The 60,948-nt window shown below is 42.4% G+C and overlaps 4 protein-coding genes across 6 annotated transcripts in view; 1 reads left to right on the forward strand and 3 right to left on the reverse strand.

Moving 5' to 3' along the window:
• The window catches only part of pstpip1b (proline-serine-threonine phosphatase interacting protein 1b), a 12,513-nt gene extending 1,438 nt beyond the window's left edge, over nucleotides 1-11,075 (forward strand). Inside the window, exons 3-14 of one of the 3 annotated variants that reach the window (XM_061668006.1) lie at nucleotides 1,081-1,155; nucleotides 1,268-1,302; nucleotides 1,710-1,816; nucleotides 1,899-1,961; nucleotides 4,231-4,323; nucleotides 4,969-5,014; nucleotides 5,848-5,927; nucleotides 6,090-6,188; nucleotides 7,208-7,304; nucleotides 7,892-8,068; nucleotides 8,171-8,256; nucleotides 9,350-11,075. In XM_061668006.1, the coding sequence (XP_061523990.1) occupies nucleotides 1,081-1,155; nucleotides 1,268-1,302; nucleotides 1,710-1,816; nucleotides 1,899-1,961; nucleotides 4,231-4,323; nucleotides 4,969-5,014; nucleotides 5,848-5,927; nucleotides 6,090-6,188; nucleotides 7,208-7,304; nucleotides 7,892-8,068; nucleotides 8,171-8,256; nucleotides 9,350-9,481 (1,090 nt within the window). In that variant the 3' untranslated portion in view covers nucleotides 9,482-11,075. Of the gene's footprint in view, nucleotides 1-1,080; nucleotides 1,156-1,267; nucleotides 1,303-1,709; nucleotides 1,817-1,898; nucleotides 1,962-4,230; nucleotides 4,324-4,968; nucleotides 5,015-5,847; nucleotides 5,928-6,089; nucleotides 6,189-7,207; nucleotides 7,305-7,891; nucleotides 8,069-8,170; nucleotides 8,257-9,262 lie in introns of all 3 variants that reach the window. The other 2 variants (XM_061668016.1, XM_061668024.1) reach the window with 2 other exon arrangements.
• Nucleotides 11,076-20,239: 9,164 nt separating this feature from the next.
• LOC133397305 (tetraspanin-3-like) lies at nucleotides 20,240-32,728 on the reverse strand. Its single transcript, XM_061668033.1, has 7 exons — nucleotides 32,578-32,728; nucleotides 29,986-30,177; nucleotides 29,831-29,905; nucleotides 29,577-29,678; nucleotides 24,938-25,090; nucleotides 24,731-24,814; nucleotides 20,240-23,820 (listed from the first exon to the last, which is right to left on the reverse strand). Exons 1-7 carry the CDS (start codon nucleotides 32,638-32,640, stop codon nucleotides 23,728-23,730), a joined length of 762 nt encoding a protein of 253 aa, XP_061524017.1. The 5' UTR covers nucleotides 32,641-32,728; the 3' UTR covers nucleotides 20,240-23,727.
• Nucleotides 32,729-37,264: 4,536 nt separating this feature from the next.
• Nucleotides 37,265-45,000, reverse strand: nmbb (neuromedin Bb). The gene is made up of 3 exons (XM_061668059.1): nucleotides 42,281-45,000; nucleotides 40,758-40,945; nucleotides 37,265-39,261 (listed from the first exon to the last, which is right to left on the reverse strand). Exons 1-3 carry the CDS (start codon nucleotides 42,444-42,446, stop codon nucleotides 39,211-39,213), a joined length of 405 nt encoding a protein of 134 aa, XP_061524043.1. The 5' UTR covers nucleotides 42,447-45,000; the 3' UTR covers nucleotides 37,265-39,210.
• Nucleotides 45,001-45,091: 91 nt separating this feature from the next.
• On the reverse strand, nucleotides 45,092-59,619 carry sec11a (SEC11 homolog A, signal peptidase complex subunit). Its single transcript, XM_061668044.1, has 6 exons — nucleotides 59,429-59,619; nucleotides 53,814-53,923; nucleotides 51,158-51,307; nucleotides 50,963-51,082; nucleotides 47,493-47,550; nucleotides 45,092-47,420 (listed from the first exon to the last, which is right to left on the reverse strand). The coding sequence occupies exons 1-6, from the start codon at nucleotides 59,477-59,479 to the stop codon at nucleotides 47,370-47,372; spliced, it is 540 nt and encodes a 179-aa protein (XP_061524028.1). The 5' UTR covers nucleotides 59,480-59,619; the 3' UTR covers nucleotides 45,092-47,369.
• Between the last annotated feature and the right edge of the window lie 1,329 nt (nucleotides 59,620-60,948).

The following is a 60,948-nucleotide window of genomic DNA, read 5'->3' on the forward strand; positions in this document are numbered from 1 at the left end:
GGCCCCCATACAGCGCCTTCAAAACTGGACCCCATCAAAAATATTTTGTGAATTGGTGTTGGGGAGGTGTAGGTGGGTGCAGACAGAGTTTCCCTTCCAGCAATGATTTGTCAACTACAGGGTGGGAGGGAATAATAAATAAGTCAATAAAGTAAATACAACCACATTAACCAATTTCATCAATTAAATTAATGCAATAAATATTACAAGACTCTTGACAGTAAACGCTGTGTGGGTCAGAGTGCAAATGGGGCAAGCCATATGTGGCCCGTGGGTCATAGTTTGCCTACCACTGTTCTAAAGGATCAGCAATAAAAACATAAAAACACAGTCACTGAGCAATAAGAGGTTACCAGTAATGCGGAAATGCCAATTTTCTTTTTCTTTTTTTGACAATTGTGCAAATGATGAAGAGTCCTCTAGCAATTTAGAGCAGTTTTGAAATGACTAATAGAACAATAGTCTGGTGCAGTGACCATTGCACAAATGGCGCAGAGGCTTCAAAAATTATCCAGTTTCAAGTGACTAGTAGTGTAATAATCTGGAACAATGTCAATTGTGCAAATGGTGCAGATATTTCTCAAGCACACGAGTGTCCAGTTTTGGTCAACAACAGATAAGCAAGTAGTGCAGTGTGGCGAGACTACTACAGTGAGTGCACGAGTAATGTATAAGTGGCCCGACAGAGACGTGACTACAATCTCAAGACAAAAATTGGCAGCATGTTACAATGGAATTGTCAGTTAACTCTTTAAGCAGTTAATGGCAAGAGGGAAGAAGAACGTGTTGGAACGTCTGCTAGTTGTAGTTTGCAAAAACAAACTGGTGATGACAACCTGGACAGACATCTGCACGGACAGGTAAAAGGATCTTTTCACGAATGTATGAGAGTTAAAAAATTTTAAAAATGATGATAAAAGACTCCTGTAATTCCCAGAACAGACCTAATCATCTTTATAATAGCTTCACTTTTGGTACAGCTCTTGTCTTGGATCTCATGTTGTGATTGTACAAAATGTGAATGTACCAAAATGATGTGAAGTGTCACAAGCGTTTACTTTTGTAGCGTTTCATGCACAGGGCGGCAGCAGAGGAAAAGTACGGGAGGGAACTGGTGACCATAGCCCACAAAGCTGGAGGACACGCTGAGATCAGGTGGACATCTAGTTGACTCATTAATCATCTACCTGGAGTTCACTCATTATGGAACACAATGCCAGACCAGGATAATAATGAAATAATCTCTTATTATAATACTCCCATACAGCACTCTGAAAAACTCCTTCGAGCAGCTAAAAACACGTAAGTACATCCAGTGTAGGAATACTGTATATCCACTGCTCTCTAAAAAAGTGCATACCTTAAGTATACTACCTTCGACAATGAGCCACATGCTGCTTTACCAAGCCTAAAGATATTCATAGCTGTGCAGTGAGTGCAAATTTGAACGTAATCTTGAGGAACAATTAGTTGTACCTCTAACTGCACTCCACTGTTAACAGGAACCGAGTACAGTACAAAAGGACACAAACAGAAACCATCTCATGGGAGTCATTTACACATTTAAGACCTAAATCCCTGTCGACCAATAGACAGACAGCATATTTAGCTCCGCCATAGGACAATAAAGTTTGAAGAAATCGTCTCATGTAAAGAACCACAGTGCTTGACTGCATATGCTGTACTGTTTGTGGTATTTGTGGCTCCAGAGATGGAGAACATGGGAAACTTTCACATCCAACTGTCAGAAGCATTGAAAGAGGAGGTGAAAAAGGTGGAGGTGTTCAGGGAACGGCAGAAAGAGCAGAGGAAGAAGGTACTTGGCCAATTGCTATGAAGGATTTGTAATATCATCACATGCAAGGTCGGAGCTGTCCTCACAGTGTTTTCCCTCACAGTTTGAAAGCATCATGGAGAAAGTGCAGAAGAGAAAGGTGTCTTTGTTCAGGAAAACCACGGAGGTAATGACACGATGGATGGAAGAGTTATTTATTTATTAATTATTTACATGGTGTCATATTTAAGAGCGTAAACTTGAAATATTGAGAATAAAGTTTTGACACTTGCTAGAATAAATGTTCTCATATCATGACATATATCATATATATTTATTTTTGTACATTATTTTATTTAAATAGTATCCTAATATCTAAACTGATATTTTTATATACTTAAGAATATAATACATAGAATATTAATATTAAAATAATTTATTTTGTGTTTGTGTATATATATACACACACACACACTCACACAGTGGGTACGGAAAGTATTCAGACCCCCATTTAAGTTCATTTTTTTCCCACATTAATGTACACACAGCACTCCATATTGACAGAAAAAAAACAGAATTACTAAATACTGAGCAAAGGGTCTGAATACTTTTTGGGAACGATGCAGTTTTTCACACCAGGATTTGGGGATCGTCTGCGATTCCTCCTTGCAGATCCTCTCCAGTTCTGTCAGGTTGGATGGGGAACATTGGTAGGAAGCCATTCTCAGGTCTTTCCAGAGATGCTCAATTGGGTTTAAGTCAGGGCTCGGGCCGGGCCATTCAAGAACAGTCACGGAGTTGTTCTAAAGGCACTCCTTCAGTATTTTAGCTGTGTGCTTAGGGTCATTGTTTTGTTTGAAGGTGAACCTTCGGCCCAATCTGAGGCTCCGAGTACCCTGGAGAAGGTTTTTGTCCAGGATATCCCTGTACTTGGCCGCATTCATCTTTCCTTTGATTGCAACCAGTCGTCCTGTCCCTGCAGCTGAAAAACACCCCCACAGCCTGATGCTGCCTCCACCATGCTTCACTGTTGGGACAGTATTGGACAGGTGATGAGCAGTGGCAGGTTTTCTCCACACAATTTCTATCTTGGTCTCATCAGACCAGAGAATCTTATTTCTCACCATCTTGGAGTCCTTCAGGTGTTTATTTTTTATTTTTTTTAGCAAACTCCATGCGGGCTTTCATGAATCTTGCACTGAGGAGAGGTTTCCGTCGGGCCATTCTGCCACTGGTGGAGAGCTGCAGTGATGGTTGACTTTCTCGAACCTTCTCCCATCTCCCGACTGCATCTCTGGATCTCAGCCACAGTGATCTTTGGGTTCTTCTTTACCTCTCTCACCAAGGCTCTTCTCTCCCAATTTACTCAGTTTAGCCGGACGGAAAACTAGGAAGGGTTCTGGTCGTCCCAAACGTCTTCCATTTCAGATTTATGGAGGCTACTGTGCTCTTAGAAACCTTAAGTGCAGCAGAATTTTTTTGTAACCTTGGCCAGATCTGTGCCTTGCCACAATTCTGTTTCTGAGCTCTTCAGGCAGTTCCTTTGACCTCATGATTTTCTTATTTGCTCTGACACGCACTGTGAGCTCTAAGGTCTTATGTAGACAGGTGTGTGGCTTTTCTAATCAAGTCCAATCAGTATAATCAATCACAGGTGGAGAACCATCAGAAGGATGATCAGAAGAAATGGACAGCACCCGAGTTAAATATATGAGTGTCACAGCAAAGGGTCTGCATACTTATGGCTGTGTGATATTTAAGTTTTTCTTTTTTAATAAATCAGCATAAATTTCAACAATTCCGTTTTTTTCCTGTCAATATGGGGTGCTGTGTGTACATTAATGAGGGGTAAAATGAACTTTCATTATTTTAACAAATGGCTGCAATATAACAAAGAGTGAAAAATTTTAGGGGGTCTGAAAACTTTCCATACCAACTGTATATATAAAATGTGATGTTGGTCTTGTTTGCGTTTTTTAAGAATTTTAATTTTCAAAATATTGGCCATTTGTTGCAAGGCGAAATCATTAATATTATCATTAATAAATATAATAATACATGTACTTTAAATATATTTTGTATATTATGATCATGCATTATATTTGTATCATATAAAACAAAGAAAATGTCATGGCATCCCCAAAGTAAAATGTCACTTACTAATGCTGTAGCAAACTCGGAAATTTACGACCTTAAGTTATAACGACACATTTACTACTGAAATATTCCCGAATTCCCAGCAGTCTTGAATGAAGCATGAGTCCAAATTGATTGTTTTCATGTCATCACTCCAATATGCTTGGCCACAAAGCATTTCATTGGCCCGCCATGCAATTCTAACTAAGAAATAAAACCTCAGAGAAACGCCAAATCATTTCAGCCTCAAATGCTCATAAAATAGGATAGATAACATAAATAGCTGCCCAATTCTTCTCATCCCCCTCTCCGACCCACAGTCAAAGAAAAACTATGAGGTGAGATGCAAGGAGGCGGACGAGGCCGAACAAACGTCAGAGAAGACCGTCGTTGCAGTCAAAAACGGGGAAAAGGTACAAAGCGTCTGTGTACTAATGTGCTGTTATTTGAAGGATTCAAAGAAGACGTAAGTGATAAAATGACACTGCTTGCCTTCATGACCTTGCGTAATTCTTAAACCGAATGGGCCGGCACGAAACATACCAGCAAAACGTGCGAGTAAAATGAATACTGTACATTGTAAAACATATTTGTTATAAGACCATTGAAGCAACATTAAGTAATAAATCCACCTCAAAATTCTTCGATTCGATTCTGGAGCGCTACTTGCAGCAGCTTTTGCTGTTGCCACGGCAACCTCACATCAGCTGTTTTAGTGGTCTATGACGTAGCTGAACCAGCCAGGATGCTTGTCATGTTGTGTTAGCAATCGGGATGGCTGTTTGATTACATTTCCCTGACTGACTATAGGGAGAAATAAAACAATTGGTTTAAAAAAAAAATACATTGAAATATTGAAAGAATATGTCTTAATGTTCTGAACTCCTTTTTCCATTCTATTGTAGCTGTATACATTCCTCTTGGTCTATTTTTTGAATGTCACAAAAACTATTGAAATAAATGTTTGTTGGTTTTTTTTTTAACAATATTTAAATTTCTTGAGATGCACCTGTATATTCACAATGAAACGTGTTCTCTTTTTGTTGAATATACGACAGGCACGCCACAGGGCCAAGCAATGCAGACAGGCAGCGTGTGAAGCAGGTATGATACCGGGTCGCCTGCCCTTTCTTTTATTTTCACTGCCTGTGTGTTGCTGTTTTGTATGACCTGCAAAGTCCACCCAGCAGGTGTCCACCTGCTGAGGTAGTATCAGAGCCATAACAGAGGTGATAGCTGTGCCTCTGCGTAATGACACTCACCCGTTGTGTTGAAAGCAATCGTTGCTCTGCAACAATGACCTAAAGGGGTGGTTTGCAAGTTCAAAAACAAAACACTTTTTGTCATCTTTCTTAAGAGTTATTATTATTTGACAGTAGTGGATGGCACCCTCGCAGTCTCACGCTGACCTTTTACATTGTTACCCCAGAAAAATGCCTTATTTGTAATGGCGCGTTACTATAACACTAAATGTTATCAGTTTGAAGTTTTATTTATTGCAAGGCTGCGGGGATGAGATGATTGTGCCCACGAGTGCGTGACAAATGATTGACACAAATCACACATGGCACACATCAAAAGGTTACGATAATGCTCAAATTTTGAAAGATAGCACATCATTTTTTCTATTAAAAATGGAACTATAAATCCAACATTTGAAATATTTTTTTAAATTAAAAAAAAAACAAAAACTGTAATGTAAATTGTCACACATTTTTCACCTAAATTTGTTCATACATTTATACATTTAAATGTGATATTTATTCATTAAATATAAAACAACCAATGAAAAATGTTCACCCATTTATTTAAAATTGTAAATAAATGTGAAGGTAACAAGATTTTACAGTTTTTTAATTTTTACATATTTAACAGTCAATGTTACAAGATATGCCATTGCACCTGCTAAGATAAAAGAATTCCTGACCTTTTGACAGAGAAGTCGTACTTGACCAACATTGATCAGCTGGAAAGTGTTCGCCAGGATTGGGAGGAAACGCACAGAAGCACGTGTGAGGTAACTTGACCGGTTTGACACACAGCCACAAGGAGGAAGTTCAAACAACTTCCTGATTATCGACACCACTCTGCCTCATGTTGGGAAACGCGGGTCACGTGCAGTGAATCAGCTAAACGTGGAACACATCCTGATGCTAAAAATGTGGACGTGATCTCATAGGTGTTTCAGCAAATGGAGACCGATCGCATCGGCGTGCTCAGGTGCACCTTGTGGGACCATTGCAATCACATCTCCATGCAGTGCGTCAAAGACGACGAGGCAAGTGCACACTATTTGGTGACTTTTGTGTGCAAGGCCTGTGTTCAGAGCTGGCCCAAGCCTCCGTGGGGCCCCTAAGCAAAATGTAATTTTGGGTTCAGCCTTTTCTACCAATAATACTGCTTATTGATCATTCTTACAGCAGTTACACTGTTGCAACTTTGCAGCTCTGGCAGTCTTGTTCACATGATCCCATTTTCAGCCAGACATGTCTTTACCATGTACTGCATGTATTTTAGTGCATATCATTCAGGTCAAATCAAACTAAGAAAAACAACCAGTATTAGGTGGTGCCTTGACTTACGAGTTTACATTGTTCCGTGGCGACACTCGTACCGCAAAGCACTTGCATCTCTAATCATCTTTCCCCAATGAAATGAATGGAAATGCCATTAATCTGTTCCAGCCACCCCAGAAAATACTAGGAAATATTTTTAACAAGCTTTTAATTCAAACAAAATTTTTTTGAAAGTAAATTTCAATTGGGAGAGACAATAAACAGAACTTGTCTTTTAATTATATTGTATTCATATTATATATATTTTGCCAAACTGCTGCTTGTTGTGAAACTAGCTGCCATTATTTGGCGCTCATAACTAAAATTTTACTCGCAACCCAAGAAAAAAAAAAGAAAAACAGTCAAGCGACGGCTCGGATCTCCAAAAACTCTTAGGTCAGGTTACAAGTAAGTCGGGGTACCACTGCATGATGCATTTCTTGTAAAAGTTTGTTTTTTTTCGTTCAAAAAAATGCAACAGCAATGTTCAAAAACAGTTTGTAGTGCAAGAAAAAGTGCAACAACATAAAATCTTAACCTTAAAATTTTGAAATAACTTCAAATGTAAACTAAAAATGTTAAATACAGTAAAACAAACCAAGCAAATACTGTAAATTATGTAACCGAATAGTTACTTGTGACCTTTTTTTAAAGTAAAAAAATAAATAAAATCAAGTTAATAATTAGGTCTTAAAACTACGTAAAAATGAGAGTTTTTAGTTCAAAGTCTCTCTCATTTCAGTTCTTCGAGGAGGTAAGGAAGCACCTGGAGCACTGCGACATCAACACAGACAACAACTGTTTCATTGAGATGAAAACGACAGGGTGGCACCCACCAGGTGATTCCTCACATTTTTCCATCCATATACAGACAAACCACCATTGACACTCACATTAACACCTATGGAAAATTCAAAGTTTTCAATAAACCTAGCATGGATGTTTTGGGAATGTGGGAAGAAGCCAAGTACCCGGAGAGCATGCAAACGCCATCAAGATTCAAACCCTGAACCTCAGAACTGTGAGGCAGACGGGTTAACCACATGGTCCACTCACAGTTACATTTTATTCAATTGTTTTGGATGTACGAATGACAACCATTAAGAACTGCCTGACACAGCATGTTGGTTTTTTTTCTACCTTAGTTCTCTCTACTGGATTTGGTGCGTCATTGCCTCACCAAATGCTGGTGGATTGTTAGACAAAAGTAGTGCTCAGCCTCCATCTTGTGGACTCTATAGGCGATTGTAAACCTTTTTAGGAGGACCGTCAATTACTCACAGAGTTTTCCTATTTGTGGCATGGCTCCGTCCACACTGCACTCTATCTCCCATTCATGCCATATAAACAGTAAACAACAAATTCTTGCAACACACAACGTTATCCTTATCCGCACCAAAGCCAACTTCTTGTTTTGTTGTCACAGAGCCCATCGTATTTGAAAGCTATTACGAGAGGGACACCACGTCCGGGGACAGAAATGGCGTCGCCCGCTTCACCGGGGGCAGGGAAGACATCATGAGGAGGACCTCGGATCCTCTACTGGGAGCTTCTGTGGAGATTGCAGTCGGTCACCCCTCAATAGTGTCCTCTAGTGGGGAAGGTAATTCTTGTGCCATTTATATTTACAGAGTTGATGCACTGAAAGGACAATTGATCAGCATCTTCGCTACCTTCTTCTCTGTGCTTGATGTGATACCTTCAGATGGGTCATATGCATCTTTGCTGGGCCTCCAGCAGCCAGCAGTGGACGAGGATGCCTACGTCGCGCTTTACAACTACACTGCACAGGTCTATGGAAAACCATTAGAGCATATACTGTATTTCATATCCTTCGTTCCATAAGGTCCATGGTACTAGTATGATTTTTGTCTTTATTAGTAAGACAATTATGCGCTCAAGTAGAACGACTGTCTTACTAGTGATGTTTTTTCCACCATTGGTGCCTACGACTAGGTCTTTCTCAACGTTTGGTTCCACTACTAGTGCCAATTTTGGCCTACTAGTACACAATTAAACCTTACGAATAATCTACTGCCCTGCACTAGTAATACTAATAGGCCCGGCTAGTAGGCATAAGTCAGGCATTAGTAGTCTACTGGACCCTACTAGTAGCACCAAAATGCCTTATAGTAGTTTTGCCTCACGAGCAGCAACATTTCGTCGTCCTACTAGTATGCCAAAGTGCAGAAATGTCATACAGCGGTGGAAGGCAGTAGTGGGGAAAAAAACATGGCTAGTATGAACACTATTTTACTAGTGCGCTTACTAGTGAGGACACAGAGTGTACTAATACATGGACCTTAAGCTAAACTTTATGGAAAGATGCCTGAGCATTTATTCCATAGCCTTGATAACCAGCTTGATGTTCTTGTATTAGTACACTATTTGTCCTCACTAGAAGGACCACTTCAGCATACTAGCAGGACAACAACATCTTACTAGTGAGGGAAAACTGTCTGCTAGTTGACAACTGTGTGGTACTAGCACTACTAGTGGCATAAAAGTGTACTAGTTAACATCTAGCTCTTCGCTGGTAGTACTAGTAATGGGAAGATGTCAACTAGTGTGCAGTTTTGCCTCCTTAGTAACATGTACTTGTTCTAATAGTTTTCCAAAGTTGTCCAACTCGTGCAGAAATGTCATGCAGTAGTAACAAAAATGTTTATCATTAAGACCGTTGTTGTACAAGTTAGCGGAATTGTCTTACTAGTGAAGACAAAGTGCGTACTCGTATATGGACCCTAAGGTGGGTATCAAGCATATTGTATAACCGCTCAAATGGCTTTCCATACAGGTCCTCACCCAAAGACACGGTTTTGTAAGTGAGTATTCGTTCCGATTAAAACTTGTTGGGTTGGTCCTTCTTGTTTGATCTAATCAGGTGGAAGACGAGCTGACGGTCAAAAGAGGTGACGTGGTTCAGGTCCTGGAGCGCAGCGAGGACGGCTGGTGGACCGTGGCGAGAAACGGGCAGGAGGGACTCGTGCCTGGGAACTATTTGGGCAAACTCTGAATAGATTCACTGTAGGAAAATGGTCAGATGAAACTAAAACATAAGTGAGTTACTGTCCGAAACGGGCAAGTCAACATACAGTATAAGGGCTCTATTTTCATGGACTGCGCAAGTCTGTGCGGCCTTTTCGATTGTCGTGCAAGACTCGCTGCTCGAGTTCGCCAGTTTGGCAGGCCGGTATGTGCCAGGCTGAGCGAAGGGCTGCCCTAGGACATGCGCCTGGCGGAGTGACAATTTGGTGTCAGAAAGTCCTTTTCATACCACGTCTAAATTTTGACGCACCTAGTAAAACGCAATTTTGGTGATTTGGATTGGGGCACAAGGAGAAAGATTCTGAGGTTCGCGGACATGTATGGTGGAAGCCAAATGTATTGCATACAGAAATATGTGAAGCGACCAGCAAACCCTATGAATTATTATTTTTATTCTTTAAATCCTCCCACTGGCCAAGGAGGGGCACATGAAGGATTCTGCATGGAGTGGAGAGAGATGGTGTGGAAAAGTCTTTGCATCCTTCCTGATTTCTTTTGGGGGTTTTTTTTGCATGTATTTTTTCTCCCTTAATGATAAAAACCTTCATTGAAAAACTTCATTGTGTGTTTACTTGTCTTCGACTAATATTTAAATTTGTTTGAAAATGGGAAACATTAGCGTGACGAAGATGCAACAAAATAAAAAATCAGGAAGGGGGCAAACACTTTTTTCACACCGCTGTATTTAAGTCGCCTGCGGTTATCACCAGCTCATACTGGATTTAATCATGGTGTCTTTTGCCACACCGGCCAGGAGCCGTGATAATGTTCCAGTCATGCATGGATCGCTCTTAGGCACATCGACATCTCCATACGAGACCGCCATTACGCCGCATTTAAAGAGAATGAGAGGAGCCGCCTTTGATTGGCAAGGGCTTTTTAGATATGCCGGCTGTGAACGTCGGAGAAATAACAAAACCCAGTCTAACCCGCCTCAGCACAGACTTACGCCGCCAGTCGTTTTGGATTTACGCTGGTCATGAAGACAGAGCACTTACTGCTAATTACCATATTGAACCTTTTTATTAACTTTGTATTCACCTGTTTAAATCCTTGCTAAATGACGTTAAAGCACAAATCTAAAATAATTGTATCTTGAACTAAAACAATTTTGATGCAACACTGGTTTATAAAGGGTCAGAGATCGCCTTTGTGACAGCATCCCCTACTTTGGTGGTCAGTGTTGCTAGTCACCTTGAAAAAGTAATTTAGTCTCTTTACTGATTACTTGATTTTAAAAGCAACTAAGTGAGATTACAAGTTACTTCATTCGTTACATTCAGCAGATGCCAACAAAACCACCTCAACTTAAAAATGACAACAGGCTTTGCGAGTACTTTATTGGAAGTGCATTTTTAACTGGTTAAGAATGAAGCTTTCATTAAAAATAAAGACAGCCTTTTTTTTGACTTAAAGACTTTTTTTTTTTTTTTTTTTTATAAATGTCAGACTTTCTGGATTTCACTCAACATAAAGGCATTTTTTTGTGTTGTGTGTATTGACCTCCCTCATGGTTATGAACGTCTGCAAATGCCTTATCTGTAGTAAAGCCCTTTAGCAAAGCTAACATGCCTCCTTCTCATCCTTTTAACTCACTATCGGCACAATGCGGTAACGCAGGTGACGTTGATGACTAACATTAATCTGATTAGTAATACATTAAATTAATCGTTACCCCCCCCCCCCCCAAAAAACATACGTTGTCGCATTAGAGTAACATGTTACTAGCATCACATTTCGTGGTCTATAACAGTGGTCCCCAGTCGGCAGACCGGTACCTTTCTCCCATCTCCCGAGTGCATCTCTGGAGCTCAGCCACAGTGATCTTTGGGTTCTTCTTAACCTCTCTCACCGAGGCTCTTCTCCCCCAATTGTTCAGTTTGGCTGGACGGCCAGCTCTAGGAAGGGTTCTGATCGTCCCAAACGTCTTCCATTTAAGATTCATGGAGGCCACTGTGCTCTTAGGAACCTTAAGTGCAGCAGAATGTTTTTTGTAACCTTGGCCAGATCTGCGGCGACTGGCGACTGGTTAGAGACTGGTTCAATCCCGGCCCCGTCTGTGTGGAGTTTGCATGTTCTCCCTGTGCCTGTCCGGGCACTCCGGTTTCCTCCCACATCCCTAAAACATGCATGGTAGGTTAATTGACAACTCTAAATTGCCCGCAGGTGTGAATGTGAGAGTGAATGGTTGTTTGTTTGTATGTGCCCTGTGATTGGCTGGCAACCAGTTCAGGGTGTACCCCGCCTCCTGCCCGACGACAGCTGGGATAGGCTCCAGCACGCCCGCGACCCTAGTGACGAGAAGCGGCTCAGAAAATGGATGGATGGATGGATGGCCAGATCTGTGTCATCCCACAAAACTGTCTCCAAGTTCTTCAGGCAGTTCCTTTGACCTCATGATTGTCATTTGCTCTGCCATGCATTGGGAGCTGTAAGGTCTTTTACAGTGTGTGGCTTTCCTAACCCTCACATTGCATTGGAATTAGTAGCCAAATGAAGTATTTGTTACAAAAAAGACACAAGCTCTTAGAAGTGTCATACGTATATGAATATTTTTACTTCCGACCTCTCAAAATGTTCAGCAGCTTCTGACCTATCAATACATAGGTATGTATATTTATTTTTTTGTTTTGGTATGCCCTCTATGGGAAATAAAATGCGTATTTTGTTATGATCATAACTCTAGAGATGCCATTATTGTTTTGGAAAAATTGCTTTTTTTAAAAAAAAAAAAGAAAAAATCATTAGGACGCATTTGTGGCAAACAACACGCAGGCACTTAAGTGTCATAACTAAGTCATATATTAAATTTTTTTTTTTACTTTAACCTCTCAAAATGTTCAGCAGCTTTAGACCTATTCATAAATATAGTTTTTTGTTTGTTTGTTTGTTTGTTTGTATGCCCTCTTTGGACAATAAAAGCAGTGTTGTGTTATGACCATAACTCTAAATATGCCATATTTTCAAAAAATAAATTTCAAAGTGGAGTATTTGATATGAGGTAATTAGAGCCTTGAATGAGTCAGTAAGTCATAACATATTTTTGTTACACATTATCATTTTGGAGCAATGGCTGTTTTTCCCCAAAAACTCCTTAGGACGCATTTGTGGAATTTATGAAATTATTATTTTTTTTACTTTCAACCTCTCAAAATATTCAGCAGCTTCTGACCTATCCATAAATATAGTTTTTTTTTTTTTTTTTTGTATGCCCTCTATGGACAATAAAAGCTGTATTGTGTTATGACCATAACTCTAAATATGCCTATTGAAAAAAAACACCCGGACTCACCCGTCATTATTCTCGGGGACTTTAACAAAGCTAAACTCAACCACGAACTCCCTAAATACAAGCAGCACATCGACTGTCCTACCAGGGAAAATAATACTTTAGACCACTGCTACACTACGGTAAAAAACGCATACCGTGCTATACCTCGTGCAGCCCTGGGCTCGTCTGATGACTGGCAAGAACATAAATGTGCGAAGCCTACAGTGAAAACAGTCAAAAAGTGGACCAATGAAGCCAAGATGGAACTTCAAAGCCGTTTAGACTGCACGGACTGGAGTGTTTTTGAAAATTCAGCTGGCAGCCTGGATGAATATACGGACACTGTCACATCCTATATCAGTTTCTGTGAAAAGGTTTGTGTACCAACAAAATCATTTCGGACATTCAACAATGTTGAATGTCACTGCTAAACTTTAGCCTCACTGCTTTAGCAACTTAAGCAGCTTCGCCAAGCTAAGGAAGATGCATATCAGAGCGGGGACAGGGTCCTGTATAATCGAGCTAGAAACCAGCTTACTAAAGAAATTAACATTGCAAAGAGGATCTATGCAGAAAAGTTGGAAAAACAGTTTAGCGCGAACGACTCAAAATCAGTCTGGCATGCATTCCAATCGCTGACTAATTAGAAGCGACGATCCCCCCAAGCTGAGAACAATAGCACACTAGCCAACGACTTGAATACCTTCTATTGCAGATTTGAAAAGGACAGTTTCACTCCACACACCCACCCGGCCGCACCCGCGACCACAACCACCTCTGACTTCTGCGTTAACCATCTATGAACAGGATGTGAGACGCATCTTCAAACAACAGAAGATCAACAAAGCGGCAGGACCGGACCATGAGTCCCCATCCTGCCTCAAAGTCTGCACGGACCAGTTCGCTCCAGTCTTCACTCAGATCTTCAACAGATCTTTGGAAATGTGCGAAGTTCCATCCTGTTTCAAACGCTCCACCATCATTCCAGTCCCCAATCTCTGGTCTGAATGACTACAGGCCTGTCGCTTTGACATCTGTGGTCATGAAGTCCTTTGAACGTCTCGTGCTGGACCACCTCAAGAGTGTCACAGGTCCCCTGCTGGACCCCCTGCAGTTTGCCTACCGAGCGAACAGGTCTGCGGATGATGCAGTCAACATGGGACTGCACTTCATCCTAGAACACCTCGACAGTGCAGGGACCTACGTGGGGATCCTGTTCGTGGACTTCAGCTCAGCGTTCAACACCATCATCCCTGAACTCCTTTCAACCAAGCTTCTCCAGCTCAGCGTCTCACCTGCCATCTGCCAGTGGATTTACAGCTGACGGGCAGGTACACAGCAGGTCAGGCTGGGGGAGGCCACCCCATCCACTGGGAATTACAACCTCTCAGGACCTGAAGTGGGCGACCAACATCAACTCCGACATCAACTCCGTCCTCAAAAAGGCCCAGCAGAGGATGTACTTCCTGCAGCTTCTGAGAAAGCACGACCTGCCACCGGAGCTGCTGAGACAGTTCTACACAGCGGTCATCGAATCAGTCCTGTGTTCTTCCATCACAGTTTGGTTTGGTGCTGCTACAAAAAAGGAAAACTCTGACTGCAACGGACAATCAAAACTGCTGAAAGGATTGTCGGTACCCCCCCTACCCACCATTGAGGACTTGCACGCTGCCAGAACTAAGACAAGGGCGTGCAAAATCCTCTCGGACCGTCTGCACCCCAGTCACCAGCTCTTCCAGATCCTTCCCTCAGGTAGGCGCTACCGATCAACGCAAACTAGAACTAGTAGACATTCCAACAGCTTCTTCCCTCTTGCGATCAACATTCTTAAACACCTAACCTACAATTCCATTACAACAAGCTGGAAATTTTTTGACTTGAGTTCGTTGTCACATTTCTGTGGGGCCAATTATGTATTACTTGTGCACTCACTGTAGTTGTCTCGCCATGCTGCACTATTTGCATATACTGGCCACTCATGCCAGAGTAGCATCTGCTCCATTTGCACACTGATTGAGGAGTATCTGTAACATTTGCACAACCAACATTGTCCCAGATGATCGCACTACTCGTCACTTTAAACCGCATACACTCCTTGAAGACTCAGCGCCCCTTGCACAATAGTCATTGCACCGGACTATTGCAATATTAGTCATTCGAAGTGCTAGAGTGCTTTTTGCACAATTGTTTTTTGTCAATGTCTTTATGTCCCCAAAGTGTTCTGTAAATTGACTGTCTGTTGTACTAGAGCGGCTCCAACTACCGGAGACAAATTCCTTGTGTGTTTTGGACATACTTGGTAAATAAAGATGATTCTGATTCTGATATTTTCAAATAAATGTTATTTCAAAATGGAATATTTGATGAGGTAATTAGAGCCTTGATTTGTCAATAAATAATAACAGATTTTATTGCATCAAAGCGCAGAGGGAGAAATGCTCCCTCTGCGCATGTTCCATGCGTACCAAGGTGTTGAGATTTGAAAAGCCCAGCTCTCGACCAATGAGAGAGGGACATATTCAAACCGGTACACTCTCCTCTTGACAAACGTTCCAAAGCTACACACAAAATATTTGCACACTCAGACTTTGTAAGTAATGCGTTGAAATAAAACTTTGGTTTGTAGTTATCTCATATAAAACCACGTTTTGTCACCTGATCGTGCCATTGGCACACGCACACACGCACTGACGAGTGAGGTCATAAGGACTCCGCTCTGGGCCAATCGAAAAGGTCAAATTCAAACAGGACCTCTCGACCAACGAAAGAGGAACAATACAAACAGGTTTGAAAATAAACATGCACAAAATATACTCCTACCTGCACACAAAATATACGTATCTGCATACTAAAACTTTGTAAGTATTGTGGTGAAATAAAACTTTGCAGCTGTAACACGAAAAAACGTCATAATGGTGCCAAACACACATTTGTGATAACGCGCGCGCACACACACACACACACACACACACCACTGGCGATTGCATTTGGATGTTTTGTTTCTAAAAAAAAAAAAATGTTTTAAGTCATTTTGCACGGGCCGTGGCATGCAAATTTGTCGCGGTCTCTGGCGCCACTTAGTGGGTGAAAAGTTTAATTCCATGCAACATTATCATACAATCAGACAACGTTGAGAAATAATGGCAAAAGCAGTTTTACAGGGTATTGAAAAATATTATTTATAATGGGAGTCAATGGAGCGGCACGGTGACCGACTGGTTAGAGCGTCTGCCTCACAGTTCTGAGCCTGTGTGGAGTTTGCATGTTCTCCCCGTGCCTGCGTGGGTTTTCTCCGGGCACTCCGGTTTCCTCCCACATCCAAAAAACATGCATGGTAGGTTAATTGAAGACTCTAAAATTTCCACATTGCTTTTTTAATAAATCTGCAAAAATGTCAACAATTCAGTTTTTTTCTGTCAATATGTGGGGCTATGTATACATTGAGGGGGAAAATTAACTTAAATGATTTTTGCAAATGGCTGCAATACAACAAAGAGTGAAAAATTTAAGGGGGTCTGAAAACTTTCCGTACCCACTGTATATATATCGCCGCCTTAAAATTTGCTCCATACACTTTATTGTTACAAGCTTCTTTATCAGGTCCAAAAAAAATTTGCTATGGGATATTAAAGCCAACAAACCTAACTTGAAATAAAAATGACACACTGGTTTGTAAAAGTCAACATTGTCGTGGGTTGCCATGGCAACATATCACCTACTTTAGTGGTCTGTAATATTGGTGGACCAGCAAGGATGCCTATCGTGTTGCATTGGCATCTGTGCCGACGATAGTTCTCAACTCAACTTTATATACAGCGGCTGAAATAAGTATTTAACGTCATGATTTTTCTCACTAAATATATTCCCAAAAGTGCTACTGACATTAAATTTTCACCAATGTTGGGAACAACCCAAGTAATCCATACATACAAAGAAAGTAGAACAAATAAGATCAGAAATTAAGTTGTGTGAAATTAAGGTGTGTGTAATAATGTGGTTTCAGAATCAGAATCATCTTTATTTGCCAAGTATGTCCAAAAAACACACAAGGAATTTGTCTCCGGTAGTTGGAGCCGCTCTAGTACGACAACAGACAGTCAATTGACAGAGAACGCTTTTGAGACATAAAGACATTGACAAAAAACAGTCACTGAGCAATAAAGGGTTGCTAGTTATCTGGTAATGCTGGTACATTTTTTAATTTTGGACAATTGTGCAAAAGCTCCTCTAGCAGTTCGAAAGACTAATATTGCAATAGTCCGGTGCAATGACCATTGTGTAAAGGGTGCCGAGACTTGAAGGAATGTATGCAGTTTAAAGTGACTAGTAGTGCGATAATCTGGGACAATGTTGATTGTGCAAATGTTGCAGATACTCCTTAATCAGTGTGCAAATGGAGCAGATGCTACTCTGGCATGAGTGGCCAGTATTGGTCAACAACAGATATGCAAATAGTGCAGCATGGTGAGACTACTACAGTGAGTGCACGAGTAATGTATAATTGGCCCCACAGATATGTGACAAGTCAAAAAATTGCCATCATTTTTGTAATGGAATTGTAGGTTAGGTGTTTAAGAAGTTGATTGCAAGAGGGAAGAAGCTGTTGGAATGTCTGCTAGTTCTAGTTTGCATTGATCGGTAGCACCTACCTGAGGGAAGGAGCTGGAAGAGCTGGTGACCGGGATGCGGAGGGTTCGAGAGGATTTTGCACGCCCTTGTCTTAGTTCTGGCAGCGTGCAAGTCCTCAAGGGTGGGTAGGGGGGTACCGACAATCCTTTCATCAGTTTTGATTGTCCGTTGCAATCGGAGTTTGTCCTTTTTTGTAGCAGCACCAAACCAGACTGTGATGGAAGAACACAGGACCGATTCGATGACCGCTGTGTAGAACTGCCTCAGCAGCTCCTGTGGCAGGCCGTGCTTTCTCAGAAGCCGCAGGTAGTACTTCCTCTGCTGGGCCTTTTTGAGGACGGAGTTGATGTTGGTCGCCCACTTCAGGTCCTGACAGACTGTAATTCACAGGAACTTGAAGGTCTCGACGGTTGACACAAGGCAGCTGGACAACGTGAGGGGCAGCTGTGGCGAAGGAGTCCAAGTCCACGATCATCTCTACAGTCTTGAGCGTGTTCAGCTCCAGGTTGTGTCGGCCGCACCACAGCTCCAGCCGCTCCGCTTCCTGTCGATATGCAGACTCCTCACCGTCCTTGATGAGGCCGATGACAGTGGTGTCATCTGCAAACTTCAGGAGTTTGACAGTCGGGTGCGCTGAGGTGCAGTCGTTCGTGTAGAGAGAGAAGAGCAGCGGAGAGAGGACACAACCTTGGGGCGCCCCAGTGCTGATGCTGCATGTGGATGAGGTGGCCTCCCCCAGTCTGACCTGCTGTGTCCTGCCCGTCAGGAAGCTGTAAATCCACTGGCAGATGGCAGGTGAGACGCTGTGCTGGAGAAGCTTGGATGAAAGGAGTTCAGGGATGATGGTGTTGAACGCTGAGCTGAAGTCCACGAACAGGATCCTCGCGTAGGTGGAATGATGGTGGAGCGTTTGAAACAGGATGGTACTTCGCACAGTTCCAGTTACGCCATAATGCGTAAGTGGAAAGACAATCACACCACCATAAATTTGCCTCAATCAGGTGCTCCTCGCAAGATTTCTGACACAGGAGTGCAAAGAATAATCAGAAGAGTTGTCCAAGAGCCAAGGCCCACCTGTGGAGAGCTTCAAAAGACCTGGAATTAGCAGGTACTGTTGTCACAAGGAAAACTCTGAGTAATGTACTCCGCCGCCATGGCCTGTATGCACGTCCACCAACGCAAGACCCGATTGCTGAAAAAAAAAAAGCATGTCAAAGCGTGTTTAAAGTTTGCTGAACAACATTTGGACAAGACAGTTAAATACTGGGAGAATGTAGTCCAGTCTGATGAGAGCAAAGTTGAACTCTTTGGATGCCATAATGCACACCACGTTTGGAGGAGAAATGGCACTGCACATCCCCCTAAAAACACCATACCAACAGTGAAGTTCGGAGGTGTGAACATGATACTGTGGGGCTAATTTTCAGCAAATGGTACTGGTAAACTTCACATTATTGAAGGAAGGATGAATGGGGAAATCTACAGAGACATTGTTGACAAAAATCTGCTGCCATCTCAGAGGATGATGAAAATGAAATGAGGGTGGACATTTCAGCAGGATAATGATCCAAAACATACTGCCAAGGAAACTCTCAATTAGTTTCAAAGAAAAAAAAACAAAGCTGCGAGAATGGCCCAGCCAATCACCTGACTTGAATCCAATCGAACATCTATGGAAAGAACCGAAACTCAAGGGCCATTAAAGAAGGCCACAGAACCTTCAAGATTTAAAGACTGCTTTTGCGTGGAGGAATGGGCCAAAATCATACCAGAGCAACGTGTGCGACGGGTTTATCCATACAGGAGGAGTCTCTGTCATTGCAAACAAAAACGTTTGTACAAAATATTAAATAAATACCAGTAGACGTGTTCAATACTTTTTCCCTGTGTCATTTCACATTATTACATAACTTAATTTCTGATCTCATTTGTTCTACTTTCTTTGTATGCTTGGATTACTTTGGTTGTTCCCAACATCTGGTAACATTAGTACCTTTGGAAGTATATTTAGTGAGAAAAATTGTGATGTGTTAAATACTTATTTCAGCTGCTGTATATACAGTGGGTACGGAAAGTATTCAGATCCCCTTAAAATGGTCACTCTTTTTTATATTACAGCCATTTGCTGTTAATTTTTTCCCACATTCGTGTACACACAGCATGCCATATTGACAGAAAAAAAATTGATGTTTTTGCAGATTTATTAAAAAGGTAAAATTGAAATGTCACAGCTCTTCAGGCAGTTCCTTTGACCTTATGATTCTTATTTGCTCTGACATGCGCTGTGAGGTGTAAGGTCTTATATGGATACGTGTGTGGCTTTCCTAATCAAGTCCAATCAGTATAATCAAACACAGCTGGACTCCAATGAAGGTGTAGAACCAGTTTAAGGATGATCAGAAGAAATGGGCAGCACCCGAGTTAAATATGAGTGTCACAGCAAAGGGTCTGAATACTTATGGTTGTGTGATATTTCAGTTTTTCTTTTTAGCACTTTGACAGCAACCACAGCTGTAACAAAGTGCTGTACAACCACAATATTGCTCAGCGTTGTGCGCGGTCCATAGCGATCATACAGTATTAACCTTACTTTTTCAAACAGTATTCACATAGGGCCATATTATCCCGCTGGTGCATAAGTCAGTATTTTACTGGAGTGAGTTGGCCAGGGTGAGCAGTCACCTGCCATCACTTTAGCACGGGAGCAGTTTTTTGTTGTTGTTTTTTTTCAAATCTTTCAACTAATTTTTGCATGTGTTAAAAATATTTTTTTTACATCACCGTTTCAACTCATAAGTAAAACAGAATAAATGAGGAGCAGTCAAATTGAAATGTATGACTTTATTTGTTTCCTGTTCAAAGATATACACAATTTTGTTGTTACTATTTTTTTTTTCCACAGGTCCAGCAAAATATTTTGGGTCCAACGTATGTAACAGCTCCAAGAAAATGAAAACATCACAATTTCACATAAAAATAACTACATATAAAATAAGTCATTCCCACCAGTGGGCGTATAACTAACAAACTAAATAGCGGAAACACAAGGGTATGCTTAATATTTGTTACACACCCACTTCCAACACTGGGGATTCAACTGTTTATTATATATATATATATATATATATATAATATATATATATTATATATATATAAAATATATACACACACATACACACACACACACACACAGTGCCTCAACAGTGAAGCGGATTCTGAATTAAATTCACAGCATGAAAATAAATCAGTGAAAATAAAGTATCTGCTTCACTGCTAAATTTTCATTAGCTTTTTGGGGGGAGGGGGCTAACAAAAAAAAAATACTTTTTTTTTTGTTTTCTTTCCCAACCACAAAATGTTTCCAAAGCTCCAATCACTGTACAAAGTAGCACATAAGAAAACATATCCCACATACAGACTGCAGTGTTCTCACTCAAATTTAGTACGATTTTGTACAACACGCTGCAATTATTAGTTTTTCGTTGACTCCCATGTTACCAAGGTCTGCCTTAACCACTTAAGTACTTTGAAAGTTGGTTTCTTTTTTTTTTTTTTTTTTTTCTCTCTTTCTTAAAAACATATGCATCTAACGTTGCACAAACTGCTGTCATTTGTGATGTCAACAAATCTCACAGGACTTCATCTCAACCAGCTTCAACATCTTCCACACCATTTCCAAAAGAAGGACAAGCCTCAACAAGAGTTGTTAAGAGAAGAACAAGGGATTTTTCGAAGCATGAGTGAAGATGCAGAGGCGGAAAAGATGATCAAGTCCAGGCAGCTGAGTTAACTGCTAACGTTAGCTAATAGTGCTATTGGCAGTTTGACTGGCTAAAAATTGCACACTTTTCACAAAAGTAGTGTTTTATTATTTATTTTTTGGGAGGGGAGGGGGGGGGGGGGGGTTCTTGTGTGTGGGATGCTATATTGGCTCTCAGCAAATGTGAAATATGACACAATGTTCTAGACATTTTTCTGCAGAGAGGACCTGAAATCAGGTCATTCGAAGTTATTCGAACTCATCTACATCACTACCTCTCCGCTCCAAAGCCAGCGCTGTCAACATAAACGTGTGTGCTCTCACAAGTGGGTCTTCAACACAGAGGCAACCAATCAGGGGATAGGAGGCGGTCTTAGCCAGATATGGACAAAACGGATACAAAACTGGGTCGAACAGAAGTAGCTATCAGAGGGACCTTTTTTGGACAATCGTATGACACAACAAAGGTGCTTTTTGAAATTAAATTGACACCGTTATATGAAGTCCATGTTAGAGAGTCACTCTATGGAGGTGTAATAGCTCAAATATGGGACCTTTATTAATAATAAGAGTTCACTTGTTTTTACAGGTATATGACAATTTAAACGTTTAATGATGGTGACAGTTCAACCCAGGAAAATATATAAATATAGTATATAACTTTAGCTATTCCACTCTACGGGGTTTTGACTGCAGCATGTCTGCCATGGTTTAACCTTTGTGGAGTACGTCTGCCATGTTTGAAGTGTATTGGGAAGCTTCAATGAAAGAAAATTTAGGAGATCTCTGCTGGCCTAAATACTATCAAAAGCACTGGCCTGCATTTACAGCCTAAATACTAATACTTGTTCCATGAAAATTATTCAAATGTATTCTAAACTGTGGTGGTTCGGCACAGCCTTGTCATATTTCTGTGGGCTCATTTCCTGCACCACACTGCTTGTAGTTTGTTTTATTGTTTCAGACTGAGCAGCTTCTGGAGGGATACTCATTCTTACGCACCTGCAACCAATCCGAAATCAACTGGGTTTAAAGATCCTGCCGGATCAACGAACAGCAACAGCCAGATGACTTCCGCTTCCACAAGTGGTACTTCGGCCTTCACGCCTGTTTTACCTTTTTGTCTGAGAATACCTGGTTTTGATTCCGTTTTTTCTCCACCAGTGCCAGTGCTGTGTCCCTCACCCAGCCTGGCTTCACAGCCTCTATGTGCTGCGTTGTCAAGCTAATCTGCCCAGGGCCCTCACACTCAGTGTTGCTGGCAGATGTGACTCAAACTATATTATCAATGAGACTGTTCCTTCAGCCAACCAGATTTTAAAATTCTCCTTGCAGGGCCAGCAAGCTGTGAATCAGTATTTCTCCACTCTCTGATCGGTTGTTCAGAATCAGAATCATCTTTATTTGCCAAGTATGTCCAAAAAACACACAAGGAATGTGTCTCCGGTAGTTGATAGTTGGAGCAAACCAAGTTAGACTAGCAAAACAAGTACACATTAATGCATGTAATAATCAGCATGTCTGGTTAATATCATCATTCCATCCATATTTCCATCTTCTTCCGCTTTTCCAGGCTTGGGTCGCGGGGCAGCAGTTTATGCAGGGAAGCCCAGACTTCTCTCTCTCCCGCCATTTTGTCCAGCTCTTCTGGGGGGATTCCGAGGCGTTCCCAAGCCAACTGGGAGACGTAGTCTCTCCAGCGGGATGTGCACGGAACACCTCACTAGGGAGACGTCCAGTGGGGTATCCTAACCAGATGCCCGAGCCACCTAATCCGGCTTCTCTCCATGCGGAGGAGCAGCAGCTTGACTCTGAGCTTCTCACGAATGACCGAGCTTCTCCCCCTTAGTTATCAGCATGTGTTACGAACATATTTATGGGTTTTTTATGGTCATGTTATTAGATAAATATTGACCCTGGACTCCCCTAGATGATGCATGTGGCAGAGTTGTGTGCTATTAAATTGCATTTTTTTAAATTTATTTTCTTAATAGTACTTATGGTTTCGATAACTGCAGTGTGATAGTGGTGATATTAAAAGGTGAATTAAGTTGGGTATGTCCCTACTGAAGGCCCAGGTTGCACAGCACGCCAATGATGTAGAGAGCGCATTAATGCGGGGCTTTATGCGATTTCAACCACGATGAAGACATTAACTTTTTGTTCAATTTCCTACTAAATTCTCATGAGTGCACATTTGCCCTACACACATTCAACCATAACGTAGCACATAAGCACCCATTACATTTTATTTTTTAAATATTTTTTGCCATTCTGTCTGAATGAGATCATTTCTATATTTCAAAGACAAAATAATACCGTTTGCCATTTTTTATATGCTGGCTTTTTAAAGCATATCAGTGTCGGGAAAAGAATATTAAAATAAATAAATACATGGTTCCTCACGTAGGGACCACGTCGCCAGTGTTTGCTACTTCATTGGATTGTGCAAGGTGTGCTTGAGCTTATATACTTGAGTTTAAATATATAACTACTGCTGAAATCTACCGTGACGTGGTGACGCTCGCCTTCCGATGCCGGCCATGAGAGTTATTCAAGCGTAGCTGTTGGTAGTGACAAGCAGCTCGTACGCCGGGTCGTGACTCCGCCTACAGAGCACCACACAAGCACACAGCATGCCCAGCATCTGTAGACACACAGCGGCGGTTTGTACAACTTTGTGGTATACACATTTATACTTCGAAAAAGCAGCTGTCACATGATTAAACAGATTTTGTAGAGTAAAACTATAGGTATATAAATCTAAGAAGAACTGTTAGGGCCACAAAAAAGGAATTAAATAATGGAATTACAAGACTAAAGCATACATTTTTACTAGAATAAAGTCAAAATCACAAGAAAATATTTAAATTACCAGTGAATTTGTAATATTAAGATAATTACATTGTAACTTTTGGAGAATAAAGTCATAGTATGAGAAATACATTTTAATTTTATGAGAATTAAGTCATATAATTACAAGGAAATAAAGAAAATCAATATTTTACATCCATAAAGTCAGAATTATAAAAGAAGCAACCGTAATATTACAAAAACATATTTGTAATTTTACAAAAATAAAGTTGGAATATTACAAGAACAACAAATAAGAAAAAGCCAATAAAGTTGGAATATTAAAACAATAGTGGAATTTTACAAAAATAAAGTCCTGATAAGGAACATGTAAATTTGCACTAATAAAGATGCAATAACAAAAACGGACATATAATAAAGTTGCAATATGATGAAAATTTTTTTTTACTTTATGAGAATATAGCTGGCATATTAAGAGCATGACAATCTAATTTAAGAGAAGTCTGAATTTGTTTGAATGAGGACTGTTAGGAATCAAATTATGCTTTAATATGTGACAGTGAAATTGTCAATGTTTGGTGATTTGTTTTTCCCCTCCCAATTGTCACACTAGCACTCAACCACACAAGGTAGAACATACAATTAGTCATTTACAAAAGACAATATATACATTAAATAGTAGTAATAAATTGCACATTCTTTTGTTAAACCTAAATTAAGTTTTGTGACTTGTGTCTCCTCACCTGTATAGATGCAAAAGTTAACGCAGCCCAAATGACATACATCATGATCTCCTTTAACTTCTTCACAACCAGAGCTTCACAACCCTAAAACAACAAACAAAACAGGGAAGTTAAAACAAAATGAAGGCCAAAAAAAAATAAAAAAGTGACAGACACACTGTTGTCATGTGTGTGTGTGTGTGTGTGTGTGTGTGTGTGTGTGTGTACCTCTTGGTAGAGGTATGCCGGTTGGGTGAGGGTGCCGGTGCAGTTGCTGATGTTGGGCTGGCAGCAGCTGATGGGAACGCTGTTGTTTTTGGACTCTTTGAACCAGTGAGTGTTCCTCCAGTCCGAGTAGTTGTGGATACCGCAGCAATGCAGCTAAATCAACACACAGGAATTGTTTACACAGGTCATTAGTGGAGTAAACAGGTACTAAGTGTAATAAGTTCATAACAGTTCATAGATGCCATTGGTCACATGTGGAAAATAAAGTCACCTACGAAACCCTGTTGAACTATCTCACTAACCAAAACAGCAGCACCTAAGGAGCTACATCACAGTCTCTCAGATAATTTGAAGTGTGGAGACTTGCCTCATGTTGTAGATTTTGACATGTGGTCGCTCCACAATACTGGATGCATCCATATTTATATTCCAGGGAAATACGAGGCACATTAGGTTCCGCCCCGTCTGCACTAGCTTTTTGGCCATAATTGGCATTTCATATTTTGTAAAACTCCAGTTTCAATTGACATAGTTTCAATTGACATATTGACAACTTTTGTAAATACCTGATGAGTGGCCCCTGTCCCACACCCCCTGGTTTGCTCTTTGTAAAGTCACCTATTTGCGGTATTTGTGCTCTTTTTTTATAATTCCTCAAAAATTCCACAAGTAGCCGCCAAAGGCCTAAAAAAGGAAATAGCCCAGACAGCACTGAACGTATGGTAAATTGGTGTCAAGAACGTAAATTGGTGTCAAGAACCCCTCCTTGAGCAGTCACCTTGTCGTGGTGGAGGGGTTTGTGTGTCCCAGTGATCCTAGGAGCTAAGTTGTCTGGGGCTTTATGCCCCTGGCAGGGTCACCCATGACAAACAGGTCCTAGGTGAGGGACCAGACAAAGCACGGCTCAAAGACCCCTAATGATGACGACAAACAATGGACTTTGTTTTCCCTTGCCCGGACGCGGGTCACCGGGGCCCCCCACTGGAGCCAGGCCTGGTGGTGGGGCTCGAAGGCGAGCGCCTGGTGGCCGGGCCTGCACCCATGGGGCCCGGCCGGGCACAGCCCGAAAGGGTAACGTGGGTCCCCCTTCCCATGGGCTCACCACCTGTGGGAGGGGCCATAGGGGTCGGGTGCAGTGTGAGCTGGGAGGTGGCTGAAGGCGGGGACCTTGGCGATCCGATCCCCGGCTACAGAAGCTGGCTCTAGGGACGTGGAATGTCACCTCTCTGGCAGGGAAGGAGCCCGAGCTGGTGTGTGAGGTCGAGAAGTTCCGACTAGATATAGTCGGACTCGCCTCCACGCACAGCTTGGGCTCTGGTACCAGTCCTCTCGAGAGGGGTTGGACTCTCTTCAACTCTGGAGTTGCCCACGGTGAGAGGCGCCGAGCAGGTGTGGGTATACTTATTGCCCCCCGGCTCGGCGCCTGTACGTTGGGGTTCACCCCGGTGGACGAGAGGGTAGCCTCCCTCCGCCTTCGGGTGGGGGTACGGGTCCTGACTGTTGTTTGTGCCTATGCACCAAACAGCAGTTCAGAGTACCCACCCTTTTTGGAGTCCTTGGAGGGGGTGCTGGAGAGCGCTCCCGCTGGGGATTCCATTGTTCTGTTGGGGGACTTCAATGCTCACGTGGGCAATGACAGTGAGACCTGGAAGGGACGTGATTGGGAGGAACATGGTCCCCCCCGATCAGAACCCGAGCGGTGTTCTGTTATTGGACTTCTGTGCTCGTCAATGAATTGTCCATAACGAACACCATGTTCAAGCATAAGGGTGTCCACACGTGCACTTGGCACCAGGACACCCTAGGTCGCAGTTCGATGATCGACTTTGTGGTCGTGTCATCGGACTTGCGGCCACATGTCTTGGACACTCGGGTGAAGAGAGGGGCGGAGCTGTCAACTCATCACCACCTGGTGGTGAGTTGGCTCCGATGGTGGGGGAAGATGCCGGTCCGACGTGGCAGGCCCAAACGTATTGTGAGGGTCTGCTGGGAACGTCTGGCAGAATCCCCTGTCAGAAGGAGTTTCAACTCCCACCTCCGACAGAACTTTGCTCATGTTCAGGGGGAGGCTGGGGACATCGAGTCCGAGTGGACCATGTTCCATGCCTCCATTGCTGAGGCGGCCGACCGGAGCTGTGGCCGTAAGGTGGTCGGTGCCTGTCGTGGCGGCAATCCCCGAACCCGTTGGTGGACACCAACGGTGAGGGATGCCGTCAAGCTGAAGAAGGAGTCCTATTGGGCCTTTTTGGCCTGTGGGACTCCTGAGGCAGCTGATGGGTACCGGCTGGCCAAGCGGAATGCAGCTCTGGTGGTCGCTGAAGCAAAAACTCGGGTATGGGAGGAGTTCGGTGAGGCAATGGAGAAAGACATTCCGGACGGCTTCGGGGAAATTCTGGTCCACCATCCGACGTCTCAGGAGAGGAAAGCAGTGCACCACCAACACTGTGTATAGTGGGGATGGGGCGCTGCTGACCTCGACTCGGGACGTTGTGAGTCGGTGGGGAGAATACTTCGAAGACCTCCTCAATTCCACCGACACGCCTTCCCATGAGGAAGCAGAGTGTGGGTTCTCTGAGGCGGGTTCTCTTATCTCTGGGTTTGAGGTCACCGAGGTAGTTAAAAAGCTCCTCGGTGGCAGGGCCCCGGGGGTGGATGAGATTCGCCCGGAGTTCCTAAAGGCTCTGGATGTTGTGGGGCTGTCCTGGTTGACACGCCTCTGCAACATCGCGTGGACATCGGGGACACTGCCTCTGGATTGGCAGACTGGGGTGGTGGTCCCCCTTTTTAAGAAGGGGGACCGGAGGGTGTGTTCCAACTACAGGGGGATCACACTGCTCAGCCTCCCTGGTAAGGTCTATTCAGGGGTGCTGGAGAGGAGGGTCCGTCGGGAAGTCTAATCTCAGATTCAGGAGGAGCAGTGTGGTTTTCGTCCTGGCCGTGGAACAGTGGACCAGCTCTACACCCTCGGCAGGGTCCTCGAGGGTGCATGGGAGTTCGCCCAACCAGTCTACATGTGTTTTGTGGACTTGGAGAAGGCGTTCGACCGTGTCCCTCGGGGAGTCCTGTGGAGGGTGCTTCAGGAGTATGGGGTACCGAACCCCCTGATACGGGCTGTTCGGTCCCTGTACGACCGGAGTCAGAGTTTGGTCCGCATATCCGGCAGTAAGTCGGACTCGTTCCCGGTGAGGGTTGGACTTCGCCAAGGCTGCCCTTTGTCGCCGATTCTGTTCATAACTTTTATGGACAGAATTTCTAGGCACAGCCAAGGCGTAGAGGGGGTCCGGTTTGGTGGCCTCAGTATTGCATCTCTGCTTTTTGCTGATGATGTGGTTCTGTTGGCTTCATCAAACCGTGACCTCCAACTCTCACTGGAGCAGTTCGCAGCCGGGTGTGAAGCGGCTGGGATGAGAATCAGCACCTCCAAATCTGAGACCATGGTCCTCAGTCGGAAAAGGGTGGCATGCCCTCTCCAGGTCGGGGATGAGATCCTGCCCCAAGTGGAGGAGTTCAAGTATCTTAGGGTCTTGTTCACGAGTGAGGGAAGAATGGAACGGGAGATCGACAGACGGATCGGTGCAGCGTCTGCAGTGATGCGGACTTTGTATCGGTCCGTTGTGGTAAAGAAGGAGCTAAGCTGAAAGGCGAAGCTCTCAATTTACCGGTCGATCTTCGTTCCTACCCTCACCTATGGTCATGAGCTGTGGGTCGTGACCGAAAGAACGAGATCCCGGATACAAGCGGCCGAAATGAGTTTCCTCCGCAGGGTGTCCGGGCTCTTCCTTAGAGAGAGGGTGAGAAGCTCGGTCATCCGGGAGGATCTCAGAGTAGAGCCGCTGTTCCTCCGCATTGAGAAGAGCCAGATGAGGTGGCTGGGGCATCTGATTCGGATGCCTCCCGGACGCCTCCCTGGTGAGGTGTTCCGGGCACGTCCCACCGGGAGGAGACCCCGGGGACGATCCAGGACACGCTGGAGAGACTACGTCCTTCGGCTGGCCTGGGAACGCCTCGGGATCCCTCCGGAAGAGCTGGATGAAGTGGCTGGGGAGAGGGAAGTCTGGGCGTCCCTGCTAAAGCTACTGCCCCCGCGACCCGACCCGGATAAGCGGTAGAAAATGGATGGATGGATGGATGGACATCTTGACTGAGAGACAACCATCTCTATATGTCAGGTTGTTAGTGAAAGTTACAGAGAATGTACATGTGCACTTCTGGTGCTTTTTTTTCTAAATAAAACCATCTGTAAGCTATTTGTTTTTAAGGATAATGTAAAATGAGATTGAAATGATTTTGAAGTATTTTGCTATCATAGTTTGCGGTATATTAACAGTTTAAACTAGTAATACAGGCAATTATAAACAGCTTGGGGGGCATCAATTACTTCCCTTTTTTCACCATTGCTGGCAGGGTTGTCCCTATCCACCCGTGAATACTGGGGGCTTATTCTGTTCAACATTTGTGTTTGTAGAGATAAAGGTCCCCCTCCAACAGATGCTTACCATACACTCGAGTACAAAACTGATTGACAATGTCAAGGTTTACTTTATTGTCAATTACTCGATACATACAGAGAGATCGAAATACCATTTCTCCACTGAGACAAGAAATAATGAAGAGTATTTGTTATATTTTTCCACCTCACCTGCCTCTGCACATAATCGATAGCACGACTGGGAGCATCCCTGTTGGTGCCGTTGTACTCGTTGTAAACCTTCTGGATGGAGTGGTTAACCTCATCTTCCACCTGGAATACACAATTATTAATGTATCAGCCCGTCAGGATCTCATCAATTTTGAGAAGCATTTTTGGGGAAGGGTATTTGCGGATTTGCACTTTTTGCAGCAGTTTTTGTCAACTGTTGGGAGCAGCATTAAGTCACCTATAAAGAAGCTTACTTTTGCTCTGTAGATGTAGCCCAGCACCACCACCACACACTCTGTTACAAAGACCAGGAGCAATATGGCAGCAAACTGAATAGAGGAAAAAAAAGTTCATAAATAATCATGGTGTCTGTGCTCTTAACTGACATGGTGGACAGGTGCGCACTCACAGTGGCCAGGCCACAGGAGCTCTCACGTATGGTGGCGCAGCAGCCGATCAGGCCAATGACGAAGAGGAGCGTGCCCACGGCGATGATGACGATGGCTGGGATCAGAGTGTACACATCCTCAAAGAAGTGGTCGTAGTCATCGTAGGTGATGAACACGTATGCGCCAATGTAGCACAAAATGCCCGCCGCCGCCTTCACAAAAATATATATAGCTGTTTAGTTCAATGTATTCTCTCAGTCAATTCATTATGCACACATAGGTTGCACTACACCACTCAGAGAAAGATTGAACTGGTCAAATAATACATTTGATGTAAAAGGATAATTGGTATCATGCTAAAAACGTACAACAGGCACTAAATGTTTTCGTCAAAAAGTGGGCTCCACTCCTATTAAATTGCAGTTAATTGGCAGGTGCGTCATCTTGTTTGTCATGACGCGAAAAAAAGCCTCAACTCAAATAAATGCCTCACATGACATTACAGTAGACTAGATTACCTATATTATACATTATATTACAGTGGTGCCTTGACTTAAGAATGATTCGAGATACGAGTCGTCGCTTGGCTGATTTTTGACTTGAGTTGCGAGCCAAATTTTTAGTTATGAGCGCTAGCAATGGTGGCTTTACAACTTTACAACAAGCAGCAGTTTGGCACATAGTAAGCAATTCTTTAAAAAAAAGTTGCCAAGTGCTTGCTTCAATCTGTTATTGCCACTCCGAGTTGAGGTTTATTGGACGACAACAAAAACAACAACAACAAAAGAGAAATACAAAATGGATGGACTTTCTTACAAAAGACTTTCTTACAAAAGTCCATCCATCCATTTTCTGAGCCGCTTATCCTCACAAGGGTCGCGGGAGTGCTGGAGCCTATCCCAGCTATCAACGGGCAGGAGGCGGGGTACACCCTGAACTGGTTGCCATCCAATCGCAAGGCACATATAAACAAACAACCATTCACACTCACATACACACCTATGGGCAATTTAGAGTCTTCAATTAACTTCCCATGCATGTTTTTTGGGATGTGGGAGGAAACCGGAGTGCCCGGAGAAACCCCACGCAGGCACAGGGAGAACATGCAAACTCCACACAGGCGGGGCCGGGGATTGAACCCCGGTCCTTAGAGGCTCTAACCAGTCGACCACCGTGCCACACATCTATATCTATATCTATATATATATATATATAATTGTATTGTTTTTATTTATGTTTAACACAACGTCCCAACTTAATTGGAATTGGGGTTGTAATTGATGTGTCACACTATTAACATTATTTCCGGCAGCAGTTTAACTGTGTTCAAAGTTTCTGCATCTGTGTCATCATCTGGAAATTTGTTCATAAAATAACTTTAAAATTTGTACCCCAGTTAGCATTAGGGATTTAAATTTGAATTATCATTCCTCCTGCATTGAGTGGAATGTGTTGTCCCCCTTGAAGGGCAGAACGATACACTGACTGATGCAGTGTTGCAAGCTTAGCAACTTAGTATTCAGACGCTTTTTGCAACTAGCAATTTTTTCTTGGATAGATAGATAGATAGGATGTTCATTTTGTAGGCTTAATATACTATACATGTATTTATATTTGCATACATATAAAAATAAATAAATATAATGCTGGCGTTGGGACCGAAACTTAATCAATAAAATTAGTCAATTTAATATTTTTTCATCAATCAATACTACTGGTCAATCCCCATGTAGGCATGTTATTTTTACAAATTATTGACGAATCTTAAGTGTTGAAAATGGCTTGTTTTCTTTGGCGATGCAATGTTCCTGGTTCAACAAAAATGGCACTTTACTCAAAAGTGATGGTTTTGGAGATGCGAGGATTCCCCCTACGCCAGTGATTTGTATAACATCATTAAAAACATATTTGTACAGTTCCCCTTACAGTTGAGTAATTCCTTCAACCACGATTTGATTAAAATAAATAAACATCCCTCACAAAAACAAATCTCTAACCTTTATAGTGTTAATGATTATATATTTATGTATTCATATCAATTCGGTTTCAATATATTTTACATCCTTGTTAATTTCGTTCCATGTCCTCATTCCTGTAGTACATACCATTACTGTACACATATTTCCATCATTGAGAGAAAAACAAAACAAAGTACGGCGTTATACGACAGCTCGAGGCCGCGCGTGGCCGAAGAATACTTACTGTTTTCCCTTTAAATTATACTGTTAAATGACCTCTGTTGCCCTTGAACTAAGTATTGTTATGATTATAAACGTGGACTGGATGTTATTAGTCCGTGCAGATGGCCAGTGAGTCTTATTATGGGATGTAGCATCATGCTACCTTTAGCAGAACAGCAGGTCAACAGCTGCCACGTTACGTCACGTCGGCGCCCAACGCAGTTTGCGGCCAAACTCCCGTTGTTGACGAGATTACGTACTATTACATTACGGATTATTTTGCCAAATAATAACCTAAAATGCGGCTCGTCCACTAAACTAATGTGAGAAGGCGCATCACTGTCGCAGTGCGCTAGCTTGCTAATAACATCGGTCCGTCCTCCCTCAAACTTGATGCTGCACCGCGAGTCAATAGTGCTCAAATTGTCTTACCCAAAAAATGAGATTAAGGAAAACCAGGACGGTTTTAGATGACGTAATCCCGCATTGGCCCATCGTTCACTCGATACAAATATTAATATAAATCGATGTTGTCTCTGCTTGAGGAGACAAAAAGAAAGCGATGCACCTGCTGCAGTTTTTGTCTGTTGTGATAATAAAATGGCTTCGATGGCCCCGCCCCACTATGCGGATTCTCAAGGGATGGACCAATGAAAACGTGGCAGAGGGAGAAACAACGGTCACGTAGTATGTATGTCACACCAAAAAGCAGAAGCATTTATTGGTAGTTGGAATATAACATTTATGGATCATTTTGTGAAATATTATTTATTTATTTATTTATTTATTTACTACTTTAATCCTACAAATCCTTCATTAAAAATACAAAGAATATAAAATGTATGCATAATGTTGTGAAGGTAATTAGTGCTCTCCCGAACATGTATTTATTTATTTAAAAGTAAAGAGTTATTAAGAGCAATATGAATTTAGCTCACTTCATAAGTACTACAAATCTTTGATTTAAAATAGAGAAAATATTAAATAAATGCAATTTAATTTATCTGTTTAAGATATCACCAATGTATTTTTTTTTTGTATTCTTAAATGAATTTCAGAATCAGAATCAAAATCATCTTTTTTTGCCAAGTATGTCCAAAATGTCAAAATTTCTATGCATTCATTAATTTACTTGCACTTATCCAGGTTCAGATCGCGGGGGCAGCAACCTAAGCAAAGAAGCCGAGATTTGCTTCCCCCCAGTTATTTCATCCAGCTGGATCCTGGAGGATCCCAAGGCGGTCCCAGGCCAGCCCGGAGACATAGTCTCTCTAGTCTCCCCCCCGGCGTACTTCTCTCAGTGGGATGTGCCCGGAACACCTCACCAGGGAGGTGTCCGGGGGCATCCTAACCAGATGCCGTAACCACCTCATCTGGCTCCTCTCGATGCGGAGGAGCAGCAGCTCGACTCTGAGCACATCCCGGATGACCGAGCTTCTCACCCAATCTCGAAGGGAGATCTCGAACAGCCTGCGGAGGAAACTAATTTCGTCCACTTATGTCCACGATCTTTTTCTTTTGAAAGAATTAGCTATTCTTTTATTTATTTATTTATTTTTACAGGTCTCATGTAATGTGTTACGTTATTGTTTTATGTAATACATCAATTGCTCATAAAACATAAATATACCCCCCCCCCCCCCAAAATAATCATTCAGGCAATATGAATTTACTGTAACTCACTTCATAAATACACCATCAAATCCAAAGCAACAAAAAGGGTAGGCTTTGACTGATGTAATATGTTTGGTCAGAAGGTGGTAGTATATCACCACAAGCACAAGACTTGTACTTAAATGATTGAACATTCAGTTTTTTAAATAATATGGAAAGAAACCCCCAACATCATCATCACTAATACATATTTAACAATCATCATCAGATGAAATCCTTCATTCAGATGCACAGACTGACTTGAAATATTCACTCACTCAGTATCTTGGCATAAGAGTTTTTTTATTATTATTATTTTAACATGGACATTAGCACCCTTTGGGTGCTCTATCATTCATGTGTTACAATATTACCGGCAGCAGTTTAACTTTCTGCATCTGTGTCATCATCCGGAAATTTGTTAATAAAATAACTTTAACTTTATAATTTGTACCCCAGTTAGCATTAGAGCTTCAAATTTGAATTATCATTCCTACTGCCTTGAGGGGAATGTATTGTCCCCTTGAAGGGCAGAACGATGCATAGACTGACACAATGTTGCAAGCTTAGCAACTTAATATTCAGACGCTTTTTGCAACTAGTAACATATGTAACAAATTGTTCTGGAATTATTGGAGACCCTTGAGACTCCCCACCCAGATGCAGTCAGAGCACAAACGTTTACCTCCTCCGTGTCTATACTGCAACTGCACCATTGATTGGACCGTCACCATGTAGTGATCTGTGTGCATGTTGCAAGTAAACAATAAGGAAGGTGACTCCACGGAGAAAACCAATTGGAGTGTGTCCACACACTTCTGCACTGGAGAGAAAATGAGGAATTATCCCTGAGGTGCAGGAATCCCTAACTTCAGGCTAGTGTAGAAACAGAGCTTTTCTACAGTCTGGAGCCTCAAGAAAGTTTACAAATAATTGTCTTTTAAAAGCTTAAATAGAGCCAAATACAATTTGGGGGTTAGGGCCTTGTGAATACCATAATTTGAAATTAGAGTCCTGGAATTGCACCTTTTTAATAGTTGTACTAATCTGAAGTAGCTTGATGGATAATAATCATTTTTGATAGAATTTTGTTGTTTATGTTCAAATATCCAGTCTGTCTATTCATTGGCCAAAATCTATTTGAATTTTAAAAAAGCAGTTTATTATGCAGAGGTGGGACCAAGTCATTGCTTTGCATGCCACAAGTCAGTCTCAATTCTTTGCTTCCAAGTCCCAAGTCAAGTCCCAAGTCGAGACAGGCAAGTCCCAAGTCAAATCGCAAATCCTAGACTTTGAACTCAAAGTCAAGTTGCAAGTTGTGACTTGCCTGACTCGACTTGGGACTTGACTCAGGACTTGACGGCAAAGACTTGAGACTGGCTTGTGACTTACAAAGCAATGACTTGGTCCCAACTTTGTTATTATGTCAATGGGGTCTTGCATGTATGAAAAATCCCTTTGATTGTTGATGTTTAAAATGTCTAATGTCAAAAAGTACATAGTGTTGCCAATTTTGTTTTCTCTACTCAAAATGAAAATATATGGTAATTTTGTCTGTGATTTTTGTATTTTAATTTTTTTGTCTGTTTACATTTCATTTAGTCATATCATGATAGTACTGATCATTGGGACCTTTTTGGTCATGATAATAGTGATATGACAATTTCAATTTGACTTAGTCATCACAGTCAAGATGTGAGCAGAATGACGAGTTTGCAGGAATAGCATATTCGTTTTCTGGTAGTATCCTTGAATTAGAATTTTCACAGCGTACACTGTGCTGTGAATATAAAGAACTCCCGTCATGTTTATTCACCACGTTTGATTCGCAGATCCTGACATTAACATAAACACATGAGAGGAAGAGTCCTCTTTATGGCTAATCAAGTAAATTCAAAGTCACCAGACTGCATTGAAGTAATTTTATACCCTTTCCCACTCGCCCTCAGGGATGTGTTGGTTTGTGTTGTGTTGGCTAAGGAAGTGGACGTAATGCAAGTTATGGTGAGTAATAGTTGACATATACGTAACCTGTTGGGATTGGCATTTTTATGCATGTTATTAGAGGACACTAATAATTGTCCATGCAGCCACTTAATTTAATTAATGCAAGTACTGTATCAACACATGAAGCCAACAGCAACCTCACCAATTTCTATAGTTCTTGTCCTCATTAGGGTTATAGGTGAACTGCAGCCTATCCCTATTCAGGATTACCCCTCGCACACACACACACACACACACGCACACACACACACACTAGGAAATGCTCTCATATACACTACTGAAATGGTCTCACACATTCAGTACTACTGGTAGTTTTGCCGTTGGAAATTCATCTTTTGTAGAATAATTAAGGAAACTATCTTGTCTTTATGGGTTTTTTTTTAAATACAAAGAGCTATTTACATGATATAAACAAAAAGAGACGCAGGTAGAAAGAAGAGGGATAAAGAAGAAGCAGAGGAGAGCGATGGCGAGATGGCCGGCTGTCCTCTTGCTCCCCACACTCTCTCTCTGACCCCGCAACTTGAAAAAGGACAGATTACGAGGCAGGTCCTTCAGTAAAATTCAGTAAATTTCCATAATCAAGACATTCCCACCAGCTACCCAGCTAGTTGTGGTAGCCTGCTTGGGAATATCCTTGGATAAGACAAACAATGGCTTGCTTCTATTAGCAAGGCTAGAGATCTCAGAGGAGTCACACCAGAGCTATGGAACAATAAAAGAATACATTATAAAGGAAAGGCATTAATGTGAATCCAAGTAACTTCATCAACTCATTGCTTACAGACATTAAAAACACTCTTTCACACGACTGAAACACATTGGAGAATGTACTGTATATAATATGAGCATATTTTAGAATGTTGTGTGAGAGGATTTTGATATTGATTGAGAGCATTTCAGTAGTGTGTAAGAGAGTGTTTCAGCAGTGGTAGTGAGAGTTTTGGTTGTGGGTAAGGGAGTATTTCTGTAGTGTGAGGGTGTTTCAGTAGTGTGTGAGAGAGAATTCAGTAGTTTGTCATTTCAGTTGTCAGAAAGCATTGCAGTAATGTATTTGAGCAAAAAAAACAAATAATAATAAATCTGTATTGTTTGAAAGCATTTCAGTAGTGTGTGTGAGGTAATCCTGATTTATATCCCTGACAGTCCCTTTACATCCCAGCTGACCTTGAGTGAGAGGCAGGTTACACGCAGGACTGGTCACCAAGTTAATAGCAGAGCACAAGTAGACAACCAACTATTTGCAGTCACACCGTTGGACAATCTAGTTTGAGTCTTCAATGAAACCAGTTTGCATGCTTTTGGAATGTGGGAGGAAGCTGGATTAACTAGTACTTACAATGTCTTTTCCTGACTGATTAGTAAAATAAGCATATAGGGTTATATTGGGTTGATGTAGAAGAAAAAGAGCAAAACATATTGCCGTACTTTTTATCCATCTGTGTGCTTTTATTGACAACATGTTTGTATTTTATCACAATGCCATCACATACTGTATATATACAGTATATATGAGATATACATAGACGCAATATGCAGTTAAATAGGAACAAAAGCCTCCAAAATGAACATGCTGTATACAGTGGGTACAGAAAGTATTCAGACCCCCTTAAATTTTTCACTCTTTGTTATATTGCAGCCATTTGCTAAAAATCATTGAAGTTATTTCCCCCCCCCTCATTAATGTACACACAGCACCCCATATTGACAGAAAAAAATAATTATTGAAATTTTTGCAGATTTATTAAAAAAGCAAAACTGAAATATCACACAACCATAAGTATTCAGACCCTTTGCTGTGACAGTCATATATCTAACTCGGGTGCTGTCCATTTCTTCTGATCATCCCTCAGATGGTGCTCCAGCTGTGTTTGATTATACTGATTGGACTTGATTAGGAAAGCCACACACCTGTCTACATAAGACCTTAGAGCTCACAGTGCGTGTCAGAGCAAATAAGAAAATCATGAGGTCAAAGGAACTGCCTGAAGAGCTCAGAGATAGAATTGTGGCAAGGCACAGATCTGGCCAAGATTACAAAAAAAAACCAAATGCTCCATTTAAGGTTCCTAAGAGCACAGTGGTCTCCATTATCCTTAAATGGAAGAGGTTTGGGACAACCAGAATCCTTTCGAGAGCTGGCCGTCTAGCCAAACTGAGCAATGGGGTAGAAGAGCCTTGGTGAGAGAGGTTAAGAAGAACCCCAAGATCACTGTGGCTGAGCTCCAGAGATGCACTCGGGAGATGGGAGAAAGTTCTAGTAAGTCAACCATCGCTGCAGCCTTCCACCAGTCAGGGCTGAAGGACTCCAAGATGGTGAGAAATAAGATTATCTTATCTGATGAGACCAACTTTTTCTTCTTAATTCTAAGCGGTATGTGTGGAGAAAACCAGGCACCGCTCACCACCTGTCCAATACAGTCCCAACAGTGAAGCATGGTGGTGGCAGCATCATGCTGTGGGGGTGTTTTTCAGCTGCAGGGACAAGACGACTGGTTGCAATCAAAGGAAAGATGAATGTGGCCAAGTATAAGGATATCCTGGACGCAAACCTTCTCCAGAGCGCTCAGGACCTCAAACTGGGCCCAAGGTTCACCTTCCAACAAGACAATTCTCCTCACTAGGGTCGCGGGCGTGCTGGAGCCTATCCCAGTTATTCAGCTAGAATAACTCCGTGACTGTTCTTGAATGGCCCAGCCAGAGCGCTGACTTAAACCCAATTGAGCATCTCTGGAAAGACCTGAGAATGGCTTCCCACCAATGTTCCCCATCCAACCTGACAGAACTGGAGAGGATCTGCAAGGAGGAATGGCAGATGATCTCCAAATCCAGGTGTGAAAAACTTGTTGCATCATTCCCAAAAAGACTCATGGCTGTATTAGCTCAAAAGGGTGCTTCTACTAAATAATGAGCAAAGGGTCTGAATACTTATGGCTGTGTGATATTTTAGTTTTTCTTTTGTAATAAATCTGCAAAAATGTCAACAATTAATTTTTTTCTGTCAATATAAGGTGCTGTGTGTACATTAATGAGGAAAAAAAGAGCTTACATGATTTTAGTAAATGGCTGCAATATAACAAAGAGTGAAAATTTTAAGGGGGTCTGAATATTTTCCGTACCCAGTGCAAGTACTATTTTGGATGTGTTTGTGCAGAAAAAGGGAAGAAGCTCACACAATAGGTAATAGATGATGTTACAATCCTCTGAGGTCTTGTTTTTCCTGCATATCAGCACAGAGTGACAGCAGTAGAACTGATGACTGACTATAAATAAGCAAACAAGATCAAATATTGTAGTATTTGGAAAAACAACACAAACGAATCCAGTATTGCAAATGGTACAAAAATGAAAATAGATGACAATCATTGTGAGCAGTGGACTATCCGTAATGGCCATCACGGTGCATCACTTTCTCTGTGTGTAGGTTTCCAAAATCCTCATCAACATCTCTGCCTCCTGTCACACACACGTGCGGGAACACACACATACACAAATTATGATTTAAAATACAAAAGTAGAATACTAAAAACACTGCAATTTTAGAAAGAAAAAAAAAACAAACAAAAACCGAGAATGGTGAATGGTGGATAAAATACAGGGTGATTGAAAAAAGTAACTCCCTATTTTAAAATAGTTGTCATTTATTCAGGCTGGTTAGAGCATCTGCCTCACAGTTCTGAGGACCGGGGTTCAATCCCCGGCCCAGCCTGTGTGGAGTTTGCATGTTCTCACCGTGCCTGCGTGGGTTTTCTCCGGGCACTCCGGTTTCCTCCCACATCCCAAAAACATGCATGGTAGGTTAATTGACAACTCTAAATTGCCCGTCGGTGTGAATGTGAGTGCGAATGGTTGTTTGTTTGTATGTGCTCTGCGATTGGCTGGTAACCAGTTCAGGGTGTTCCCCGCCTCCTGTCCGATGATAGCTGGGATAGGCTCCAGCACGCCCGCGACCCTTGTGAGGAGAAGCGGCTCAGAAAATGGATGGATGGATGGGATAATTTATTCATATGTGTATCTAATATTGTTTTAATTTTTTTGTGGAAGTTCCATCATTAAAGGAGCAAGTCTATTCTACCAAACCAACGACTTTGGAAGAACTTGAAGGGCGAATACAAGAAGTTATGTCTGCAATCCCACAAGAGTTCCTTGTGAAATCAGTTAATGCGGTTTCCAGGCAGCTTGAGAAACTGGTGGCTAATGCTAGCGCCCATATCGAATTTTAAATAAAACTCCATGCAATACACTTTCTTCTCATGTTCATTTCTTGTAAGAATTATAGTTCAGAAATAAATTACAAGTACTTAAAAATAGGGAATTACTTTTCAATTACCCTGTACACAAATAAAAAAAAATACTTCAAAAAACAAATTAATATCGGGGAAAAATATACAAAAATATAAGGGGGCAAAAGAGAAAAATATTAGAAAAATGTGGAAGACCTGAGTAAAAAGTACAAAAATAATTCGGAGAAATACCAAAAATATTAGAAGAATAGAAACTTACAGAAATCAGAGAAAAATACATAAATATTAAGTACAAAATACAAAACATGACAAAAATACCAAACATTTTGGGATAAAACAAACAAAAATGTTCATGGAAAATAGCAAAATATTAAGAAAAAAAATAAAAAGAACATTAGCGAAAAAAGAAAAAATATTAGAAAAAAATAAAAACAACTAAAAGGAAATACATTTATTAATTAATGAAGAATACATTTTGAAATACTCGAGAAAGCAATTATTGATGTGAAACTGTAAATGTATTAGTAAAAATGAAAAAATAGGAAAAGTATTTGGAAAAAATACTAAATTATTAGGAAACAAATACATAAATATGAGGGAAAATACAAAAACATTTGGACAATAATACCCAAAAATTTGGAAAACAATGACAACAATGTTTAAATGCAGCATCCTTTTATAATTTCACTTAAAGCAACAGACCCTAACCTGAGTTTTTAAGCGGCTCTCTTGCGAGTCAATCTGTGCTTGCATGGCCACCCGCAGGAAGTCCTGGAAAAGCTCACTGAGGCTACTGCGCCCCCATGGTTGGGAGACCGCCAAGGCCCCCACCCCCTGGTCCTCAGTGGAGGAGAGCAGCGGGGTATCCATCACACTCTTCTTGCCCATGAAATGCCCTGAACAAAAAAAATTTAAAAAATCAGTAGACCACAATCAAACAGCCATTTGTTTTCTGTAGTATTTTCATCATTAGGGTCATGGGTGAGCTGGAGCCTATCCTAGCTGAGCTTGAGCTACATGCTGGACTATCCATCCATCCATCCATCCATCCATCCATCCATTTTCTGAGCCGCTTCTCCTCACTAGGGTCACGGGCGTGCTGGAGCCTATCCCAGCTATCATCGGGCAGGAGGCGGGGTACGCCCTGAACTGGTTGCCAGCCAATCGCAGGGCACTTAGGAACAAACAACCATTCGCACTCACAGTCATGCCTATGGGCAATTTAGAGTCTCCAATTCATGCATGTTTTTGGGATGTGGGAGGAAACCAGAGTGCCCGGAGAAAACCCACGCAGGCACGGGGAGAACATGCAAACTCCACACAGGCGGGGCCGGGGATTGAACCCGGGTCCTCAGAACTGTGAGGCTGACGCTCTAACCAGTCGGCCACCGTGCCGCCCACGCTGGACTAACCACCAGTTAATCACAAGGCAAGGCACATATCGACAACCATTCACACTTACAGTGACACCTATGAAAAATGTTCGTTTTTGGAATAATATAAATGTGTGAATAATAAAATAAAAGGCTTGCTACTTTTCTCTTTTACAATTAGAAAACCATAAGGCATTTATTTTTCATTTACAGTACAAAAGTAATAAATATTACATGAGGTATTTTTTAAGAAATAATGTTTTATTTTTGTTATTACTATAAGCTCACTATAATAGCTGAAATAAACATTACAGTAAGTAGATGCACATGCAGTATGTCTGTTTGAGTTTTTGTCCATTAGTATGCTGATGACCTGTTTCTTTAACAATAAATTATTCCGTATTTCAAAAATATATTAAATGCAAACTGTGTAATATTAAAATAAAATAAATAATAATGCAAAATAAGTTTCATTTATTTAAAAAAAAGATCTTAATACCAATAGTAAACATTATAGTCCAGAATATTAGTTTTTGTGTATTCAGTATGCTGATGGCTGTTGGAAAGTAGTCTGTTGATTCATCTAAATAATGCAGCTGGGATCAAAAGATTATAATAATAATAATAACATTATTTAATTTAAAAAATACAAAATATTTGAATTTAATGTGAGCATTTTTCTCAATATTGCCGGTAAACACTACAGTACAGAACATGAGTTAAAAAAGAAAACAAACTACAAAAAGAATTGACTTAATTATGACAATATTGTAAACATTCTTATTAGTCGTCATGAACATTACATTAGCTTGGCTCCTATACAAAAGCAACTTCATTATAATTAAAGCCGGAACTTACCTGTTGCCCAAAGGTTCCCTCTGGGATTCAGTTTAATTTTGGCCACTTTATTCCTCAGATCAGTGAGGTCAAAGCTATCAGCTGTGCTGATAGAAGCGAGAGAGAAGAAGACAAAGCAAGTCAATAAGCCACACCGGCACATGTTTTTCACCGTCAGACCCTTCATGGTGCCCTGAATCTCACACAGTGTGTGACTGTGTGTGTCTTCAATGATGGAGCAGCCATCCTACTTTTATAGGAGCCTCCTGGCCTGGCCCCGCCCCCTCCGCTGATGATGTGTTTTATTCCCCATGACGTGAATCATTTTACAAAAATATCATTACTTTTCAACCCACACTTGACCAACCGTCAACATCACTACAAGAGGCAAGTGGGTAAAACCACTGATTTGTGGACATGTTATTGAAAATTGACTTTTTATTTATTGTATACAAATAGTTGGGTCGCCCACTCAATGAATGAAAGCAAATCTTTTGTCATCTGTCTAGTTTTGACAATTTGCCTCAGGTTAGCTGACCATGCAGCTGCTAGATACCGAGTTCTTCGCAGAAGCTCAGCGATGATAGAGCTTTTTCTGATGCTGGTCCCACACTTTGGAATCGCCAACCTCTGCACGTTTGACAAGCCGCAAACCATCCATTTTTAATCTGAATGAGATTATATACCTGTTTTATCATTTTAATTCTTTTAAAATTCTAGTTGTATTGTTTTATGTTTAATTGCTTTTTTAAACTTTTAACTGGGAAACGGCACAGATGTGCTGAAACCCGATCCCATACCAGTCACCCAGGAACCCTTTGATATGTGTATGTACCCAGATGTGTTTAGTGAGAAAAATATATACAGTGAATGGTGTGAGTGTGTGCTAAGTGAGTGATTACGAGGCATGGCTACTGCAGGTCGGGCCCATTAGGCAGGACAACTACCGACGAAGAGGGTCATCCCACCCAGACCCAACCAACATGTTTGTTTTTTGAAGGCAAGGGAGGAAGCGAGGGTCTTGGAGAAAAGCCACACGAGCACAGGCCAAAATTTGAACCCAGAACCTTTCTGCTGTCGGGCAGAAGTGCTAACAATGAGGTACTGTGGTGACAACTATGAAATAAAATACACTATACAAAAAAAACAAAACGAATTACTCTACCTAAAATAAACCCATGCAAACACAGAGACAGCAAGCAAACACCACAGAGTCAGACCATAAACCTCAGAACAATGAAGCGAACGTGCCAACCAAGCAAACCCGAAGCAAACAATGGACACACATACAGATAAGGCACCACCGACCTGGCACATGCGGATTTAAAACTATACTACATCACTACAAACTATAATACGTGTCGAGTAATGTCCATTAATAGGTAGCATCCATGGCTAATTTGTATCCTCCCCCCAGGAGCATTTGGAGCCAGGATCCCTGACTGGCCATGACAATGAGCCACATGACATTCGAGTGGTCGCAACACGCTGCTCTCATCAGCACGCTGGTGTTCTGAGGACACGAGAAGATGCTGAGACAGACTGACTCTGCATCACATTGTAGCTGAAACGATGGCATGCTTCAGCTGTGTACCTTGCTCTTTGAATAACCTTTGCTATTCTCACACAAACACACACACACATGGCTGAATGTCATCCCAATTAAAAGACTGTGGAAATCCATCTGGTCATCTTTGGCGACACGTTCACAGTTTCAATGAACAGCTTATCTTCATTTAGTTTTTAATGTGTGGCGATGCTGTTGTTTTGGGGGAGGGGGAGGCGAGGGGCGCAGGAGAAAGTATCTGTAGACGGAGGTGTAAAGGTCACTTGAGATGAAGGCCCCTGGGTAATCTGGCATCACGTTATTACTTTGGGGAATGCAGCAAAAAAGGAAAACACAAACAATAGAAAACAGTGTGAGGTATGAGGACATCCGCTAATCAATTTCACTCAAAACTCAAGGGCTTCAAATCAAATGATTTGGATCTCAGGCATTTGACAAAATTGTTTCATGTTAAGACTTGACATCGACACGTACAGTATTCTGTAAATGTATGATTAGCATCGAAGCAGTAATCAAGCTGATTGACTTCAAATATGTTCATGATTCAACTCAAGACATGCACACACCAAATGCATGAAAAAGGTGACAAAAAACCAACAACAACCTTGTACGGGGTCTGGCGGGATCCCCCGGGCCACCGCAGATAATTTTTTAAATTTTAAAATAAATTAAGCAATCCGGAAGAGTACTATAAGGAAAAATAAACACATTTTCTTCACGCAGAAATTTTATTTACACATTGTACTTACACCAAGTACATGTTGATGTACAAATTTCAGATTAAAATTAAGTTTGCCTAATTTCTTTGCTTTTTTGTTTTGGTCTCCAATTTGAGCCAAGCCCATCTCCACCTGCACCTGATCCCTGCTTCAAGCTGTGCCACATGAATAGCATCCTCCTCTTTAAGCACTCTCATTCTGGAAAAGAATTGACTAAAATGATTGTCTGTTTCACTTCATTTTTCAGTGTTACCAACTTCAAAGGCTAATCCCAGATGCGTCCTCCATGACCAATTAGAAGTAGCTCAAGCACATTGTCTATCAGAAATTGTTCAAGAAACAAATGTCAGTTTACTAATTATAGAGCATTATTTTGTAGGGAAACTATTGAACATTCGCAATGAATTACCAAGTTCAAAACAACTATTTTCCAGCAGCATGAGCGTCACTGTTTAAAAATACAAGTCTTCAGACCATGGATGACATGATGGAATGAAAATGAGATTTTGTAAAAAAATAAAATAAAACAGAGCTAGCGCAAATTTAAAAAATACTACTGGTATTGGTAAATTTTTTTTTTTTTTTTTACAATTTACAGGATTCTACTCAATGTTTCTGAGAACTTCTTTCTTCATCTAGCGCTACCAGAAAATGACTGACAATCTTTCAGAATGCTTTATCAATGTTCATAACTATTTTTCAGCAACATATTACATTCAGCACAAGGCTTAGTTCATTGACCATTTTCTAGCAACATGGGAAAAAAACACTTCATGTTGGGATGGTAACCAGATTCCATATTTAATAATGTTCATATTTACAGTGCCACCAGAAGGTACTCACACACCTTCACTTTTTCCACATTTTGCTATGTTAGACTTTTTCTGACGCTGGTTTGAGTAGTTTTCTTTTCAAAAAAGCTATATAAAAACATTCCATAATGACAAAGTAAAAGAAAAAAACATTTTCAGACAGTTGTGCAAATTTATTGAAATGTAAACAAACGGTACTTAAGTTTTCACACCCTTGGCTTAATATTTTATTGAAGCACGTTTGGCAGCAATCACAGCCTCAGGTCTTCCTGGGTACATCTATGAGATTGGAACACCTGTTTTGGGACATTTTCTCCCATTCTTCCGTGCAGATCCTCTCAAGGTCAGCCAGGTTGGATGGGCAGCGTCAGTGGGCAGCCATTTTTAAAAGAAGAGAGAATCACCTTTTATTGTCATGAACATGCATGCATGTACACAAAATTTGTTCTCTGCATTTAACCCATCACAGTGAACACATACAGATGTTAGTGGAACACACTGGAGCAGGGGGAAGCTGAAGCGCCAGGGGAGCATTTCGGGGTATCAGTGTCTTGCTCAAGGACACCACAGCCGTGAGTCTGGGGGATGTTGGCGGATGGCCCAGTTGGGGTCTTGAACTTAGGTCCCCCACGGTGGCAGTCGATGATCCTAACCATGGGCCATGGCTGGCATCGACACATACAGTATTCTGTAACTGTATGATTATCATCGAAGCAGTAATCAAGCTGATTGACTTCAAATATCTAATATATAATTAGATATTTCCGGTCTTTCTAGAGATGCTGGATTGGATTCAAGTCCGCGCTCTGGCTGGACCACTCATAGGCTGCTCCTGAAGCCACGCCTTTGTCATCTTGGCCGTGTGCTTTGGGTCATTGTTGTGTTGGAAGGTGAATCGGCGCCTTAGTCTGAGTTCCAGAGCACACTGGAGCCAGTTCTTTTGAAGAATTTATCTGTATTTGGCAGCTGTCATCTTACACTCTATGCAGACTAGTCGTCCAGTTCCTGCAGCAGAAAAACAGCCACGCAGCATGCTGCTGCCACCACCTTGCTTCACAGTAGGGATGGTGTTAGCCAGGTTATGAGCAGGGCCTCCTCTTCTCCAGATCTGACGCTTGCAATTAAGGCCAAAAAGTTCTATTTGGTCAGCTGGCCATATCAAGGAAGGATCCTGGTGATTCCAAACTTCTTCCACTTCCAAATAATCGAGACCACAGTGCTTTTTGGGACCTTCAATGCTGATGGAATTCTTTTGTATCCTTCCCTAGATTTGTGCCTTGATACAATCCGGTCTCAGAGGTCTGCAGACAATTCCTTAGACTTTGTTGCTTGGTTTCTGCTCTGATATGCACTGCAAACTATGAGACCTTATACGGACGTGTGTGCCATTCCAAATGATGTACAATCAGCTGAATTTACCACAGGTGGACTCCAAGTTGGAGAAGCATCTCAAGGATGATCAGTGGAAATCAGATGCACCTGAGATTAAGTTTGAGTGTCATAACAAAGGGTGTGAATGGCTATGTTCCGTAACTATGTTTGACTGTTTACATTTTTTATAAATTTACACAAATGTTTGAAGATATGTTTTTACTTTGTCATGATGGGATATTTTATGTAGATTTATTTTTTTCCCCCAAAGAAAACTATACTCAAAGCCGCCTTAGAGTAAGTCTGTAACAGCAAAATGTGGAAAACGTGAAGGTGTGTGTATACTTTCTGGTGGCACTGTCGTTGTCATAAAATACTTCACATCTTTTTTTTTTTTTCAAAGACATTAAGTAGACAAGCAAAAACAGTGCTTAAACCATGTTTAAGAATGCTCCACTTGAAAATAATAATTATTATTAATAATAATAATAGCCTTGTTCCCTCACAAAAATATTTTTAAAGCTATTCCAATTTCTACAAAATGCTTTAACAAATGGTACAAAAAGAAAAGTTGGACAGAGTGGAACTCAATTGCTGACTTGAGGTTTTGTTTTTTTCTCTCTCTTTCCTGGACATAGATTTCACTCCCGGTGGACCAGCACGAAGAGACCCAACATGAAGAGAACGGCATACTGCGCAAGGACAAGGCACACACATTAGATTACACTGATACATTAAGTTGGCGAATAAGTTGTCAAACCTACTTTGAACTTGGGGTAGTCGTTCATGAGGATGGTGACGATTCCAATATACGGCACAAACCTGGAGAAAAGACAACGGATGAGTCAGCTCCACAGTACAGTACATTGATTAAATTGTAATGCATTTAAAGTTGTCTTTGGTCAGGTCACTTTTGGAAAAATAACTTTTTTTTTTTTTTTTTTAGCTCAATGAAGAGTTTTACTTGTTAAATTAAGTAATGCTAATAATACTTGCTTGACTTCTTAAAAAAATATATAATAAAAAAGGGCCGTGACTTGGCCAAGATCACTTGTGAAAACCCTGCTTGAGATGAAAGCCTGACATCCATTTATGGTGTACTGGGGTTTAGGAAATTCTTCTTAAGACGCTGAATAAAATGAGAAAACAAGGTCGGTCAGCCTCATGGGGATGCGAACGTATGACGTGAAGGAAACGTTCAGTGCCAGCTACCCTTGATTAGGCTCCCATGTGGGAGGGAAAACATGTATGAAGCGGATGAATCTACCCTTAATCCAAATCTTGTTCAATGGAAATTAACTTTTAATTGCTAAACTATCGTGTCATGAAGTCGCAAAACACATACAATGGGCAAAAACGTATTTAGTCAGCCACCAATTGTGCAAGTTCTCCCACTTAAAAAGATGAGAGAGACCTGTAATTTTCATCATAGGTATACCTCACCTATGAAAGACATAATGAGGAAAAAAAAAAAAAAAAAAAGAATCCAGAAAATCACATTGTCTGATTTTTAGTGATTTAATTGGTAAATTCCTTGCTAAAATAAGTATTTGGTCACCTATAAACAAGCAAGATTACTAGCTCTCACAGACCTGTAACTTATTCTTTAAGAGGGTCCTCTGTCCTCCAATCATTACGTGTATAGATGGCACCTGTTTGAACTCGTTATCAGTATAAGAGACACCTGTCCACAACCTCAAACAGTCACACTCCAAATGCCACTATGGCCAAAACCAAAGAGCTCTAGAAAAATGATAATGATAATAATCAGAATCAGAATCAGAATCATCTTTATTTGCCAAGTATGTCCAAAACACACAAGGAATTTGTCTCCGGTAGTTGGAGCCGCTCTAGTACAACAGACAGTCAATTTACAGAACACTTTGGGGACATAAAGACATTGACAAAAAACAATTGTGCAAAAAGATGCAGAGCCCTCTAGCAGTTAGAGCAGTTCGAATGACTAATATTGCAATAGTCCGGTGCAATGACCATTGTGCAGAGGGCGCTGAGACTTCAAGGAGTGTATGCGGTTTAAAGTGACGAGTAGTGCGATCATCTGGGACAATGTTGGTTGTGCAAATGTTACAGATACTCCTCAATCAGTGTGCAAATGGAGCAGATGCTACTCTGGCATGAGTGGCCAGTATATGCAAATAGTGCAGCATGGCGAGACAACCACAGTGAGTGCACAAGTAATACATAATTGGCCCCACAGAAATGTGACAACGAACTCAAGTCAAAAAATTTCCAGCTTGTTGTAATGGAATTGTAGGTTAGGTGTTTAAGAAGTTGATCGCAAGAGGGAAGAAGCTGTTGGAATGTCTACTAGTTCTAGTTTGCGTTGATCGGTAGCGCCTACCTGAGGGAAGGAGCTGGAAGAGCCGGTGACCGGGGTGCAGACGGTCCGAGAGGATTTTGCACGCCCTTGTCTTAGTTCTGGCAGCGTGCAAGTCCTCAATGGTGGGTAGGGGGGTACCGACAATCCTTTCAGCAGTTTTGATTGTCCGTTGCAGTCGGAGTTTGTCCTTTTTTGTAGCAGCACCAAACCAAACTGTGATGGAAGAACATGATTCGATGACCGCTGTGTAGAACTGTCTCAGCAGCTCCGGTGGCAGGCCGTGCTTTCTCAGAAGCCGCAGGAAGTACATCCTCTGCTGGGCCTTTTTGAGGACGGAGTTGATGTTGGTCGCCCACTTCAGGTCCTGAGAGATTGTAATTCCCAGGAACTTGAAGGTCTCAACGGTTGACACAAGGCAGCTGGACAACGTGAGGGGCAGCTGTGGCGAAGGATGCCTCCTGAAGTCCACGATCATCTCTACCGTCTTGAGCGTGTTCAGCTCCAGGTTGTGTCAGCCGCACCACAGCTCCAGCCGCTCCGCTTCTTGTCGATATGCAGACTCGTCACCGTCCTTGATGTGGCCGATGACAGTGGTGTCATCTGCAAACTTCAGGAGCTTGACAGTCGGGTTCGCTGAGGTGCAGTCGTTCGCGTAGAGAGAGAAGAGCAGCGGAGAGAGGACACAACCTTGGGGGGCCCCAGTGCTGATGCTGCGTGTGGATGAGGTGGCCTCCCCCAGCCTGACCTGCTGTGTCCTGCCCGTCAGAAAGCTGTAAATCCACTCGCAGATGGCAGGTGAGACGCTGAGCTGGAGAAGCTTGGTTGAAAGGAGTTCAGGGATGATGGTGCTGAATGCTGATCTGAAGTCCACGAACAGGATCCTCACGTAGGTCCCTGCACTGTCAAGGTGTTCTAGGATGAAGTGCAGTCCCATGTTGACTGCATCATCCGCAGACCTGTTCGCTCGGTAGGCAAACTGCAGGGGGTCCAGCAGGGGACCTGTGACACTCTTGAGGTGGTCCAGCACGAGACGTTCAAAGGACTTCATGACCACAGATGTCAAAGCGACAGGCCTGAAGTCATTCAGACCAGTTTGTGCATCATGATTTAATGCTGCAATCCAATTAAATGTGCCATGTCCACCTTGGCCATCGGGAGGCAGTATAATATTCACTCATTCATTTTCCGTACCGCTTATCCTCCCTGGGGTCATGGGGGTGCTGGAGCCTATCCCAGCAGACTCTGGGCGAGACGTGGGGTACACCCTGAACTGGTCGCCTGCCAATCGCAGGGGGCAGTGTAACAGTCATGCACAAATGAACGAAGAAGAATCTTCTGCTCCGACTACTATTATTGTGAGTGACTGTAGTATTGTACTACTTCCCAGTGGCGAAGGCAGGCACACCTGAACGAGTGCCACATTGCAGCATTACATCATGATACACATTTTTTATTCTTTACATTGTATTAAATTATGTTATTACTCAATGTTTCTAGGACAATAATTTTCCTTATTAAAAAATAAAATTTAGGGAGGCAGAACAGCTAAACTGCACTGCCATTCATTTTAATGGGGAAATATGATTTGAGAAGTGTTTTGAACTACAGGCGTGGTCATCGAACAAATTAAACTCTTACCTCAAGCCACCACTGTATTTCCATTATTTTATACAAGAAATACCCTTGCACTTCTACCGTACTGTATTTTTATCTCAATATCTATAAGTAGTATGAATCTTTTATTAAAAGATTTCTTGAAACTTTGAGAGTATACCATACCATGTGGTTTACTAACTGGTTGACTCAAAGTCTGTATGATAGACAAATGTTAAAATCTAAGATTACTGGTGGAAAATGACTTTAAAAAAGGGGAAATATAGAAGGTTTTGTTACCCCCGCGCTCGTCCCACCACGTCCTTCTTCTCGAGCCAGTGTTGTCCCTGCTTATACAGACCTCGATCATCCACAGCGTTATTGTCCCCTTTGGTCAAAAACTTAATGTCTCCATTTTCCCTAGAAACAGAAACATATGATTTAAGTCCCATGACTTTAGCATTCGAGTCATCTGCAAGCGTAATTCAGTCTTACTTTTCATGAACCTTTAAAACTCTGTGTACAATTGGGATCTCTCGGCCTTCTATCCTGAAGACCACGATCTCGCCCACTCGGATGGGGTCCTCCACACGGTTGGTGAGAAAGAGGAGGTCTCCTCTGTGGAAAGCTGGCTCCATGCTACCACTGAAATTAGCCAGAAAGGGTCATCCTTTTCATACCATTGTGACAGTTTCCTTTTAAAACTTAATTGACACTCCTGCAGGCTCATTACCAAAAATCCTGCCTTTTTGCGTTCAACAGACAACATGAACTGCAACACTATTGCCATATAATAGTTGCTACAATGCTGCTGCTGCTTCTTACGGCTTTTGTTTTTAAACGCTGTCTTTTGAATACTAGAAAAAGCAAGAGAGATGGTCAATCCAGCAGTAGAACATGCTAAAAACTGGGTTTCTACCTATGAGCCAAAAGAAAATCCTTATAACAATCAATGTGCATAAGACAATGTCCAAAATTTGGGATCATTTTACACTTAAAAATAAGATTAACTGCAATTTCTCTACTGCAAAGCAGAACTGGTTTACACAACAGCACGTTCACGTTCATCCACACAAGGTATCGATGTCAGCTAATTTAATATCGCTTCCCACCAAGAATTAGAATTTAGGACTAATATGGGCGGGGGTTTGTCCGATATAACCGATTTGCCATTACATTGAGGCATATTTTTAGGCCATATGCACCCATATTACTGTACAGTACAAAATTATTGCTTTGAAGGCTTTTTTCGTGCCCTAAAATGTCATTTAAAGTACAAAGTTATTTTAAATATATCCATCCATTTTCTGAGCCGCTTCTCCTCACTAGGGTCGCGGGCGTGCTGGAGCCTATCCCAGCTGTCATCGGGCAGGAGGCGGGGTACACCCTGAACTGGTTGCCAGCCAATCGCAGGGCACATAGAAACAAACAACCATTCGCACTCACAGTCATGCCTACGGGCAATTTAGAGTCTCCAATTAATGCATGTTTTTGGGATGTGGGAGGAAACCGGAGTGCCCGGAGAAAACCCACGCAGGCACGGGGAGAACATGCAAACTCCACACAGGCGGGGGCGGGGATTGAACCCGGGTCCACAGAACTGTGAGGCTGACGCTCTAAATATATAAAATAAAAAGCTTGAAAATATTTGAAAGTTTCACATTTTATCCAAACTTACCATGCCGGTGTACTTGGTCATGGTGACATTGTTAACATACAATACTCATCATAGGTGAGTCGTTTCCAAGAGCCGCGAGGAATTAGTGTGCTTCCTTGTTCCAAATAGGTTGCCAAAGGCGAACAGCTTGACACATAGGCACGGGAGGCACGTCTTTTGGAACTGGATCCGACAATACATCAGTCCTATTGTCTGCCTGCATTGCGCCACAGCGTCATTAAACAACAGCAGTCAATTCTAGTACTAACATACTTACATACGGCAGCTTAACTGAAAAATGGAAACTATTTTTGGACACTGTTCAGTCTCGACAGTCCGTTTTATCTGATATCCGTTATATCAGGATCCCTTTTATCGAACTTCCACTGTATACACATAATAATACACCCACACACTCAACACAAAGATTGGCTAACAGTTCACCAGTTCACAGCCAGCTGCTAACCTGAGCTTTCAACAACCAAACTCTACACTCTCATTCGATGACTCCCGCATCACTCACCAGGCGAGGCGCCGCCTTTTAAAGCCACACATACAAACATAGTGTGGGACGTGAGGATGGCCCCCCCTAAGTGGAGCTGCACCTTACCAGCACATTTTGTTTTCAATAATGCAAAATCAATTTCTATCCGATTACTCGATTAAACTACGGGATTATTGTTTCAAATATCAATTGTAAAAATATTTGATAGTGGCAGCCCGATGTAGGCTTATTTGGTGGCCTCAACATTCCGTCTCTGCTTTTTGCGTGTAATGTGGTTATGATTGCTTCATCAAGCCGTGACCTTAACTCTCACTGGAGCAGTTTGCAGTCGAGCTCGAAGCGGTTGGGATGAAAATCACCACCTCCAAATCTGAGACGATGGTCCTCAGTCAGAAAAGGGTGGAGTGCCCTTTCCGGGTCGGGGAAGACATCCTGCCCCAAGTGGAAGGAGTTCAAGTATCTTGGGGTCTTGTTCACAAGTGAGTGAAGAATGGAGCGGAAGATCAACAGGCAGATCGGTGCAGCATCTGCAGTGCTGCGGACTCTGCAGTGCAGCAGACTCTTATCGTTCTTTAATGGCGAAGAAAGAGCTGAGCCAAAAAGCAAAGTTCTCTATTAACCGGTTGATCTATGTTCCTACACTCACCTATGGTCATAAGCTGTGGGTCATGACTGAAAGAACAAGATCGCAGATACAAGTGGCCGAAATTAGTTTCCTCCGCAAGGTGTCCGGGCTCTCCCTTAGAAATAGGATGAGAATCTCGGTCATCCAGTAGTCCCATCTGGAGGCGGGCCTGGGGACGACCCAAGACACACTAGAGAGACTATGTCTCTCGGATTGAAGTCCCCCAGCTTGAAGTCCCCCCACAAGAGCTGGACTTCCCTGTTTATGCTGATGCCTCCGTGAAACCAACCTCGGATAAGTGAAAGAAAATGAATGGATGGATGGATGGAGGGGAAAAGCTTAGAATGTGCTTTTCCAGACATACCTGAGAACAACAACGATGGGACTCTCGCTGCCGGTGACCACCATGAGACCCTTCCAGATCATCAGAGCCGAGGAAACTATCATGCCAAAGTTCAGCACCTGGTAATAGAGCTGCAATAGAAATCCACAGTTATTATTTTTTGGGGTATTTAACAACTATGAAAAACCTGTGAAACTGAACAGTTTGATGCATTTAGATTGGCACACTACATGCCTCATGACAGTGGTTCTCCTACTGGGCTCCACAAGCCGTAAGATGGGGGTCCACAAAATTTTAAATTGTGTCTCAGAAGCTCACACAAAATATGGGGACGAGCGTGTCGATAAAAGGCCTCCCTATCTTAGAGTTGGGAAAGCTCTGATATGACATAAATAAAAACAGAATACAATGATTTGCAAATCATGTTCGACCTATATTTAATTGAATACACTACAAAGACAAGTTATGTAATGTTCAAACTGATAAACTTTGTTTTTAGCAAATAATCATTAACTTCGAATTTTATGGCTGCAACACGTTCCAAAAAAGCTGGGACGGGGTCATGTTTACCAATGTGTTACATCACCTTTTCTGTTAACAACATTCAATAAATGTTTGGGAACTGAGGAGCCAACTCACCACCAGGTGGTGATCAGTTGACAGCTCCGCCCCACTCTTCACCCGAGTTTCCAAGACATGCGGCCGCAACTCCGATGACACGACCACAAAGTCGATCATCGAACTGCGACCGAGGTTGTCCTGGTGCCAAGTGCACGTTTGGACACCCTTATGCTTGAACATGGTGTTTATTATGGACAAACCATGGTGATAACAGAAGTCTAATAACAGAACACCACTCTGGTTCTGATCGGGGGACGGTCCTCCCAATCAAACCCTTCCAGGTCTCACTGTCATTGCCGACGTGAGGATTGAAGTTCTCCAGCAGAATGATGGAGTCCCCAGCGAGAGCGCTCTCCAGCACCCCCTCTAAAGACTCCAAAAAGGGTGGGTACTCTGAACTGCTGTTTGGTGCATAGGCACAAATAACAGTCAGGACCCGTCCCCCCCACCCGAAGGCGGGGGGAGGCTACCCTCTCGTCCACCGGGGTGAACCCCAACGTACAGGCGCCGAGCCGGGGGCAATAAGTATACCCACACCTGCTCAGCGCCTCTCACCGTGGGCAACTCCAGAGTGGAAACGAGTCCAACCCCTCTCAAGAGGACTGGTACCAGAGCCCAAGCAGTGTATAGTGGGGATGGGGTGCTGCTGACCGCGACTCGGGACATTGTGAATCGGTGGGGAGAATACTTCGAAGACCTCAATTCTACCGACATGCCTTCCCATGAGGAAGCAGAGTCTGGGGTATCTGAGGCAGAGTCTCCTATCTCTGGGGTTGAGGTCACCGAGGTGGTTAAAAATCTCCTCGGTGGCAAGGCCCCGGGGGTGGATGAGATTCGCCCAGAGTTCCTAAAGGCTCTGGATGTTGTATGTCTGTACTGGTTGACACGCTTCTGCAACATCGCGTGGACATCGGGGACAGTGCCTCTGGAATGGCAGATTGGGGTGGTGGTCCCCCCTTTTAAGAAACGGGACCGGAGGGTGTGTTCCAACTACAGGGGGATCACACTCCTCAGCCTCCATGGTAAGGTGTATTCAGGGGTCCTGGAGAGGAGGGTCTGTCGGGAAGTCGAATCTCAGATTCAGGAGCAGCAGTGTGGTTTTCGTCCTGGCCGTGGAACAGTGGACCAGCTCTTCACCCTTGGCAGGGCCGTCGAGGGTGCATGGGAGTTTGCCCAACCAGTCTACATGTATTTTGTGGACTTGGAGAACGCGTTTGACCGTGTCCCTCGTGGAGTCCTGTGGGGGACGCTTCGGGAACACGGGGTACCGAACCACTTGATACGGGGCTGTTCGGTCCCTGTACGACCGGCGTCAGAGTTTGGTACGCATTGCCGGCAGTAAGTCAGACTCGTTTCCAGTGAGGGTTGGACTGCACCAAGGCTGCCCTTTGTCATCGATTCTGTTCATAACTTTTATGGACAGAATTTCTAGGCGCAGCCTAGGTGTAGAGGGGTTCTGGTTTGGTGGCCTCAGTATTGCATCTCTGCTTTTTGCAGATGATGTGGCTCTGTTGGCTTCATCAGGCCGTCATCTCCAACTCTCACTGCAGCGGTTCACAGCCGAGTGTGAAGCGGGGAAGTGAGAGTGAGGGAACAATGGAACGGGAGATCGACAGGCGGATCGGTGTAGCGTCTGCAGTGATGCAGACTTTGTATCGGTCCGTTGTGGTAAAGAAAGAGCTAAGCCTAAAGGCGAAGCTCTCAATTTACCGGTCGATCTACGTTCCTACCCTCACCTATGGTCACGAGCTGTGGGTCGTGACTGAAAGAACAAGATCCCGGATACAAGTGGCCAAAATGAGTTTCCTCCGCAGGGTGTCCGGGCTCTCCCTTAGAGATAGGGTGAGACGATCGGTCATCCGGGAGGATCTCAGAGTAGAGTCGCTGCTCCTCCACATCAAGAAGAGCCAGATGAGGTGGCTGGGGCATCTGATTCGGATGCCTCCCGGACGCCTCCCTGGTGAGGTGTTCCGGGCATGTCCCACCGGGAGGAGACCACGGGGACGACCCAGGACATGCTGGAGAGACTACGTCCTTCGGCTGGCCTGGGAACGCCTCGGGATCCTCCCGGAAGAGCTGGATGAAGTGGCTGGGGAGAGGGAAGTCTGGGCACCCCTGCTAAAGCTACTGCCCCCGCGACCCGACCCAGATAAGCGGTTGAAAATGGATGGATGGATGGACAACGTCCCAAATTCATTGGAATTGGGGTTGTATTACATGAATGTGACTGCATGCATGCATGCAGCATTTCTAGCTCACTGTCTTTTTTCATGCAGGTTGGAATCATATACCTTGAGTCAAAGGTTTCCAAAGTAAATAAGTCACTGATTTTGCAACACTTTCCTTTCTTGTCATATGGAAATCGATGTGAAAGTTCCACATTTTTTTAGCCTTTATTTGTGGCTGACACCATTTGGACTAACTGCCGAGGTGGACGGCGACCGCAGCAGATGAATGGGAGAAATCTTTATCAAAACAGCATGAAAGAGGACAAGCGGCGGCTAGGTAGCCAGTCAGGTGACCCAATGCAGCAAGGATTTGCGGCACCAACAGGCGCAAAACCAACCTAACCTTAGCCACGGTATTGTGTGGGATCCTGGTTAAAGTAAGCCATTTAAACTAAAACATTTACAAAGGGCGACGCAGCAGCCAAATGGCACTAGCATACTCGCTTTCTGGTTCAAAAGGTAGTTTTCAAATAATCAAATTGGCTTTTTAATTTTTTGGATTATTATTTCATAATAGTACAAGGAGTAATGATTTGATTACAATTTGGATGACATTATTGTCAAAACGAACAGAGCATAGGGATTTAGAGGGCAAGCCGGAGCCCTAGTAATGACTTTATAAAACCAGTTTAATTCTATACATTATCTTTTATGTATTTATATAATGAAGTGCTATTTTTCTTTATTAAAAACTTGTTTTTGAGACAGACTGCAGTGTAACAATGGCATTTGAATTCATTTAAATGGGGAATATTTGATATAAGAGTAAATTGAGTTACAAGCTTGGTCACTAAAATGACACTTGAAAGTCAAGGTACCCCTGTATTGGTATTAATTTAATTGTGTGTTAGGTTAATAGAGGACTCTACATTGCCCGTAGGTGTGAATGTGAGAGCGAATGGTTGGTTGTTTATATGTGCCCTGCGATTGGCTGGCAACCAGTTCAGGGTGTAACCCACCTCCTGCCCGTTTCCTCAATGTATGTATCCGTGCATTCCTCACTGCACTTAACCACATACACCAGAATGGTTTTCTGTGTGTGTGGAAAGTGACGAAAACCAACAATGAAGAATGCGCACGAAGACGTGCTTGTTCCCAACAAGGGCAGTGAACAAAAATGTGTCTTAACTGTGGTAAAATAAATGACCAGTCGCCTCAATGCAACAGTTGGAATAAGATTATATTGTGCAAAGGAGGCTTTCACAGTGTGTAGAAGTCTGACTTGCTCCCTCCTGCTCCGAGCATCAGTCAACACCGCGTGGAACTTCAGTCAAGTCAATTGGGTGAGTGAAACAATAAAATATGTCTATGCCAACATTGAGGCAGCGAACAAATCAAACGGTTGGTTGCACTTTTGCACTGATGTTTTTTTGCGTTTCTTTTAGTCTTCAAACCAATCTAAGAGCCGATGACAGAGAACAAAAAAGCTTAACATTGACCTAAAACTTCACCAAAGGTCAAACTAGCAAGTTTACATCACATTGAATTGGGACAACATTCACAAAAATGTTGTCTCACAGTATCACAAACACTAACCTCGTCTCACCGTCTCATCGGTGGGTAGGTAAAGGAATCAACGTTTTATAGTATTTGGTTCCATTTGTTAGTCTTTTTTTTTGCCGTTTTTCTTACCGTCAAGGTTTACTTTCATTTTCAAAATTCACCGGTGTCGTTTGAGGTAACTTTTCTTGCCAAAATGCAGAGTTCAGGTGTTTACCCTTCAAAATAAAAGGCTACAAGCTTAAAACAAGAAATCAAGTTAAAACTTGCATATATAAACCATTTGACGTGATAAGACAGTCGCAAATAACTATTTTAACAATGCTATATTTAACTTGCGGCACGTTAGAGCGTCTGCCTCACAGTTCTGAGGACCGGGATTCAATACCCGACCCCACTTGTCTGGAGTTTGCATCTTCTCCCCATGCCTGCGTGGGTTTTCTCTGGGCACTCTGGTTTCTTCCCACACCCCAAAAACATGGGTGGTAGGTTAATTGACGACTCTAAATTGCCCATAGGTGTGAATGTGAGTGCGAATGGTTTTTTGTTTGTATGTGCCCTGCAATTGGCTGGCAACCAGTTCAGGGTGTACCCCGCCTCCTGCCCGATGATAGCTGGGATAGGCTCCAGCACTCCCGCGACCTTTGTGAGGATAAGTGGCTCAGAAAATGGATGGATGGTTATAAAAATCAGAATAGATATACAATCTCTTTTTCTCCTCCTAAATTAGACGCTTGTATATATTTTTTACTTTGTTGGTTGCTCTAAAATCATAAATATGAGTGTATATTTGTAAATATCAATTTGCTGCTGTGACAATATTTTCCTTCACTGGATGAACAAAGCTATCAACATGACATATTTAGGTTGAAAATGTTAAAAATAAATAATTCCCATGGCATTTAGGATTGCGTATGATAGCAATGTTTGATTGGTTTTAGGATTGGGGGCGGGGGGGGGGTCCTTGAAGGGGGTGGGTTCTTCCTGAATAACTCAAGAATGTTCGCCAACCTTATGGTACTTTACATTTAAACTATTCAATCACAGTTGTGATCAGGACAACTTCTGCTAACAATGCTGTAGGAAGCGACAAGCTAGCTAGTTGTTGCTCCAATCGGCTCGACAACTTCACCTTAGCTATTGTACATTTCACTTGCCATAAAAGCACCGAGGTTTGCGTGTAGTTTTGTTTCATTAACGTGTTGTACAGAAGCTAGCGACCGTGAGTTAGCCCAGACTGTGGTCTCTACCCTACACAAAGAATCAAAGTGACGCCGTTCCACCCACCTGCCGCTTGTTCATGCGACGCACGTCGTCGAGGAAATCAAATGATAACATCGTGGGAAATTATGCGAGCGTAAAAAAAAAATCGAAATTCACATGAAAACGTGTTTATAAGGCGAGCATATGAAAGCGGCGCCAGGCAGTAGAAAAGCACGCATCCTATCTTCGTCTTCCGGGTGCGCGTTACAACCGGAAGTCCCGCCTACTCGCGCACTCTGGGTTGAGTTGTCACGTCAGGATACGAGGATGCTGGACAGACGCTCTTACCGCAAAAGATGCAAGAGTCAAACGTTCACATTATGTGTCAAATTTTCCTTTCTTAACATTATTATCATTCGTAAAACTAAACCTTCGGGCCTTCGTCGTATTTATTTTATTTTAATGTTTTTTTTTTGCTTCTTTTACTGCATATAGTTTTTAAATAAACGTCATTTCTTGTCGTTAGTAATAAACAGCCATTCATTTTCACATTTTACCCTTCATCAGGAAGGGCATCCGGAGCGTTTATCTAATGAATCCCATACCGGATCGGTCGTGGCCCGGGTTAACAACGTCCGCCCCCGGCACAGTTAACCTGCAGGGCGCCGGTGGAAATTCAGCTACTGTGGGTCAAAGACGAAGGAGAGGTGGAAAGCGGGTTCTTAGGCAGAAAGAGATGAGGAACGCACAGAGCCTAGACTTGAATGTGGGGACTTTGAATGTTGGGACTATGACAGGAAAATCTCTGGAGTTGGTTGACATGATGATTAGGAGAAAGGTTGATATATTTTGTGTCCAGGAAACCAGGTGGAAATGCAGTAAGGCTAGAAGTTTAGGAGCAGGGTTTACATTATTTCACCATGGTGTAGATGGGAAGAGAAATGGAGTCAGGGTTATCTTAAAGGAAGAGTTAGCTAAGAATGTCTTGGAGGTGAAAAGAATATCAGATTGAGTGATGAGGCTGAAACTTGAAATTGAGGGTGTTATGTATAATGTGATTAGCGGCTATGCCCCAAAGGTAGGATGTGACCTTGAGGTGAAAGAGAAACTCTGGAAGGAGCTAAACAAAGTAGTTCTGAATCCGGAGTGACCGGAGAAAACCCACACAGGCACGGGGAGAATATACAAACTCCACACAGGCAGGGCCAGGATTTGAACCCCGGTCCTCAGAACTGTGAGGCAGCTGTGCAAACCATGCCGCCTTAACTAAATCCATCCATCCATTTTCAACACCGCTTATCCTGGTTAGGGTCGCGGGGCGCTGGAGCCTATCCCAGCTGATTTCGGGCGAAAGGGGGACTACACCCTGAACTGGTCGCCAGTCAGTCGCAGGGCACACATAGACACGGACAACCATTCGCAATCACATTCGCAGCGTCACTGAGTGGGAACTGAACCCACGCTGCCCGCACCAAAGTCAGGCGAGTGTAGCGTGTACCACTACACCATCAGTGACCTTAGCTAAATTTAACGAGTGAAATAAAAAATACAATTTAAAGTTCTGAGAAAAAAAACATTATTGACAAGGTAATTTATATTACTCC

The sequence above is a fragment of the Phycodurus eques genome, chromosome 2 (assembly GCF_024500275.1).
Source record: "Phycodurus eques isolate BA_2022a chromosome 2, UOR_Pequ_1.1, whole genome shotgun sequence".
Lineage (NCBI taxonomy): Eukaryota > Metazoa > Chordata > Actinopteri > Syngnathiformes > Syngnathidae > Phycodurus > Phycodurus eques.

Excerpts from the sequence above, each read along its gene's own strand:
- LOC133397305 (XM_061668033.1), bottom strand. The coding sequence starts at position 32,640 with ATGGGCCAATGCGGGATTACGTCATCTAAAACCGTCCTGGTTTTCCTT. Across the intron at positions 29,906-29,985 it reads GCTCCTGTGGCCTGGCCACT|TTTGCTGCCATATTGCTCCT; the intron begins GTGAGTGCGCAC and ends TCCTCTATTCAG. Across the intron at positions 29,679-29,830 it reads GCTACATCTACAGAGCAAAA|GTGGAAGATGAGGTTAACCA; the intron begins GTAAGCTTCTTT and ends TGTGTATTCCAG.
- nmbb (XM_061668059.1), bottom strand. The coding sequence starts at position 42,446 with ATGAAGGGTCTGACGGTGAAAAACATGTGCCGGTGTGGCTTATTGACT. Across the intron at positions 40,946-42,280 it reads AGGGAACCTTTGGGCAACAG|GGCATTTCATGGGCAAGAAG; the intron begins GTAAGTTCCGGC and ends TTTTTTGTTCAG. Across the intron at positions 39,262-40,757 it reads AGAGCCGCTTAAAAACTCAG|GAGGCAGAGATGTTGATGAG; the intron begins GTTAGGGTCTGT and ends TGTGTGTGACAG.
- sec11a (XM_061668044.1), bottom strand. The coding sequence starts at position 59,479 with ATGTTATCATTTGATTTCCTCGACGACGTGCGTCGCATGAACAAGCGG. Across the intron at positions 51,083-51,157 it reads GTTTTAAAGGTTCATGAAAA|GGAAAATGGAGACATTAAGT; the intron begins GTAAGACTGAAT and ends TTCTGTTTCTAG. Across the intron at positions 47,551-50,962 it reads GTGGTGGGACGAGCGCGGGG|GTTTGTGCCGTATATTGGAA; the intron begins GTAACAAAACCT and ends TCTTTTCTCCAG.